Raw genomic sequence first — 70,862 nt, forward strand, 5'->3', positions numbered from 1 at the left:
ATAGCCCCCCAAAAAATTAAGCAACTGAGTGCCACAGAGCGTGTTTAAAACCAGGTACCGCGCGATAGATCGAGCAGTCAGCAGCGGAACACCACATTTAAATGATTGATCACGCGTTTAAAAAGGTTTCTGTATGCTGTAGGCCATGCTTTCGTTTGTTCTAAATGGAGATTGCATATCTGTTGGTAAATAAACACTGCCTCTTTCTTATTCAAAGCCAATTAAATTGGCTTCTTTCTCCTAAAATCCACAGCTAAAGGCCCATAAACACAAATTAATCCGTACGTTTCACAAACAGCATTATAGCATGGCATTGAATCTTCCAACTTAAAAAAAAAAGATTTTAATGATATAACACCATAGATTTCGTAAATATGATAAATAAAAAGTTAATTAGCGTATTAGCCTCTGCTCGTGTTAGTAATTAATTGAACAGGTCAACTAATTAGGCTTCCAAAAATAAAAAAAAATAAAACCCTTTTATCCTAATGGATAAAGAGATGTGTTGGATTATTCCTAAAGCGTTAACAAAACAATCGTGTTTCCCATTGTCTATAAATGTCCATAACATCCAATATTATTGATCCCATTGCATTCAAAGGACAATTTACCTCTAAATACCCAGATTAGTCTTGAATAAAAAATACAATTGTTCAAATATTTGTTTGTTTCCTCTCTTTGAAATGCATTTGATTTAATTGTATTAATTCTGTATAATTAAATGGTGTCAAAACGTTATCAATCGCTACAGTTTATATAAAACCGTATGCAAGATTATGGACATGGTATATTGCGCTGTAAATGTCATGTAAAGACGCTGCGTTGTACCTTTGCTGTAATAATAACCACACACAAACACACAAGAAATGGATACTGTTTTTTTCAAAAGGAAATGACCCCTCCTAATCTTTCTTTTCGACTTTAAGGTTTGGAATGTGGAATGGTCATCTTTAATGTTTTAAATGACCACTTCAGCACGAATTGACCGTTACAACCAAGTGGGGAAAGGCGGAGGATGGGGGTGGATGGTCACTTAATATTGTCCAGAGAGGAAGGAGGGGGGTTGTGATCTTCCATGGCTATTCTGCTAGGTGGTCTCTGCCTGTGATTGGTCACTGCTAGATTTTGTATCCTTCATTCAGGAATGCGTAATTAACAGTGAAGAGAGTGTAATTGAGAGTCACGTGGAGTTCCCAAAAGGTGGGGGGTAGTGGTGGTGGTGGTGGGGGCAGGTTACTGGGAGAGTATGTGACCAAAAAAATACAATCTTAGAGGAAGTGGAGAAAATACGTGCTCGTTTTGCCAATCGAGTTCAAAAAGTGAATCCCTGATATTTGTGTTTTACGCATTGTTGGATAATACGGAAGATTTCTGAGCGCCCTGGAGAAGCCTAGCCATGGCCGAAGGTAGATTCCATTGTAAATGTTTATGGTTTGATCTCGGGGTCTTTTTTAAAGGGAGGGGGGGTACATGGGGAGGGGTTGGGTTCACCCTTATTGTCTTTCAGATTTTGGGATTCTTTTTTAAAATCGCTCCCGGCCCTCCCACCTCCATTGTTGGGGTGAAGATGTTGTCCAAGCTTTTGTTTGTTCCCCAAAGCTTTTGATTTGAAAGCTGTTACGGGAAGCGGTACCATCTCTGAGGGCTCTTGGATTGGGGGCAGAGGGATTTTTTGTCTATAGCCTATATATCTCGGGATTCCGGATTACATTTTTCGGAAAAAACAGGATGGGCTCTGTTTCAAACCAGGAATTTACAGGTTGGGTGGTTTTTTTTTAAATTTTATTTGAATGAAAAGTTATTTACATTTCCATGCAAAACATGTACATGTGGCTTGGGGGAATGACTATATGTTCCCTATAAGAGAGAGAAAGTGTGTGTGTGTATTGTATATAATTATCTTGATTAAAAAATAGGATAGGCTACATTGTGCAAGCGGGTTTTGATTGGGTTTGTAATTTTAAATATATATTTTTTAAAATCTATTTGCGCATTATTATTTTGATTTCGATTGCTTTCCTTTTCATTTTCTTCAACCGGATTTCTAAATCTCTAAAAGAACAACCTTATCGGTGCAGTTCAGAACCATTTTGGTGGTTAATCTTAATAAAACGAGTACGCTGACCTCTTACAGTTGAACCGTTCACTCTTGCTGTGCGCGGTGTTCAGTGCGAGCGACATCCTGCCAAGTAAACGTGTTTTATATGGATTGTTGGCTAAAACCAACAAAACATATGCATTGTACGAATCCAACATGACTTGAAAAGGCTCACGCAAACACGGTAGAACGTTTTCTTGGATACAGATGTTCCTAATACAAATTTGTACTTTAATTCATGTCTGTGAATGTTATTAATAGATGGTGGCTTTTACCTGCAGTTTTGGAGCTGGTATTTTCAAACGCAAATGACGTCTTTCGAACACGCTTGGGTCTTACCTTAGCACTTTATGTATCTTCGGGAGTGAGAAAAGGAAACGGTACAGGAAGCCAAAAGCTGTGCAGTAGTAATGGAACACCGCGTTCCAACTATACAAATGTAACGTTTTATTTTTGTATCGTGTAATTTTAAGGTGGTTGTGCAAAGACCGAAGAGGAGGAAGCGAAGACCGAAGAGGAGGACTGCCAGGTCTTCACCGGCTCTGGCGTGTGTAAATGGTTCAATGTGAGGATGGGCTTCGGCTTTCTCTCCATGACGAACCGAGAAGGAACCCCGCTCGAGGCCCCGATCGACGTCTTCGTCCACCAGGTAAGAGGGAAATACCACCACGTTTAATAGCTATTATTATTATTATTATTATTATTATTATTATTATTATTATTATTATTATTATAATATACATCAATACGTTATATTTTGAACAACATTTCCTATTTGTTTTTTTGAAACCTAATCACGTATTTAATCGTGGGTCGATGGTGTTGAGCAAGCGCGTGTTTAATGTACCGTTACGCACCGTCTCCACAAATACCACTTCACAGAAATCTGCCAGTAGGCCTAAAGTGAACCTGTTTTTTAAACACATTGCCGGTAAAATATAATAGATGTCAATCCGTGCTCTAATTTTTATCTGGACACGACAAGATAAAAAAAAACTGTGTCACTCCCCCCTTTTTTCATGTGCTGAAGATCATTCAAAACATTTAGACATTTTCCCATTGAAGATTGTAATAAAGATGGTTTGGTCCTTTATGTTTTTACATTAATAAAGCAGATCTTTCAAGCACACCGCTATAAATGTAGGTTTAAACTGCTGCTTCCTGTGCTGTTGGTCAGATTCACTTCATTCCTCTACCTTCAATTTGACCATGTGGCTTAAAGCAGATGGACTTAATTGGATACCAGTCACCAGGAATGGTCATTACAGAATTGTATTTAGTGCTATTCTTTTTTACCTTTCATGCATTCTCAGCGGTAATACTGTAACGCTTGTGTAGTAATGGTCGATACACAAAACGTGGGTTCAAAAGGCTTCATTGGGAGAGCACACGGTATGAGGAGGCGTGTCGCTCAGTGCAGCTGTTCAGTCTTGCTTACAAGTCTCACTCACATTTCTCTCATTCTCACTTCCTGTATCCCCTACAAACCCCAATACGTGTAGGGGAACCAGTGAGTACTGATCATAACTTAAAGGTGTAAACACACCTTTCAAACACGGTAACTAATACACTAATAATACACATGGATTATTTTCTGTCCTACAGTACTGTTAACTGGTGTACACAATGTCCCAACACACAATCACACAATTTCAATAACACTGGGAGGGTGTTTCTCCAACATGGCTGTTCACTCCAAGATGGTTTTGCACATAACTGTGTAGCAGGAAGGTTTCTGGGGTTGGTTATAGAAATCTGTTTCGGATCAGTCCAACAAAACATATAGATTATGTAAACTTCACAAGCTTTAAAATCATACACACAAAAAACCCAAAACATGCTTACAAGAAAAAACGAAACTTCTGCAAAAGACTGTTGTATTTATTGGCAATCGCTTTCTGGATCTCTGGGGTTTAATCCACTCCGAAGCATGCTATTGAGAAGGACATACCTATAATTATGAAAGGGTTAAATAATGAAAGGGCTCTATTGTCAAAAAAACCCCACAATCCTGCTCAATTTTAACTCTGAAATACAGTAGATTATGATATTGTTAGAGCCATCGGAATTATTAATTTTTGTATCGGATGGAAATGGGCATATTTAGATTATCTGTAACCGCGTAATTATTCATATGAACTTTAAAGTGGTAGACACTGATCACAGAATTATTATACTGAAGGTTTCTACACACGCTAAATGTGTAGTCCTCTCAAATGGTTAAGAACAGTGGGGTTTGACTGCTTAATGAAGCAGTTTTACCGTTAATGGGTTTAGCTTGAAAAGAGTCCATTGTGTTGTGCTGGATTATAAAGATGGTTGTGGGCTCTGGGTTACGATCCAGCGCTGACCGCAGGGATCAAGGCAGTGTCCTTGTGTTGGCTGTGACTGTCCCAGTGTCTTTGTGTTTGCTGTGACTGTCCCAGTGTCTTTGTGTTGGATGTGACTGTCCCAGTGTCTGAGTGTTGGGATGGTCAGTCTGCTATACAGGAACCTGCTTCAGAACCTCTGAACCGACAGCATTAACATTACCAGTGTCCACAGAAAGAAGACTATGAAAGAACTTTCTGTGTCTGTGATAATTGTGCTCCAATACTATAACATGCAACCAAACAGAAAAACATTCATAAACAAATGTCATTATTTTGAATCTACTAAAGCCAGTATTAAATACTTGACGTCATTGTAACTGTTTTGTTTTTATATTAAATACAGATATATATTTTATTGTATTTACGTTTAAGCCTGTTCTATAATAGATACTTCACAGAACATGTTAGTTATGCTTTTTCCCCATAGAAAAGCACAGTAGACAGCCATCTTTTTTGCTTATTTTTTTTTTAAAAAGGGCGTATTAGCATTCGAAGGACAGATAGCCAAATACTTGACACTTTTCTAAAATCTTTTTTTTTTTTAAATGCTTTGTTTGTTTGTAGAATTCATACTGTTGAAGCATTATAGTGTTCTCTTTCAGTGATGTAAAAATGCATTGAAAAAATCTATTGGCCAAATATTAACATCCCTTTCCCAGTTGCATTTTTGGGCTGAGTGACCAATGTGGTATTATGATCAATCTATACCCTGATGAACCACAACTGCATTTTGTTAGAGCATTTTACAGCACGGGGGCTCTTTTCTTCAGGGTTAATTCAAGTACAAGCACAGATGGTTATGCAATCCAGGGTGATTCCCCTGTGCTGTTAAATGCTCCAAAAATCTAGCTGTGGTTGATCCCTGCTGTAGATTCTTGCACACATGCAAGTTTGTACCCCAGCTTACTCTAGTCCTGGCTAATGCAGGAGAAAGATATCATATCTAGGGTAGAGTACATATCTAAAACAGGAGGGGTGACTTATAGTGTTTTCAATACAGGGGTGAGAGCACACTCAAGCAAGACTCAACGCTGGCTACCGTCACTCTAGAGGAAAATCTGGGAGCCAGTTCTCCAAACCTTCAAATTACAACTTGTAGTAAAACAACGAATCCTGAAGTAGTGTGTCTGTGTAAAGGCACATTCTCTGCCATTCAAGTACTTCAAACCAGTATCTGTATTGTTCCAGTAGCTTGGTTTATGGTGTTTGCCCTCCTGCGCAGATCAGATAGAGATGAATGCACTTTCAAATCGAGTAATGCAGTGTGTAAGCACATTCATCTTTTACTGTGCTGAACTAGTTCCTTACAGCATAGTCAACAAGGAGCCATTTGCACATGGTCTAGAAGTGAAGACTCATTTACAACTCCAGCAGTAAAAGGGAATTGTGTGAAAACTATTGGGGGTCTTTGCATTGATCCAGTGCAACAACTCCTCCTATTTGAAGACTATTTAAGAACGGAGGAGGTGGGAGTTTAGGTGGTTGCCCTTGTCCTGGGATGACCCTCTGAAATTGCACACTGAGGCAGGGTGCCCAGTACAGGCACATACAGAGGCTCCTGCAATCATGGAGCAATCGCACAGTACCTGAAAGGTTCAAATGTTTGTATAAAATCGAGAGTTTACAGCCCAGCGCAATCCCTATTGCAGGTTTTACAGTGAGCTAGAGCTATTTAGCAACAGGCCCTCTGTAAAACATGTATTGGGTGTGTTTTGGTCTCGTGTTCAAGTAGGGGTGTTTGTCAGGATTTGCTATGAGGCTTTAATATCTCTGTTTTGCAGGGGGTTTTTTTTTTTGTTTGTTTCTGAAGCGATATGGGAGGGCTGTATAATTGCAATGCTGTGTGAGTGTAATGGAATGAACTTTAATCCTATATTAAAACGTCCTGCACATGGATGAATATTCATTCTTCTACCTGCTGAAATGTTTCATAATATTATAACTGGTCTTCCTTTTCTGATGCTGAAGGTCTGTTTGCTTGTATTGTATAGCACCTGAACATGCAGGTCATTCAAAGACAAAGCGGAAGTTGCTACAGCTTCCTGTGATCTAATGTGCTGTAGGTCAAACTCACTCAGTGGTATAGCTGCAGACAGACGCTGTGAGCTACACCAAAGGTCCCAGGATGCTGCGTTGTAACTAAAGTTTCACATTTGAAATGTTTGCGTATGTTTAACAGCTAGAAGTTAACTTTGAGACAGTAGAGAGGATTTGCTACCTGTCTGGAAAGGTAGGTAGCAAAATGGTCTTTTTCGATAGCAGTTTATTCAACTAATAATTATATATGTAAATCAACAAAATAAATACCTACCTACTGTTTAATAGACTGGCGATCCCAAACTATCACATAGTAGGCCTAGGCCTATATTTAAATCATAAAGTATTTATTGAAACCACCTTGTGTTCAACTAAGTAATGGAACTAATGCAATTCCTTGTCGAAATGTATCTTTGCCACATTATCGTTGAATCCTGAAAGTATGACCTTATAAATTATATGATTACAGTCACAGTCGAGCTGTTTTGAAAATGAAAGCTAATTCCAGCACGGTAGCGCTACATTTAAATGATTCATGCAATGTGTTATACTAACTGGTTTGCTCATAAATATGTCAGCTCGCACCATGCCTTTTACTGCGTTTTTAAATGCAATTAAAAATAAAATTAACTAAGAAGTAATAACAGAATAAGGGATGTCAACTAAGAAAAAAACCGCTTTCTTAGTTTTATTAAACAGTGATATTAGTTAGCTATGTGTGTAAGTTATAGTTTGTATAACATTGTTTGTTAAAGCACATTTTCACTAGTTAAACAGAACTACGCAAGGTAGTGATAAGCTATTATAAAAATAAAACAGTAAGAAAAATTAATGCAGCTCAAGACTATTTCGTCTATTGTTCGTACTGATAAAACAAGGAAGCGTCTATTTGGATCATGGTAACTTTCTGTTTGCTCCTGTGTTGTTTTTGTTTGTTTGTTTTTTCGTAGTCACAATTGATAAAGTAATCATTTATCTACCTATTATGTGTTAATTTTTAACGTGGGTGAAACTAGGGTTAACATGATAACAAAACAGGAGCAGCCATTCTCCATGACAGGATTACATTTTATAGACACTGAATAAACATAATGTCATGTCCGTTATCGTATAAAATCGTAATGTTTTTAACAGTTATTTCATTTGACCTTTGGTCTATAAAATAAACTTCATACCTTGAAATTGTATCCACGTTGTTCTGCTACTGTAGGGATGTGTACTCCACTGTCTAAACAATACGATTTGCTGTGGGCCTCGTGCGTATCAAACCTCAGTCATCTACAAATGATAGATACTAATAATATACGTGTTTACAAAATAAAGAGAAACAACTAATACCGGTAATTGTGTTTGTATTCACTCAGCGTCGGTCATGTCAACATCGTAAGATATCAGAAAAATGCTACTGCATTAAAAAAAAAAAAAAAAAAAAAAAAAGAGTAGCAAATGAAGAGTTTTGGATAGCAAAATGCTACCAAATATACGCTAACTTCGAGCCTTGTATTTAAGGCTGTACAGTTACGTTTATTAGATTTACATTTCAGCTGTTTGTGTAAACCGTTATTTACGGTTTACACTGTTAAGCATGTGTTTTACACTTTTATATCTATTTAAAAGAGAAAACTTTGAACATCAATGCCTCATAAAACAGGTCGTTTTCGGTTATAAACGTTTTTTTTTTATTTTCTGTTACCGTTTCATTTACAGCCTTCGCATACATGAAGTGAACTAGAAGATTCTCTGCACAATAAAAGAGGGTAGTAATAATGATAATAACTAATAATAAGGGTTAAGGAAATGGATTTCAAAGAAACCTTGGTTAGCACTTTAAAGGCGACCAGTGATACTGTTAATAAATCCTATAAGAGGTAGGGAGTGGTTTTCATATCTTTGCTTCCCACTCTTCTTTTAACTGCTATTTATCTGAACTGTTGAAGACTAACCACTGAAAATATTGACCTCTATTTCGAACCCAGTGCAATGTCCAGACGGGGAGCACGTTACTGGAGACAGAAAGTTCAAATCTGTGAATTCAAACGAAAATCAAAAGGGATGCTGTGTTTCCCGTCTCTCTTTAAGTAGGCTTCCAGATATTGAATTCCAGTCTCCTCAGATAAGAAGTGACAGAAGGGAGATAAAGCGCCCCTCCCCCCTCACCATTGATCTCAGGTTCCTGTTATCAAGTGATTAAAACATTTCTTACACATTCATGCCACCCCCAGGCTTGCATGCATATGTAAATGGAGGGTGGTGTGATGATGGCATTATCTCAGAGGAGACAATGGGCATGTAGGGGGACCCCTGCTGCTGCCCCATTTGTTTGTGACTGCAGTTTCAAACGCAGTTTCATTCACTTGGCTTTACAAAGTAGCCTGACGTTTTGTAAGTGTAGCTTTTCTAGATTTCAAAGCCTGAGCTAATCCTCAATCACGACTTGGAGCCCCCCCCCCCCTCTTTTTTTTAAGCACATTTTTTCCTGCTGTATATTGATTTATAATATGTCAGCTGCTGTATTTAACTATTTTAAAGGGTCCTTTTATAAATGGTATATTCACAAAAAGTGGATAGGTTTTGTTGTATTTAAAATAGTTGTCTTGTATTGGACTACTGTCTTAGAACTAAAAATAAACTTGACACAATTTCACATCGTATATTATTTATTTCTTAGCAGACGCCCTTATCCAGGGCGACTTACAATTGTTACAAGATATCACATATCACATTATTTTTTTACATACAATTACCCATTTATACAGTTGAGTTTTTACTGGAGCAATCTAGGTAAAGTACCTTGTTCAAGGGTACAGCAGCAGTGTCCCCCATCTGGGCATGAACCCACGACCCTCCGGTCAAGAGTCCAGAGCCCTAACCACTACTCCACACTGCATAATACAGCTGGTTAAAACTAAAAGGTTAAATTAGCCCTAAGCTTGTGGACTACACATCGTCTGGGTCATCCAAGTGCTGTGCAATCAGCCTCTTATCTCTTCCTCTGTTGTGTGGTATCTATAACTGATAACATTCCTCAGATTCAAGTTATATGACCTGGCCTAGTCAATGTAGCATTCAGCCACTCTGGTCTTCCCTCCTTATAGACTACTGTGATTGGATGAAAAATTAGAAATGCCTGCTAAAGTAGAACTCTCTCCAGTGCCAGCGTTCATCCTTTCCATTTCTGATTCATTTTTAATTATTGGCTAGATGGGGCAGCAGCAGATGTGACGGACTTTGAAAGAGGGCTGATAGTAGGAGCTCGGTTGGCAGGACAAGACTGTACTGATGTTTCACATGAAACAGTGAATAGTGAATCTCGTATTGGTCACTCAGCAGAACAGACTGCAGATTTCTATCCTAATTACAAGTTGAGGGCATCCTTGAGGAATGGTGAGATAGACCTTCAGAACATTGGTAGCCCTACGCCCCACTGACGGTGATATGGCAGGTGTTTCTGGTGTTGTCCAGTTTCAGTACACCCTGCCATGGGAGGCAAAAGGAAATCTGCCACTGGAGTTTGTGCTGCGCAGTATTGGCTTGCTCATCCTCTTCTCCATTCTTGACCTCACATACTAACGTAATGGTTTACCACCTCTGAAAGGTCGCAGTACACGGCTCCCTTCGCTATTTCATGATTCAGTCATTTGCTAATTCGGTTAGTTCATGGTCGGGTCTTGTTGACAAATGATACTTTTACTGTGTAAGGGCTGATGCAGATTTTGCAGGACAGGATTTTATTTTGGTGGAGGAGGGAGGGGGCGCAGTAGACACATGATTGGAAACATGAAAAGGTTTCTTTTCAGAATATCTAGTAGTAAACAACAACAAAGGCCTCACCTCCGTGTCGTTTTCACGGCTGTGAATTCCTCTCCCATGTGTTCTGTCTTTGCCGGCCTGCCTGGTGTGTGTTTAAGGCTTCCATCAGCCATTGATTAGAGTGTGTGAGACAGGGGCTTTCAGTTCCCAGGCTTCAAGGCTGATTGTCCACTCCCTGATCAGCTCTGGCACTTCAGGAATCCAGCCAGTGCGACCGGTCCGCGCTGACCAGGCCCTTTGTTGTTCTGGGCACTTAAGAGGCCTGGATCTGGCCTGAAGGACCACCCAAGGCATGGACACGGGATATGAGGCAATTAATCTGATTTGCTGGGGGTTGGGTGGCTAACATGTTTATTGTAACTCTGAGTGTGTCTGTGAAAATATATTCACCCAGGCCTGTACCTTAGATATTCAGCCACATTCTTTTCTTTCATATTCATTTTATTTATTTAACCCTATTTTTAAATGCCTATGGGAACATTCTGACAAATGTAGAATGTACATTAAACAATTTTTTCCTATGATTTCCCATGTAGGTTTTGATTTTATAGGGTGTTTTTTTATATCCAGAATACAACCGAGTTCTACTAAAAACACAAAGCCCCTTTCATCTGTAGGGCTGTCCAGGAGATTAAGGGTTAAATCTGTAGTAAGAGGTAAAACTGTGATGCCTCATGCAATTAAAAAAAAAAGGTTTCTCTGCAGCTGAAACTACCTTAAGAGGATGTACACAAGCAACCTCTGATACATTCCAGCATGCTGCAGGCCAAGCTATAGAAAAATGGATTACTGACACCAAGGAATTCTGTTTAATAACTAGTCACTGCACAGACACACCCCTTGTTGCTAATATTGAAATCCCTGCCTCATCTATTGAACAGTGTCCCCCCCACCACTCCACCCCTTTTAATCCTTTAAGGTACAAGAGATATGTGTCCCAGAAACAGGGTTTAAAATTCACTGACAGGTTGGATCTGGTCTTCCAAATTGTTACCTTGTGTTGCTTGAGTAGCTCTCAAATGTATTTGAAAAGGAGACCGTTTGAACAAGCGCTCAATTCCTTGTGTACCTGAAGGGGTTAAAGGGATGCTGATTTTGGGGAGCATGTGTCAGTGTGCCGTACTTGTTAACCAAAGACTACCCTACAATACAAACTTGGGTTCGGTAGTGAAAATACAGTTCAACCGCGCATGCTAGTAGCACTAAAAGAAAGAAGCGTTTCCATCTGTGTGCTCAGTAGAGAAAAACCAGACTTGCTACAGTATTTTATTTGATGGGTAATACTTATTGTCATTTGTAGGTATGCCATCTAAACTTAATCATTTTATTTTCTCTAAGCCACTGCATCTTTTTGATTTTCAGTAATGGTCAAAGGTGTTGTGTGGTCTGTTTCTTTCTATATTCCACAATCTTTAAGAGACCATGTTAAGGATTTGTGTTCAGGCCTGTCATCTTTTAAGACCCATTTTGAATATTTAATTTTTTTTTTTTTTTTAATTTCAGAGAGGGTTGTCAGAGAGGGTTGTCAGTTTATTCTCAGTTTGACCCAATAGAATGTTAATATATATGCTTTGTGAACAGGACTCAATGTATGTAACTGTGTTTGCAGTCCAGTGGGTTGTGTAGAGTGAGATGTATAGTTTTTATATAGTTGTAATAATGTCCCTTTGATTTAGCTGTACAGAAGTACTGTGGTGAAAAGCAGTCTCTTAAGATTATCATAACAGAAGGACCACACGGCTTTCCTTCTGCACAGCAGGGGAGTAATGGGCTTAAAAATGTGAAATAAAGGGAATGGATCACCGCTGGCTGGGCACAATAGGAGAAGGAAACAGCGGACCGTGACTCCAGCAAACAATGACTGCAAACGCTTATCGTTTCCAATGCATTCCACTGCCAGCCACCTCTCTGATAGTCCAGCGGCACTCATGATGGATGTGTGGCTGACAGGAAATAGACAATTTGGCTAAAAAGACTTTCCTTTTTAAAATAGCTCAATTTGGAAAGTGTCTTATTCTCTTCTCGCTTTTGAATTGAACACATCTGGTAGTTTGGGGTTCAGATTTTCAGGGTTAGCAGATTGTTAAGGGATTTCAACTTGAAATGTCATTTTTGTGTTAATGATAATTTTCGAAATTCTGTTCAGTGGCTTATTGGGTAAAACTCTAGGACCCAGAAACCATACGGAAAACCTTCTACAGTGAAGGGTTCCAGTTCTAAAGGGTGTGGGTGCACTATACTGGAGCGTACTGCTTACCCAGCCTCTAACCCATTGATAGCAGGACACTGGATCACACTGCACAGTGACACGGCCAGTTAGCATGTCTCAATATCCTGGGGTATTGCAGGCTCCCGGCTCGGAGGGAAGCTAGCATGTCTCAATATCCTGGGGTATTGCAGGCTCCAGATGGCCGGGGGCTGAGGACATCTAAGAGGACATCCAAGTGGCCCGGCTCTTTGTATTTGCTCTATTTTAGGATTCTTCATTCTTTTATAATTTTTTGATCACCATGATGGCTTCAAAGGATAACAATAAAATAAATGAAATGCATGTATTTATTAGTAAATATTTATGTACGTATATATCTCCTAAAGGTTATTCCTGCATATCTTGCTGGTGTAACGGCAGTGTTTAGTGATGCAGTGTCCCGTCAGTGAGATTAAAATCTCAATAACCCTGAATGCAGATGAGCCTGGCTCTTTGCATAGTGGTTACGCTGGTGTGCAGGATCGCTGGTTCATGCCCAGCCTTCGTCCCTTTACATTGGCACTTAAACATGTGATCAGAGGGCTGTTCAGTTATGAGATAAGGATATAGAAATGGTAGACCTTCCATCCCAATGCAATGGCCATCGTATTTAAAAGCTCACCTGATGTGTAAAGGATGTAAGTGAGGGGAATTATACCCTGGATGCATGGCTTTCTGTGTGATGATAATACAGTGATTACAGTATCATTTCCCGTTTTATAAAAAAACATTCATCGCACATATATTTCTGCATTGTAACAAATAAAGTAAAAGAACATGATGGATTGGAACTTTCTTTAAAATCTAGACTAAAAATACTGAAAATAAGAGGCCTAGTTAGACTATGGTACAAAACAAAAAGGTAACTAATTTGGCAGTTTATTTTTTTCCCACCCCACTGTGACACTGTGCCTCCACGCACAGAAGAATGGCCCTCATTGTCATGGTGATCATGTGATCTGGGTTACTGAGTAACAGTTTTGTGAATGGGGAGAGAGGAAGGGGAGGCTGGTCATTCATTCACAAAAACTCTAGGCTGAGCCCAGAATCTTTTTAATGTATTTAAAGCAGACAGTAGTACCCACTCCTCTCAGGAATCATTTAATGACCCATCAGCCCTGAGCTTCTTTCAAAACAGGGTTCCTTTGACCATAGGAGAGGGGAAAGGCAGTCGATATGTTACTTTTAAAGTCAACTTCCATCTGTTCCTTCCACTTTTTGTTTTCTCTTCCCTTAAATATTCCAAGAATGCACCCTCCCCCCCTACCTCTTTTCCGTTGGTGGTCAGCGCTAGGCTGACCAGATGGACTCATTTAAGGAGGGACAGTGAATTGCGTCCGAAACGTTGTGAAAAGGAGGGAATCCTCTTTGTTTGTTGTGATTTCTGTGTAATACTTAGATTGCATGAAGAAGGCTGTGGAAGGCAATAGAGAAGGTGGTTTACACTCTGTAGAGGGTGGTCAAGTTGACCGTTTTTTTTTGTGAGCTGAACCCTAATTTCAGAGGCTACTTGTGTAATCTCTTAAGAGCAGAGAGCTCTCCCTGAGTAAAGGATTAAACTGTGAGCCCAGTGATACTAGTGGAGCATTTGAAGTGCTCACTTTTAACTAGTTTGAGGTTTAGTTTTTTTAAAGGGCAGTATATTTAAATCAAAGTAAAATAAGTATTTTCTATACAAATAAAAAAATGTACTGAATTCCTTATCACATTAGTACATGAAGCCTTTTTCCATTACAGAGCCTTTGTTTCAATAGAAACTGACACACGTTGTACAAATACACTATCTGTAGCGCTGAAGAAGGTGAGAAAATTGTCCATTTTTTTGCACGTGTTATTGAGGGTTAAAGAGGTGCAACAGCCAGTCATGAATATTTTGCTCTGAGCCTCAATAGCAAGTATTATTACCGCACTGTTTAATTGAGATGAAATGGCTGATTGGATTCAAGCTCCCTATTGAACCAAATGTTCCCTTGCTTTATTGTGGATGGCAAAGCTATGATCTGGACAGTTATTACAGTGGAACTTCTGCCCCCTTGTGGACATACCCAGTAAAACAGGCTCTTGTATTACTGGCAAAGATACAGGCAATGCAACTAACATAGAAATAAATCAGTAATACAAATATTGCATTACAAAAAGTATTACTTATTGAAGTCTGTGACCCTGCTGCATACATTCTTAAAATGTGTAATTGCATAATACACATTCCTTCAAATGAGATGTAAAACTAAGGTCTTATTGTAAGGGACTCTGCAGCAGCAGCAGTTGTTGATGGTGCATAGTTCACCCCCTAGTCTCTGTAAGTTGCTTTGGATAAATGTGTCTGCTAAATGACTAATTCATGATTCAACAAATAATTTGCATGAATATAAATACATGTATGAAAAAGGGTGACTGCATTTTCAGCCATAGTTTTGAAGTTAGCGACTCTTCTGGGTCAAAGCATGTTGCTGGCTGAAAGCCTGTCAGTCACTAGAGGAAGCAGCTGATTGGTTATTGTCAGGAAAGATGCCTGTGAGGGGGTAGGGATAACTGCACTATCCAGGTGAAATGACCCAGGAAGTACAAGACAGTCAAAAACCTAGTGTAGTACCAGATTACCATGTTTTCAAATGGAAATCCATGTTTGCTATAACATGTGCGTCTTTCAAAACTGCACGTTTCCGACTATAAAGTGAAATGATGTGCAAGGCAGAGACATGTTGTGGATCTACTGTGTGAGCTACAGTTACTTTAAGGCTCTTTGAGATCAGGAGCTGCTGTGCAGTTCTAGCTGTCTCATGCACAGCAAGGTATTGCCTGCTAAACTGAAGCAAATGTGTTTACAGATCACTAGATGACCTCTTATTTATATAGAGACACCGAGTACTGGCTAATGTACTCGACAACATTGGAGTGATTGCAAAAATAATTATGTAAAATGTTTAGTGCAGTTCTGTGTCTGACTCCTCTCTCTCTCCCCCCTCTCCCTCCCTCTCGCGCAGAGTAAGCTGCACATGGAGGGGTTCCGCAGCCTGAAGGAGGGCGAGGCAGTGGAGTTCACCTTCAAGAAGTCTGCTAAGGGGCTGGAGTCCCTGAGAGTGATGGGTCCCGCCGGGGCCTTCTGCGTGGGCAGCGAGAGACGCCCCAAGGGCAAGAGCATCCAGAAGCGCCGCTCCAAAGGAGACAGGTAACCAGACCGCCCGGGAAAGCATGGGCTGACACTGCTGCAGTGTGGTGGTAAACTAGTAAACCTTCTACATTCTCAGTCACTGCATCGGTATCATTTTGAGTTCGCTGACGTACTCCCCAGCAGTTTCTTGCATTGGCACCCAATGGTTGAAGACTCTGACCCCTTCTGGTCATTAGTGGTAATTGCAGTTCCAAACAGTCTCATGCTACACAGTCTTCCCGAATAGTTTGCTGATGGGACGTGGATAGGCAGGCAAAGCTTTGTTAATGAGCTGAGTAATGTTAAGTCTTGTCTGTCTGCTCTGGTAGTGCAGCTCAGCACATTGATCTCTGAACCTGGGTTCACTCCTAGTCTCTACCTCCTATTCTTAAGAACCTTCCTTCACAGCACTTCCCCTGATAGTCACATGACTCTTAAGAGAAAGAGAGATTCGTTTTTTGGCTTACAAAGGCTGCTTGGCCACCCCAAGAACTCCAACTCCCAGTAGCATTTGGAACTCCCTTTTCTAACTTCCTGTGAGTCACCTTAAACATTTAGGATTTCCAGGTCCAGGTAGCAATTCTGTCGGGAAAGTGTCCCAGCCTTTCCGCCCAAGTGTTTGAACAGAGTACTGACGGTATGCATTTGTTACAGTGGTTTTAAAGGGAGCAGTGTGCAGGCGTGGAAACAGACGAGTATCCCAGAGGCAGGGGGACAGACTGGAGGTGTCGGGAATAGGCGATTGCAGAGGTAAAGCGGGCTGCCTTTAGGACTGGAAGCATGGAAACACTGCTGGGTGTCCCACTAGTACGGGTTGTTTGTGAATGGAACGAGGTGGAAACTCCTCCAACTCTGGGGCTTGAAGCTTCAAGGGGTGGCAGTGCCTAAGGATTTCAAATCCGTTTTCTGTGTTGCCCTGTTTCACAGCTCCGCTTCGAATGCATTTTCTATCGAGTAGCCCTGTCTCTGAATCTGTATCCGATCGTGTAGTTCGTAATACATATTCAGCTATTCCTATTAAACTGTATTGCCAAAAATAGCCCCTGTTGTACTGCTTGTATAAGCTCCAGCACAGCTTCCCCTAGTCGACATATTACCTGGAGAAAGCGTGTCTTTAAAGGGTTAACAGTGCAGTGTTTTCCCTTCAGAGAAAATTATTTATTAAACTAATCAAAAAAAGGGAGTGGTGTGAAAGACCCTGGAGGTAAATAAGAATAGGGAATTGTATACGAAGTTGATTCTGGATTTTTTTTTTTTTAATACATTAAGTGTTAGATTTAGTCTTTTGGGCTTGTTTATATTCCACCCTTTTTTTTTTCTGCTTGCCACTAATCTGTCAAGCTAGTATACACACAGAATGAGGTTTTAAAGGGCAAAAGAACATTTCAAAACTGATTTTGTTTTGGCTGTTTTACCTAATATTAGTTTGACAAAATAGTCCAGGATTAGTGCTGTGAAACCAGCTGTGGTTTTATACAGATCACATTGTTGCAGTACATGCTGTATCAAGTTAATACATGAAATGCTGTCGGTATCAACCTACTGAAATGCATACAGCTGTATTTGTAGCTGTAATGAGTAAGATGGTCTCAGCCTAGACTCGAGTGAACTGGAGTACAGTCCAGGTCACAGAACAAACCCAACCCAGCACAGGACTGAATGAAGAGGGAATTCAGGTTTCTCTCCTCTCTCTCTCTCTCTCTCTGGTGCCAGCATCCCTCAGCTATCATCTGCGCTATTTTAAAGAATGATTACATTTTAAATAAGGTGTGTGTGTTTTTATTTCATGAAGAAAAGGAAAGTGATATTGGGATTCGGGGTTGTGTGTGTGTGTGTGTGAATCAATAGGCTGATTGATTCACATTGGTTCTCAATCACTCTGCTGGCCCTGCAGCCTCACACCCAACCCCCACACTGCTTGCTGGCCAAATCATTTCCAATTATTGATATGGAGAGTTTGAATACATTAGGAAGGCTCGAAACATCCACAAGAGTCTCTGTGTTTTATACTGCATTAAACTCCCATCACATAGCAGTTTGAGCTTAATTAAACACACTTGAGCTTGTTGTCTGTGTTCATCGTTAAACCGGTGCTTATAAATTGACGTTTGTATCATGGTAATCCAATTTGGAGTCCAGTTTTAGTACAGAGTGATTTGTAATCTTCAATGAATGCTTTTTTTTTTATCACGTTTTGTCATTTTGGGTAGCCTGTTAACTGTTCCAACGCTAAGTGACATCACAGCAAGATGACCCTGAGACAGAGGTTTTCAACCCTGGGTCTCAAGCACCCTTAACACCCCCAGTTTTCGTTTCTGTAACTTATATTGCAGTCTTGTGATGAACGTTGACTGTACAGCAATTACTGCAGCTGCACACTGTTTAAACTGGAAAACAATGTATATTTAAAACAAGTTTTTAGTTCCTGGTTGAAACAAACAAACAAACAAACAAAACTGAACTGGGTAATAGGTGAAAGAGCTTCAGTGTCTTCCACTGAAAAGAAATACAAACATGTACTCTTGTGAGCAGTGCTGAGCTCTCTCTGAGCCTTCCACACCGGTCCGCAGGGTCGAGAGTGTTAAACCCTTCCCCACATCCAGTCCTAATGATCTCATCAACGCGCCCTGGCTGATGCACAGCTTGTTTGAAAAGGGATTTTGTCCATTTAATTAATGACAGATGTAGCTGCCTGAGAGAGGTCAGGGGTTAGCACTGCCATGGCAACTGCAGAGTGAGGAGGGGAGCCGGGGGAGGGGGTCAGAGGTCGGGGGTCAATCGTTGTAAGATCAGAGACACCAAGAGATCTTCCCAGCCACATGCACACCAGAGAATGGAAAGGGAGGCAATCAATAACAACTGGACTCGTCTGGGCAAAAGAGGGGAGAAGGGGAGGATAAATACAAGCAATCTGGTTCAGCATGTATGTGTGGTATTTTTAAACGGTCATGTCATTTTAAAACATCCTGGCAATTGTTACCTAAGCATGACTTTTTTCAATGAATCTTTAGTGTGTCTGTGAATCGCATACACAGTGTTAATGAAATCAAGCGTATGCTTATTAGCATCGTACAGAAGTTAAACAACCCCCCAGTTATTGATTTATAGGGACACAATCTCAATGCAAAAGTGAGATTGTCACAAAATACAGAGCGACTATATTACCCGCGTTATTTCCGTTTCTATGCTGCTACTCAATCCCATTTGCCCCATTGGCAGATTATATTTCTGTTCCAGTTTAAAATGCCAGCGCTCTATTTGAGTGTAGTTTAACAGTGCGGGGTGTGGGAATGGGACGCTGCGTTTGGATCTCTGGATCTGAATGCTGCGTTTTCAAATGTGCTTAAATGAGTTGAAGTGTCGTCCTAGTTTTGCTTTTTTGTCCCTGATCCCAGCCACATCTGCAGGTGTAGCTGCGATTATAGTTTATTCTGTAGCTAACTATTTTAGTCTTGATTTTTTATTGTTAATTTATACCCATTGCAACCGCAGGGATTGATACAGTATTGATTCATATACCACACAGTGGAATCGGTGTGACAGTGAGACTCAACCTGGTTGAATACATTGGGAGCACACTGCCATCTGGTGGTGTGTGAAGGGGAGCACAGTTATTTGTAACGAGAGAAAGCAATGTAGTTGGACTTCTTTAATGAAGTAAAAAATTATTATTATTATTATTATTATTATTATTTAGTTCTTAGCAGACGCCCTTATCCAGGGCGACTTACAATTGTTACAAGATATCACTTTTTTTTTTTTTACATACAATTACCCATTTATACAGTTGTTTTTTTTTTACTGGAGCAATCTAGGTAAAGTACCTTGCTCAAGGGTACAGCAGCAGTGTCCCCACCTGGAATTGAACCCACGACTTTCTGGTTAAGAGTAGAGCCCTAACCACTACTCCACACTGCTGCCACAGACCTTAGCACTAATCGTAGATTAATCTAATGTTTTCATTAAGGTAGTCCACGATTAGTGCTAATCTGGTAAACAAGTCACACCTGATCTTAATACTGCCCTCTTTAGTATTACGACATATACTGTGAGATGAGGTCTGAAAGGGTGGTATTAAGATCCACCATTGTTTAGACCATTAAAATAGCCCCCAGTGAGTTGTTTCCCTCTGGTTTTAATAGCTCTGACAGGTGAAGTGGTCTTTCACCCATAACTATCAAGCACTCAATAGTGCTGGATTTAGAAATACTAAAGGGATGGAAATAAGACTCCTACTGCATAACAGTTTCACACATTCCAGGTTTTACTACCAGCTTGATTAGCCACAGCATACAGGTAACAAGCTCAGGTGTGTCTTATTAAAGGAGTTAAAATAGTAAAACCAGGAATGGATCAAACTGTGTGCAATGGGAGTCTTATTTCCATCCCTGTACTGAAAACATTGGAAAAGACGTAGTCAGTTAAGTTTCTTTTAATATTTCTGTAATTGTCTTACACAGAAATAAGTGCACACTGGAGTGTAATTGAAACAGCTGCAGTTTCAGTGAACACTTGTTAGGAATGCTAGAAGCTTCAGTTTCTAATCTTGTTGCAGGCGGTCTGAGTGTGTCTAACTCTTTCTTGTTCTTGTTCCTGTTAGGTGCTATAACTGCGGCGGGCTGGATCACCATGCCAAGGAGTGCAAGCTCCCCCCGCAGCCCAAGAAGTGCCACTTCTGCCAGAGCATCACCCACATGGTGGCCAACTGTCCAATCAAAGCACAACAATCATCGCCCAGCTCTCAGGGAAAGCCCGCCTCTGTGAAGGGGGAGGAGGAAGAGCAGAGCCAAGCCCCCCTGCCGCTGGAGAGCTTGGAGTAACGTGATGACATCACAGCGGGGCAGGGGGCAGCTCGGAGTAGGAGCGCCAGTTTCTCACGGGACCCGGAAAGGATCAACTTCAGAGACAATAACCTATTGATCTTTTAGCTGCTTTTGGAACTACCTCAGGTTTGAAAATAACGGCTGTTTTTAGGTACTGTTTTAAGGTGTAACAGTCAGTATAAGGTGTTCTTCACAGTTGCTTTATTTGATTATCTTTTAAGAACCATTCTTAAAGTGAACAAGAGACCCTGTGAAATTTTTAACATTGATGCCTCATGTGTTACTGCACATTTTAAACCCTATTGTGGTTGTTTCTATTTTATTTTTTACAATATTATCCTTTTAGTATACTAAACACGTACATATGCAAGCAAGATGTGTTGACCAAGGCTTAAAAATCTATTTTAAAAATTATCTATCTGGCACATCCTAAGTTGAATGTAAAATTCCAGCAGTCCCTAAAAGCATGGACAATCTGGGGAAGGTTAAATTACGCAAACGTTCTTGAACTTTTTTCCTTTGTTGGCTGGAAACATCCGCTAAAGCGCTGAAGAGGTTCGCGTCCGGTAAATGTGTGTATGTTGAACACAGCCCTGGTCACTTTATGATATGATGTACTGTTGGACACGACTGGCCATCTGCATTTTCAGCAGAGTTTCAGGCTGGTTGAGGCAGTATAGAAAAAAAATATCAACTTGACTGTTACACCTTGCTGCAGTACAGTACCACCAATACAGATGCAGAGTTCTTGGATTGAAGCCATTATAAATCAATCCATGTATGATCTAGATGGTTGATTCAGCCAGGCCTTCCTGTGTCTGTAGGTGGTGACTGGTAATTTGCTGATAGCCACATATGTTCAATTGATTGTATAAGGGCCAAATGAATGTTTTGTGTTGTGTTACATAGCCATACCCTTCGGTTAAAAATGTTGGAGAATCTGAATGTTTTGATTGGTTAAATTGGACTCCGTTTTGGCTTGATCTGCTTTGCTTTTGCACAGGGATAGAAGAAGCGGGGTGAAACCAGTTTTGCTAATTGTCAAGTTTCAGCGATGCAACGTAGCAGTGCCAGGTTAAAGCTCGCCTTTGCCTTTGTGCGTGATGTGCTTTGGCTTGCGTGTCTGCTGTTGCAAAGTTACCAAGCAGTACATGATGCATTAAACAGAACAAACCTACAGAAACATGGAAGTTCGTTTTCTAAATTCAGCATTGCTTCAACCCGCAATGGCACTCGGTGTTCTAATGTTTTGTAGTTTACATTTGCGGATTGCAGGATGTGATCTGGAAACTGCTTTTGGCCATCTTGTGGGCAAAAGGAGTGTGCAGGAATTGACCTCAAGATTGCAAATCACTTTGAGTTGTCTAATGCATTGTCCTTGATGGGCAATCCCAGTTTGTGGATGGGTTGGCTTGTCTGGTCTGGGCAGTTTAGCATGCAGAGCTGCCTGTTTCAGGAGGAGCACAGGGCTTTTCATCACATTTAACTTTTAACTTTTATTTTTTTCAGAACATTTTGAAATGCTTTAAATCATTATTTATTTGTTCCTATGTTGGCTTTCATTCTCCCTGCTTGTTCTCTGTCCAGACACAATGACGAGGCTCAAGTCACGATCAATTCATGATTCAGGAAACTGGTTTCTAATCCAAAGTTTCAAAAGCTGCCTCGCTGTCAACGTGCAGTCGTTCCCTTACTTTTTTATAATTATTAATATTATTATTATTATTATTTCAGCCACACTTTTTATTTGATTTCTCCGACCCACAAAATACATCTTCCCCCAGTTTGGGAGCAGTCTATGCCAAGACCAATGCAATGTTACTCTGCACTAATCATGCGTGTAAGATGCATTTTATCTTTAATATAAATATTTGTTCTGTATTTTTGTATATTTTAAAGAAAACCTAAGATCCTTATAACTGCAATGTTTTTCTCAGGAAATAGGAAACTGAAACTCAGGGAAATCTCAAAATGGGCTGTGTACTTAGTGAGTTTTGGTGGGATGGGCGTGGTGAAGCAATCGCAGACCTACCGATTACCAGACAGGCCCTTTTATTAGCACAAAGTGGCGATTGATTTAGTTTAGCACATTCGTCTTTCACTGCATTGTTGGCAATGCCTGCCTCTCAGGACATGCAGAGCATCATCCTTCAACTCCAGCTGCCCTGCCCTATTCACATCACTAATCACAAGTAGAAGTCACATCCCCACTGGAACCTATTAGCAGCAACTACACTTCTAATATCACTGATCACAGATCTCACACTCACAATGTGTGGCAAAGTATTCAAGGGTGCCTGGCATGCTTATTGAGCAGCAGGGTTCAGGGATAAGCCTGCCTTCGTGCTCTGGGATCCACGAGCTGTCTGGGGCACTGGTAGCGCTCCTGTTGCTTTTGCTAAACCCACCCAATTCTTTTTGACACATTTATAGTGGAACCTCTGAAATTGTTAGGTTAGTGTGTTTTTTTGTGATTTTTTTTTTTGTATTGAAAATGAAAAAAAAACCTGCTTGTTTATCCAAAGATGTGAAAAAAATTGCTTTAAAAAAAAAAAAAGTCTGACTGTGCATTATTGTTTTTAAGAGTAAGTGCAACACACATCAGTTTTCATTACTATATTAAACTGCAAAGCTGTGAATACCCATATATATGGTTCAATAACAACTGTAGTTTCCTATATTTAAGCCTGCAGTTTGTGATTAGGTACATTATTTTGGATCCACTATCCAGAAATGAATGAGAGCCAATATATATATATAGAGAGAGATTGATAGATAGACACTCTATTGTCACAATGAACAATCTTGTTTTGTTACAGTTTAAATGGCTCATCGACTATTCTATGTAGTTTTTTGCCACGAGGGCCAGTAATCTGTTTGGCAGCTAAAAGGGAGACCCCCCGCCCCCGCCTCAATCAGGCTGCGTCAAACATTGTGAAACCCTGTGTATTGTTGCACTCTCTCCTTTGTATAGTGTTCCTGTACAGATACTACTCTATGTTTTGTATTGTATGATGGTTATTATTGTCTGTCATCTGTAGAGTGGGGCTAATACAGGTAGTTGTGAGCAGCAGGACACTATGGGGAACGGTGCGTTGAAATAGACGTGACAGATCTGCACAATAAACACCATTGAGATGTGAACTAAAGCACAGCTGTAAGCCTATTCATAAAACAAGGTGATCTTCAAAAACTGCCTGTTTTGCAGCTTTCTTTCCAGAGGTGAAAGGAATTAGAAATGGTCTGCAGCACAACATAGACTCCCCACACAGCTCCAGCATTGTATTTGATCTGTATACTTCTTAAAAGAGCATGGTATTTCCCTGTGTTTAACAATTTAAACCAATAAGACTCAAAGTACCTTTTTGAATTGATTCATCTTAAAACTATATAAAACAGCTCTGTTTATGAATGCCATGTTTATTTGCATTTCCAATTAATTGGATCAAGTGCAACAATAAAAGTACATTTAGAGGATCATTCTGAAAGTTCACCCCCAACCTGGGCATTTCCACTCGGTTTTAACGCATCCCTCCCTGCCTGTCTGTGCCTGCTGTGTGCTAGTTAGTATTGTATTGAAGTGGCGGGTTTATTTTTTAAAGAAATTCTAAGCAATCTATACAGATCTACCTCAGGATATTGTAATTTGTAAAGGACAGTGGCGCTGAGCTCCACTGGGTATATCCGGTGGGTTCCATTGTGTGAAATACAACTGGAACGTTGTCCTTTTATTTTGTAGTTGTGTGTTTGTTTTAGATAGTAGTATTTTTTTCACTGAGTTCATGTAATAACGTTTTCCAAACATGCACGGTACAAGTATTTATGTGTAAAACCCTGTTCTAACCCATATAGGACATTTTGAGATCCTTTTTTATTTTCAAAAAGGATTTTGCTACACTGCTTACTATTGCACTGGTACCGGCCCAGTTCTTGTGCCGTGTTTGGAATTTGGAAGATGACGGCCATGTTGGTCCATGGCCTAACTGACGGCATGTTAATCAGTGTCGACATTCTCCATGTTGTCAGGTCTGGTGCTCTGACAACCCAGATTCAAGAATAGCTGCTCCTCGTCTCTTACCAAACCCTCTGATTTACTGTACGACAGTCACGACTGTAAAAGAGAACCTGTTCTTAGTTAGCCCTACCCCGTAAAGAAAAGTATTTGAATTGATACAACAGTTAACACAGTGGCACTCTGTGTCCAACACCATCAGGACTACATGTGCATTGTTCTGTACCCGGCTCAGATACATTTCTGATTTATTTTGCTGTGCGTTTCTAAACGGTGAAACTGGGAGGGCTGGCTGGAGAGGCCTCTGCCTTGTAACAGAACCGCGCTCTTGAGTTCTCTTCTAATCAGTGTTGTTAACAAACCGAGGGAAAAAGCCAAAGCTTGAATGAGAAGAGGGTTTTACTCCAGTAGACTAAACGGGTTGTTTGGGAACAGTGCTGCTGGTTTTAGAAATGCAATTGGGAATGAAAAATATCTATGAGAACAAGTAGAATTGTGAACTACAGTCCACCCGCATAGAATGTCAAGAAATATATTTCAGTATATTACATGAGCCAAATATCAAATATTGCAACAGATTTTGATTATGTATTGCAGTATTGTTATATTCAGAGTACATTTTTAAATTAAAATTGAAATCTGAATGTATCCCAATATATGAACTAGGGCGGTTTTTACTATTGCAACATACTTCTGAGAGAAATATTTCAATATATGACCAATATTGAACATATTTTTAAAATTGTCTCGTCTGTGTGTGTCGGCTCTTTCACTTTTAAATGACCTGGAATTTCCGTGCAGGGAGTTAAATAAACCAGCAATGCCCTGCTGTACAAAATCACTCCTGCTTGTTATACACCATGTAACCTAAAAATGTAACTTTCATTTTAAACTATACTCAGGGTTACTTATTAAGCACAAGTTAGAAACACGTATGCCTTGCACAGAGGCACACGTGCGTGTGTTTTTCTGTATGTGTGTGCTGTTTTTTTTTTCATTAGTAAGTGGTGTGTGTTCTATTGGCGTACAATACCTAATTTAAAATCAAAAGATTGTATATAAAGTGACTGAAGAGTGTAGCTGTGTTTACTGCTCTAAACCAAAGGTTTGTGTAAAGCTCCCACGTCTGAGGTGTCTTTCCCTTTAGCTTCTTTCTTAATAACCCATTGGACAACCTTGAACAAGGTAGGGTTGGTGGTTATTTTTTAAATTTCATTTTATTTTTAAGCATGCATTACAAAGAGAACTGTGACTGAGATGTTTCCTAGTGTTTATAAAATCAAAACATTTTTTTTTTGAGTTAATAAAAAGTTTGTCTGGTGTTTACAATGGTCTCCGTCTCTTTTTGATTTTTTTTGTATTTTGTGTGTGAATTCAGAGCTCATGAAAGGTGAGGGTTAGGCCAATGCAATGAGAGCTTCTCAGCTCTGCAAGGAAGTGCATCTCCATCCTGACCTGAACACTCTCTGCCACGCAGTCCCAGGCTGCTGTCAAGCAGAGGCTGACCATTGCGACACATTTTAAAGTAGCTTCTAATGTCATTGTTGCTGTTTTACAGTGGTTACAATCATTCTGACTGGTTCTGCTATTCCAATCATGAGGTACATTTTATTCTAAATCTGTCTTTACCTGGCTTTGAGCTTGTCTAGAGAATACCAAGCACCCCTTTACAGTACATCTGCATGCACCTCGACACGGAGAAGGTGGGGCGGCCCCATTGAAAGGTCACAGTCACGTGATTCATGCACCTCGACAGGGAGAAGGTGGAGCGGCCCCATTGAAAGGTCACATTGTCACATGATTCATGCACCTCAACAGGGAGAAGGTGGGGCGGCCCCATTGAAAGGTCACAGTCACGTGATTCATGCACCTCGACAGGAGAAGGTGGAGTGGCCCCATTGAAAGGTCACATTGTCACGTGATTGATTTGATTTGAATGAGGAGTGCTGTTCAGTCTGGCACTTGGAGATTGTCCAGATACAATAAGAACTCGATATTGGAGCAACAGACCCCAGAACAACACAGAATGATTGTGAAAAGCAACGCAGATGACATTTGGAGTAATTTGCTCTTTTTAATGTGATTTTGTGATGTGAACTGGGGTCAAAACTTACTGTACTGACCTAAGAGAGACTTGAACCCTGGCTTCCAGAGGTGAAAGGCAGGGGAAGATGATGTGTTTCAACACTGGGGGGCTTTATTTACTGTACAGATGTCTGAGATCACATTGGGGCCAGTTCAGTTTCGTTCACAAGTGAAATGAGTTCAGTGGTCTCAATAGTCTTCAGTGGCCAGTAGAAAGTAGATTACGTGACAAAGCCCACCCACACAATCACAAGTCAGAACAACTGAAGGGCAGTTAATTTTTCTTAGAATAAAAGTGGTTGTCCGTGGTATACATTTGAAAATGTAAGTAGATTTAAAAGAGGAAAACCAAACAATGCTGGGAAAGTAATTATAAAATTAGCGAAAACTAAACCATGGATTGAATTGAATTTACATCGCTCAAACAAAGTGTGTCCACTCTTTGATATAGTATGAGCTTCTGCTTCTTGAACTAGCCCAGCCTTCCTATTTCTCTAGCACCCTCCCGTCTGGCAGTTCAGTCCTGCGTATATACAGCAGGCAAAGGTTTGGTTTTCTTCACTTTGTGCTGGGGAAAGATTACTGTGCCCCCTCAGAACAAGCCCTGCAGGGTACCTTAACAAACAAACTAATGACAATGGCACAAAACATGGAATATTTAGTACATAGATTGCTGCAAATCACAAAAAGGAAAATAAACATAATAAACTAAGTCAAGTAGCTAGTGCCTTCAGCAGTGTGTCCACTTGAGTTAGGGGTTTATCATTTCTATATCGTCAGGAATACTCAGGATTTTGTGATTCTCCTGGATTTTTTTTGTGATTCTCCTGGATTTTTAAGAAATATACACAAAAAGTTTTAAAAATCTTTTATTTTCAGGACGTTTCGGGCAAAAACCCTTCAGCTGTTTAAAAAGAAAAGTAAACACAGCGCAGTAAACGTGTTGTTATTCAAGAATTGTAATTATTCCCAGAGGTTCCAAAGTTTCTAGCTTGAAGATAAACTCTCATTATACAAACATAGCCTACATTGTAAATGGAGTAAGCTCACTGACTAACACGTGTTCCAACCTGTGCAGATATGTCACCAAACCAGCACAGAATCCGCAGGCCTAGGCCGTTTAATAGCACTTGACTTCACCTCATCTAAAAAAAAAAAAACAACAACAACAAAAAAAACTTCTAGGCCTGCAGATATTGGACCAAATCTGAACACCCTGCTGTGTGTCACAGCATTCTTATTTGAGTCATGTCAGTGACATACAGTATTCTTTTACTGTAGGAAAATAACAAGGTTAGGTAGGGCACAACCATCCCTCTTTCAAGATACCTGTATGTGTGTTGTACTATTACCAACTCTATCACAATGTACTGAAAATGTGATTTTTTATATATTTAAAATTGAATACATTTTGACCAAAACATTTTTCTTCCACCCTTTCTATACAGCACAGTATTATTGGAACTATGCCTTTAAGAGTACCCGTGGATACAATGGAGGGGGGTAAAGTGTTATTAATAGCCCGTAACAACTGCTTAAAATATATAATAAGTCATGTTTTTGTTATTTGATTTATTTGTACGTACTTCAAACAACAATCGTTTCATTATTTATTATCCAAGACAAAGCTTACCGTTTTAATAGTTATACACATTTACTCTACTCCCCCACAAATAAAACATTCGTGCGTCCTGAGGCACTTGGAGCGAACTAAAATAAGGTAAAACGTCAATATAAAAATAAAAAATGGTGCTGTTACATTGTTTTACCTTATGTAATGTGTGTCTAGGGTTATGAAAATGGTTCTTACTTGAAGACGATGATACACACAATGGTTATAAAATAACTAGCAGCTGTTTATTTTTATTTATTTAGTTTCTGTTATGGCCGTTGCCTCCCTCTACAGTTCTCGGGGTGAGCCATTCACAGCGCGTGCACCGAATTTGAAAATGTTTTAGTATTTTCTGTCATTGTGTGTGGTTCCTCCTCGACAGGGACAGGACACGGATCCTCCAGCGGGAGTTACATATCCGAGTGTTACATATATCGTTTACCTGGGTCGGGGAAGTGGCTTTTCCATCTGTTCATGTTAGTCCGTCTCCTCTATATCGCCAGCTTCCTTAAATCTCTTTGTGGTGCCGCCCTGATCCCGAACGCCGTGCGCGCGCCGGGCCACAGAGAGCGAGCCGGAGAAGGTCCTCGAGCACTTCGCACACACACAGATTGAAACAGCGCGAGAGCGAGCGCGGTGGTCTATAATGGCTGCCAGAAAATCAAAAGCAAGAGAGAAAAAACTGACAATAAATCCATAATAAGAAACGTTCGACAGGTAATGTATTCCAAAGACGTACAGGAAAGGCTTGTGTATACACATGTGTGTTTCTTTCTGTGGTTGTGACAAGTTCTGTACGTGCGTGCGGCTGTCATATTAACGCTGTACAGTCCACCCCTCTTTCTCTTTTTGGCTACTGACAGGACTAGGAATGAATGGTATAAACATTCATATATAGAAAATATTGTGTTACCGTAACCTGGTACTGCTGGAATCTACAATGTTCCTGTTGCTTTAAGCCACATGGTGGTTGTTGTTACATTTGATGTTTCAGCGTGAAGTACCGTCGGTAACACGCCTGGCGTCCTGTATGCGTGTTTCGGTATTACAACAATGATTCAACAATGACAATTGCTGTCACTGATTCAGAGGATGGCCTAATCCTGTGTTAGAAGATAAAAGGTGCATTACTTGTTCATTTATGTATTCAATAATGTACCGATTTAATTAATTGAACATGGTTGTTAATTAATTAGACTACTGTACACTTCGTTGCGTTGCTAGATCGCCACACCCCCTACATGACTGTAGATCGGCTTTTAAGTTGTACACTGTACAGTGCTGTTTATTTTTGTTTAATTTAATTTAATTTTTATTTTTTTTGTGGTGTATTGTGAAACGTGGTCTGTTTCTCTTTATTGTAATTTAATGTTTAGTGAATGCATGATTTGTTAGTCATATTATTAATCAAATCTATGCAAGCCAGTGTTTTTTTTTTTTTTTTTTCCTTGTGTAATAACAATATTAAACGTTAGGTTATCACCTGGCTATATTATAGCAGTTAAATAATAATTGTGTGTAGGTAATTCTTAGATTGCATCTGTGTAGGATGCTGTGTGGTCCAGTGGTTAAAGAAAAGGGCTTGTAACCAGGAGGTCTCCGGTTCAAATCCCACCTCAGCTACTGACTCATTGTGTGACCCTGAGCAATTCATACTTCTGTACTTCTCTGTAATACAGAGGAGTCCTGTGAAGGATAATGACACAAAATCCAAACTTTAAACTGTTGGTGGTTTATGCAACATTTTCCTCATTTGACCACGGATATAAATAATGTCCGGAGTAAACAGAGTATGTTCTGTCGCTACTGGCTACCGGGTTATTGAGTAAACTGCCTGCATATTATTGCTGGTTCACAGGCTTGACATTTAAAATGCAGGGACTTGGTTACCATGTTTTATATTGTATGGTTTTAATTTCAGTGCACGGTTATAATGAATGCTTGGTCCTACAAGAGTACATTTGTTCCAATGTACTTGTGTGATGAGTTGATATTCAAAAAATGATAAACAAGTCACATGATTTAAATGTGCCACCATCTAGTTACTACAGGCTAGGTGACTGACCACATACTGTACCTTCACACCTGCCAGATCACTTCTAAACATTTCAACCAGTTGTGAGAACATGTTATGAGTTTTACTGTATACTTTTTTATTTGTTTATTTTGTACTTTTTCAAAGTACACAGACTATGCAAGGTTCTATCATAGGAACCTCGTACCTTGTTTTATTTGTATTTATTATTTATCATCATTCAATTGTCATACCATGGAGCTTAGAAGTACTGACATTCTGGGTTTCATATGCTCAGTTATTTAGCTGACTAAATGTAGACCAACTGGTACTTATTAAATATTGAATTCACTTTTAATGACATACAGATGTTTTGGAGTTAAAACTAAATTAACAATAATACTTTTTAGTAAACTCGTCTGTCATTACTCAAGTATGTATGATTTAGTCTTAACTGTTCAGTGCTGTTATTCACCAACCCGATTCAGAACCTTAGATTCACTGGTTATAAATAAAAACATAAAACACGGAATCCATCATAAGGCTAAAAACAGCAGATGAGAATAAAACATAATAATCATATTACCTGAATCTGTGTGCAAACAGTCACATTTTTATTTTAAGAGCTGGTGTTGGGATGACAGCGGGACATTTGTTGCCATTTATTGTATTCCCTCAAACTTAAGACGCAGCCGAAATGTCTCTGAACCCTGAATTTGACGAAAAAAAATAAGACTTAAAATAAAGATGCATTTACAAAGATACAACGTCAATTACGCATATAAGAAAGCTATGTAAGGAGACAGTTTGTGGCCATGTGCTATCACACAGAGCAGTACACTTATGTGCTACTTTTTATTTCCAATCGTGATTACTCACACCTGTTTTTCTCCTTATTTGTGAAGTGTGGTATTGCTTGTCATGTCGAAAAATACAGCATTCTGAGCAGCATTTCCAATCTGTCCAAGCTGGTACTGTTTGTTAGAAACGCTGAAATTGTAAAAGCTTCTCTTTGAATTCCTCAGAAGCTAATTACGCCTCTTTGAAAATGGCTGCTTGTATGTCATAGGTGATTCGAGATCGGTCAGTCAATTTAATATACTCTGCTACACTGACATCCCAGAGAAAACCCTGGTTCCTATGCTTTTCAAAGTAATTGGTAAAGGAACAAAATGTTAACACAACAAACATTTCTAACTGTTCCATTTTCCTTCTCCCCCCCCCTCCAGTAATTAATGGTGAGAGAATGGTGAGTAGTCAGCCGAAGTACGAGCTGCTTCAGGAGGTGGGTCGCGGCGGTTACGGAGTGGTGTACGAGGCGCTGGTGAAGAAGACTGGTGCTCGGGTGGCAGTGAAGAAGATCCGCTGCCATGCTCCAGAGAACGTGGAGTTAGCACTACGAGAGTTCTGGGCTCTGAGCAGCATCCAGAGCCAGCACCCCAACATTATTCACCTGGAGGAGTGCATACTGCAGAAAGATGGCATGGTGCAAAGAATGACGCATGGATCCAATTCATCTCTTTACCTGGAGGTACTGTAGCAAGCGCTCAAAATGCATTCACCATTATTTGGAGCGTAATGTCAGATAGACAAATAACGAGGGAGCGCTGTAGTCGCCTGAGTCGTTCTCTTTCATTGGGATTACACAACGTGTCATCCTGCGATACGCAGTGTAGTTTAGAGAAACAACTGTCTCGAAGAGTCCCATTGACAGGAAAGTGACAGCAACCTATCACCAAGCCAAGTGTTTTTAGTCAGACTCTGAGTGGAAGACGCGCCTCAATGGCTTTTTTTTAAGTTAAAATCCAGAACCATAAAAACAAAAACAAAAAAAAAAAGACCAAAACACTTGCCTTAACTGCTACAATTCCAGGTTGCATCAGCTGTGTCCCTTGCTGGTAAAACCTTTATCACTTAAATAACTACACAGTTTTATTAAAGTGGTTGTAGCTAACACAATCATTAGATGGGTCTCACATATTATTTTATTTTTATTTAAAACATGTGTATTTAATGGGCCATATTTTCAAAGCATTTCTTCCATTCTTTTAAGTCCTGGATACTGTTACTTGAGGGTGCTTAAGAGGTTGTGAAATATATCACTTGGTTTGGTTCTCGTTTTGTAAAATTAACAGGTGTCTTACCTCTTTAAATAAAACAGGTTAATTAAAGACTAGAGTAAACGCTTGCACTTCCTTGGTCATTTTAGCTGGAGTGAAGTGGTCCCCATAACTTCAAGCTCTTTTTCTGTCAGCAACCAACCAGCTGCTCCTGTGGTCAGTAGCATTCACAGAGGGTATTCAAATGGTCATTGGCCACATGGTTGGCTTGTGGAATGGATAGCTCTGTTTTGTAGAAAGGAATTGCCAGAGAGTTGCTAGAAGTTCTGGAAAAGTATCTCTGAATCGCTTGGTTGTAAATGCATACACAGCCAATTGTTTCTTTCTTTTTTCATTCTTTTGTGCTAATCTGGGACCCTTTGTTCTGCAAATGGTGAAAGTGCAAATTCCTTTACCGTTCACATTGGTAGTGCACTGAGAGTGCAGCGAGCTACTGCTGATTTTTTATTTTTTTTGGACGGGGGTCGCAATTCAATGTAATTCATTTTGTAAAACTCATTCAAAAACTCAAAGTACATTTTTACAGAAATACAAGGTATCTCCATTCTTAATGTGTTGCAGAAAAAGATTTGATGCAGTGATAAAACATATTTCAGACCCACTGGTTATGCATTTAATGTCAGGTTCAGATGCATTGTTGTCAAACTTCTTAATTGATTAATATTCAGCAGCTGTTTCATGCAGTGAAACAAGCTTCATTCATGTTTTTCTGTTTCACTGATGTATTAAAACTGTTTTTCCTTTGCCAAGATTCAGCTAAAGTACATAGTTCAGACTACAATTTTAAGTATGTCTGATAACAGACCAATTGCAAGAGATTGGGTTCAGTTACTTTGAAAATACACAGCATGACATAACAGTGCTGTTGGGCTATTTGTGCATGTTGGTCTGTTGTGTAACAGCAGCTGACTCATGTAATAACATCCCCAGGACTTTGATTTGCTGTAACCTTTAGGTGTTAATATTACACTCGCTATTCTGTATTGGGAGTACAATGTATGAACAGTATCTGGATTTTATATTGTTCTGTGTTGCAGTCTATTGTTAAACCTGTTTACAATCAGAAGGGGGCTGATGCCTAAAGGTAATGCATATAATAGCTCATACAGAGTGCCATTTAATTCTTGTTTACACAATCTCTGCAGTACTTTAAGGCATTTTAATAGCCTGTTAGTCACTTTAGTGCTTTGCCATCCCAGGGATTTGGCTGTCTTCCCAGTTGTCTTGCTGAAATGTGTTGACGTTTTACAGAAATGCTGCAATTGTTTATGCAGACAACTAATCCTTTCTTTTGTCAGAAACAGGCAGGGACAATTAGGACTAATCTTCTCAAGCTTAATCTTCTGGGGGGGTGATCAAAAAGCATGATTGGTTAAACTGCATAACATGACTGGGCTGTAATAAAGGTGTATATGCACAGCATGCATGCTAATGAGCCACTTCACAAGTGAATCGCTACGTCACGACTCTGTCCAGCCGTTTAAGATCAACTGACTGTTTAGAGTTGCTACTGGCCTATTTCATACACTGCTTTATACATTCCATAGTCATAATGTATTTTAACCTTGTATTGAGTAATCTTGAGTCCAGCACAGGAAAAATTATCACAAGCCCAGAATGTTCAAATCCTATGCTCGGTCAGGTTTGCAGTAGTTGACCCCTCACTCGCCTACAGTACTTAAATGTGTGCTGGATGCAGTGCAACATGGGGTTAATCTGTCTGTGGAGGGATGATCCCATCTGGCTACTAGTACAGACAGTAATTGAAAAGTTCAGAGTGGGCTGAATAGCTGCCAAACAGAAATAACATTCAGTGAATCTGTCCTCTTTGGCTGGATGTAATCCTGTAATCCTGTGGAGGAGGATGAGAGCCTTCATATGTGGACAGGCACACAATTCACCCGCGTACAGAATGCTCTGATAAATAGAAACGGAAACTATATGCAAACACGGTGTATGCGATGTGCTTTTATTTGTAGTAGTGAAAGACAATTTGTGTACTCTTAAGCCAAAATAATTTGCATGATCCCTGAGGGGTACTGTTTTTTTTTTTTTTTTATACTCTGTACGATTGTTCATAAAACAGCGTTGCCAAGACTTTCTCATTACTTACTGTGCATTGTTGCAAATGACTTTAACACAATTGCAATCGATTTATGTTTTTTTAGCCTCTTGTTCTGGGTTGTTAATCTACCAGAATTGTTTGAAATAGAAAACAGCAATGTTAAAGAGACTATTTACTGTAATAACACACATGCCCACAGCAATGTGCTATACTGCAGACAAAACTAAGGTGTTCTCTGAAGAAATTGCTTTAGAAAACATCAACTTATAAAAAGAAAAAAATATATATTGTGTTTACAATCATTCTCATTGGTTGTTGTTTCTGTTGCTATAATATTGATATTGAAGTGTGGGAATGATATAACAGTAAATCGATGGTCACACATTTAGCTGAGTGTAAATGGGATTCTTCGGGACAGGTGTACAGCAAAGGAATTCTCTGTTGCTTTCTATTGTAGATACTGTACTAGAGTTAGGAACTTTTCAAGCACCCATATTTTTACTTTTATTGATCCGTTCCCCTGATGAATGAATAAATTACTCCTCCCTGTAGCTACATTAAAAACTCCTATTTGTAAACCTCTTTACTTGAGACATATTTATTCTGTACTAATTGTGAGTAGCTCAGAAGCAGCCTATAATTTCAAGAAATACTCTACCTAAACCCAAGGTGTGTTTCTAACCCTACTATAATGTATAACTCATTTTAAATGCACTTTAAATAGTGAACTTTTTTTGTTTTGTTGTTCAAGCTGGTGGAGACTTCGCTGAAGGGAGAGATTGCCTTTGACCCCCGCAGCTCCTACTACCTGTGGTTTGTGATGGATTTCTGCGACGGAGGAGACATGAACGCGTACCTGCTTTCCAGGAAACCGAGCCGCAAGACCAACACCAGCTTCATGCTGCAGCTCGGCAGCGCCCTGGCCTTCCTGCACAAAAACCAAATCATCCACAGGGACCTGAAACCGGACAACATCCTGATCTTGCAGGACAGGACCCCCACTGGCCTGCCAGAGCCCACTCTCAAAGTGGCAGACTTCGGCTTGAGCAAAGTGTGCTCTGCTTCCAGGCTCAACCCAGAGGAGCCTGTCAATGTGAACAAGTGTTTCCTTTCCACAGCCTGCGGGACTGACTTCTACATGGCCCCTGAGGTCTGGGAGGGACACTACACTGCCAAAGCAGACATCTTCGCCCTGGGCATTATCATCTGGGCCATGGTGGAGCGCATCACTTTCATAGACACAGAGACCAAGAAGGAGCTGTTGGGGAGCTATGTGAAGCAGGGGGCTGAGATCGTGCCCGTCGGGGAAGCGCTTTTGGAAAATCCCAAAATGGAGCTCCACATCCCTGTGAAGAAAAAGAGCATGAACGCCAGCATGAAGCAGCTGATCAAGGAAATGCTGTCTGCCAACCCTCAGGAGCGTCCAGACGCTTTCGAGTTGGAGTTGAGATTAGTCAATATCGCTTGTAAAGAATGTAACTGGGATACGTGAGGATTGGGAGAGGGGGGGTAAATAAAATATATATAATTTGTATATTGTTTTGGATTTCTATAGAAACTGGTGCTGTTTAACATCAGCATTTTCATGGGAGCAAAAATTGCTGTACTTCAGGAATTCAGTTTACTAGCTTAAAAAAAAAAAAAAAATTGAAACCCCTAGTTTGACAGTATTGTTAAATTATGCTGCACTAAGATTTCTTTTTTGTGCAAAATGATTAGTCTTAATATGTTGAGTTGTGGTTATCCTCTGAATTAGGGGATGTAAAGATAGTGGAATGGCTGCTTGGCCCCGCACCACATTCCAAACTGAAACGCAGTACCAGGGTTATTGTTTTGCATGCTAGTAGTGCAAAATAATTGTCAACATTCATTTGGATGACCTCAATCCAGAGCTATGACATTTGGCAGCCTGGTTGCACATATTTTATCAAACAAATATTAATCTGAATGGAAAAAATGATGTGTTTTTGAACTCTGAAAGTCTTTCCCTGCTCTCATTCAAACACGCTTCCTGCGGGGGTTTGTATAGAAGTGCAGTATGTGATGCCTTTGTTCCTTGTTTGCTGTGAAAGTTGAAGTTTTTTTGGTGAATTTTCTTTTTCCATCAGGTGGTATTTGTGATATTTTTTCTTTATGAAAACAAACTTGAAGTCGTATACCTTTCATATGGACATTATTTATAAACAGAATGTAACAAGACACAGTTTAGACTTGGAATTGGACCTGTTTTCTACAAGTGTTCTGCAGGGTGAAACTATATTTATTGTGACCTGAGAATTGAAAGTCAAGTAAAAACATGTCAATACAGAACTTTATTTTATTTTTTATATATTTTACTTTTGTATTGGTCATCAAATAATGCAATATGGGCCAGAATATGAAAGTAGATAGAATTTGTTTTACATTTTTTCTTGATAGTTTAATTAAGTTTTATTCCTTTCAAAATAGAGGCAAACTTGCTTTTAAATTGGGCCATACTACTCTGTGTGTGTGTGTGTGTGTGTGTGTGTTAAAATATTTAAACAGCGGACAAGACATCCTATGGAGGGAAGACTGTGGTTAAAAGTGGCGTGCCATTCCAGGTTGAAGGTGGTCATTCCACCTTGCCCAGGGTGTCTCCAGGCTCTTCCTTTTTAGTGTGGCCCTGTGTGTGAAAACATTGTTTTAGATACAGGAATGTCCATGTCAAAGGGATTTACACCCTCAAGTTTGGGTTGCAGGTGTGCAGCACCAAGTAGGTCATCCATGTCCTGAAACAACATCGCTGCTAAAGCTGGCTGATGTGAGTTATTATTATCCCATGTAACCTTTTCTTCCTTTCTTTCTTTCTTTCTTACCACAAAACTTTCGCATGGATACAAACATGATCTTTACCCTTCCAGTCCATCCTTTTTGTATGATTTACAGACATTCTTCTAACTCTTGTGTGTTGCACATAAATCTCAGTCATTGCCCTGCTTGCAGTGGTTACTGTATATTTATTGGATGTACAAGAAGTTGAAGACAGTGGCCCCATGTTCATGATTTTAACAAACCTATTCCTGGGGTACATTGTGTACTGTTTACTGTAAATAAGTACAGTAAACTAGATTGCCATTACTGTATTTTTGTGTTGTAATCCATGCCTTATATATATATATATATATATATATATAATAATCATAAAGTATTTTGAAAGCTGTTGGTGTAGTCTGGTACACATGAAATATGTACCACAGCAGTCTCTGATGTATGGGCATAGCATTTTAAAAGAGTGAACATTTAAACCCCCAAACTATTTTGTGTCTAATATATTTTATCATATTTTGATGATATAGGACACACACAGTGAAACTGTGCCCATATTGAGGTTCTCTACACCAAAATAATAATAATAAAAAACAGTACTTGGGGTAACTGAATATGTGAGACAAGGTTGGCACCCTTCAAATGAAGTGTCGTGTCTGCATCCTGGGAAGAGAACAGGTCTGTACTGAAGGCAGGCAGTCTTAGCAATAGCAGCCAAGTGGTAAAACCCACTTGCCCACTGCCAAAGTGGGAGTAAAAACAGCAGCCAAATCTAAGTGATAAACTTGACACTCAGTATTTTAAGTTATTGTAAAATATGTTTTAAAGAACATTTATAAAAGGTGAAAATTATGTAATTTATTGTGAAATGTATGATTGTGAAATGACTTTTTAAATAAAAATATCAGATCATTTTAATGCCTTACCTTTTTAAAAAACAATTCTCAAAACGGTTTGGAAAATATTATCCAGGCATGTCAATCAAACTTTAAAGCTAATCAATGACTGTAATACATATCTCTGTAAATGCAGATGTATTTACAATGCATGGTGTTATTAACGAACCCAACTTCATCTTCACTTTGTATTAAACTATGGTCAAACTCAATTACAGAGGCCCTGGTATGACAGCAGGCAATTCATATTTATGTTATTATTATAACACTGTGTAACACATTTTTTTTTTTTTTTTTTGGTTCCTGGGTAGTAAGTGTTATTTCCTAATTGCTTATGCCTCAAAAGTATAGAAAATGGCTATTATTCCCCACAAACTTTGCTTTTGTGACCAGGACAGTGATATTTTGAAATTTACCTATTCCCAATGAGAAAACGGGCGAATTTGTGTCTTTTCGTTCACATAAAGTCAGAAAAAAAACAACATATGAATCCAAATTAACATGTATTTATACTAAAGTAATACAAAAATGACTACAAAAGATTTAGAAGTGAGTAGTTTTTCGAGATTTACGATTATACTGTAAATCACTTTCACGAATCAGCCCCTAAATGTAGTATCCCATCATGTTCTCGTTATACTGTCCTTCATTGACAGCTCATCCAGGAGCCTCAAAGCCGTGCTGCTCCATAATGGTAACAAGTACCCGTCTCTTCCCCTGGCGCACTCGGTGCACCTCAAAGAGGATTACAACAGCATCAAGACCTTGCTGGACGCCTTGAAGTATGATGAGTACGGCTGGGACCCCCGGAAGGTGCTGATGCCACCACTGCACATCAAATTGGGCCTTATGAAACAATTTGTCAGAGCTCTAGATAAGGAGTCGGCAGCCTTCAAGTACCTTCAAGACTTCTTCCCTAAGCTGTCTGAGGCAAAGGTCAAAGCCGGTGTCTTCGTCGGACCACAGATCAAGAAGATCCTGGAGTGCAATGAATTCCCCAAGAAGCTCACTAGTCAGGAGAAAGCGGCTTGGAACAGCTTTGTCGCAGTGGTTCAGGGCTTCCTGGGCAATCACAAGGCCGAAAACTATGTGGAGCTGGTTGAGACTCTGGTGAAGAACTACAGCACAATGGGCTGTAGGATGTCCCTCAAAGTCCATATCCTTGATGCTCATCTTGATAAATTCAAGGAGAACATGGGAGCGTACTCGGAGGAGCAAGGCAAGCGCTTCCACCAGGATATACTGGACTTTGAACGCCGCTACCAAGGACAGTATAACGAGAACATGATGGGAGACTACATTTGGGGGCTGATTCGTGAAAGTGATTTACAGTATAATCGTAAATCTCGAAAAACTACTCACTTCTAAATCTTTTGTAGTCATTTTTGTATTACTTTAGTATAAATACATGTTAATTTGGATTCATATGTTGTTTTTTTCTGACTTTATGTGAACCAAAAGACACAAATTCACCCGTTTTCTCATTGGAAATAGGGAAATTTCAAAATATCACTGTCCTGGTCACAAAAGCAAAGTGTGTGGGGAATAATAGCCATTTTCTATACTTTTGAGGCATAAGCAATTAGGAAATAACACTTACTACCCAGGAACAAAAATTGTGTTACATAGTGTAATTATAAGAACTGTTGCATGGCAATGTAATACAGTACCACAGAACAACTGTGCAATTAAAACTAAATATATAAATGTTCAAATACAATGTAGCACTCATACTATGGGCAGCACAGCATAGTAACTGTCCACCTCAGAAACTGGTAGTCGACTAATAGCATGTCACATGATTGTGAAGTGTGCAATTTCACAGCAGTACAGTTGAGGTTGCAATCCTTACCACAACAATTCCAAGCAGTTTTAAAATAGAGTACACAAACAGCAAAGTATTACGAAACAGTACATTCATCAATAAAGCACCAGACATTATCAAATACGTGATTTATTTAGAATTCATTTAAAGTAGCGACTAGTCGACCTATTTGGACGTTCTACTCCTATATACAGAAGTTAAGATATACAATAAAAATTAAATAAATGTTTCTTAATTCAGCACTAGTGAGTGTTTAATACCTAGTTATGGATGACATACAAATGTTAATTTGCCATCCCAGATACTGTGACATTTTGATAGATTATTAAAAAAAGAATACTTAAAAAAAAAAAAGCATTATTCTGAAAATATTTAGAAAATTCATAATTACACATGTTTTATTTTTATATGTATTATTATTTTTATTATTTAGTCATTTAGCAGATGCTTTTATCCAAAGCTACTTACAGATACTAGGGGGTGAGTTACGATAGGACCTTGTTTAAAATGGACACCAATAATTTTAAACAAAGGTCTGATATCGTGGTTCTTTTTTTCGTACACAGAGATTTAAGAATACACTAGTCCATGTTGAAAATATCAGTTCTTTAGGTGTTAAATGTAAAATCTACTTAATGGCATCACTGAAAACAAAATCGTAGATGCAATCCAGGGTGATTCGCCACTGCTGTAAAAAGTTTGTCATTGAGTTTATATTTGCAGAAATTAACTTGTCCGTTGCCACATTCTTGCCTTTCATCCATTTTTTTAGCATATTTTCAGCCAATTCAGTATGTTGTTTGGCATTATGTGATGTGATAAATATTAAAAGATTGTTAAAACATTCTGTTCACATTAAAAAGTTCCCATCTCATATGCCCCTGCCTTTGTACCTTTGAGCCATAATAACAGCTTCATACTGCCATTACTGTAAAACAATGCCTTGTGGTATTGTAGCTTACGATATGAAATTAAAGTATTGCAATGATAACAAATCCCTTTCCTGATGCACTGGCAGACCATTACCTGAAGTGCTTGATTGTAGTCCAGCTGGACTGCAAAACAGAATTTCTTAGTCAGCCGCTTGGCTCTCTCTTATGAAAGGAGCATTTATTAGAAGAAAGAAAAGCACCTGCCAAAACAGCGTCAGTGATGTCCAGGGTCACATGGGCAGTCGGGATAGAGTCAATATGATGAGTCTGCAAGGTGTTTGAACTGTTCAGGAGGAACTGGGAACCATGTGTCACTGAATAGTGCTTCCGAGTTCCTTCAGAGAGGCCCTATATCAAGGCTCATGATATAAAGCAGTCCAACTGTCCAACAGCTCTAATGTCATTGTGCCTGGAGGAGATGCAGATTGTATATGGTACAGAATACATGTTGGGGATGCCATTTGCTTAACAAATAATTATTCACACATGTATCTGCAGTCCTTTTATGCCTAAGTGTGTGCTGCATAGTTCATGTTTGACTTTAAAATCCCTTGTGTTTGAGCTTGAGCTTTGTCAGATATTTGATTGTCTGTAAATTCTACCTTCAGTATTGAAGTGAAGCATTTAAAATATCATGCTGGGTTGATACAGCACTTCTTCAGGCTAGAAGATTGTGAGACTTCACTTACAGAGCTGTTCCATTCATGAAAGAGTAAGAGTCCTCTGCATGCCATTAACTCCACAAATCATTTGCAGTGCTGCAGTTTCTGGTTTCCCATTCTGATGCTGCAGACCATAAAACGAAATAAGTGACAAGTGTGTTTGATACAGGCTGCAGTGACAGCCACATAGCGCTGTTATAAAACAGAGGTATTTTTAGTTCACAAATCCATCTGACCCAGTTGGGAAATAGAGCAGAAACAATCTGGATGATGACTTCACTTCTCCAAGAAGATACCTGTCCAAACTGTGAACTACTCAAAACAGCCGTGCAATAAGCATTTACTACCTGGTGATTCAGTGAAACTGAAACAAATAGAGACAGCTGCTGTAACACTGTCAATAGAGTGCGGGGCAGGACTGATCTGAAATAGTTTTTGATTCTCTAAGGAATTATTTTGGAAATGAGATGAATGATTGATAAGTGTGACAATAACCAAAGAGTTACTATCAGGAGCTTGTCAATAAAATTGAGCCCTTTAGCTGTTACTCCATTCAAGTGCAGCCAGCCATTAACCAACCTTACAAGGTGTCCGTGGTTGATTGTGTACCATCTTTCATCCCGTACATTTCTGCACATGCTTTCTCTCTCCAATCATTTTAAAGTTACTCTACTAAGCCAAACAACACCTCTATTAAACTGGTTTAACATTATGCAGACATGTTACTCTGTATGATATTTCCAATCCATTTTCATCCTACCGTCACATTGTCTCTCCTTCTGTTCTGGTATAATGTGATGAGAATGTAGAATATAAAATCATTGTTAATATGTCATTGAATGCTTCAGCTAGTCAGTGGGTCCTCGCTTGGCTCTGATCCCCATATTCATTACAGTATGAAGGTATCCTAGATATGTCTGTTTTTAGTCTATTTTGACCAAAAAATAATCAAGTGCAGTATGCCATTGATCCTGACAGCTTACATCACATATTAAAAGCATTTTTGGTTACTGGATGGTGCATTATTATCCCTTATGATATATTCGACACAATGAAAAACACCATCAAATGGGCTAACAAAAAAAAAAAAAACAGATTTAAACAAGCAGGGGCTTATTATCTAAATGAATTTGTCTTGCAAAACAATCCATCACTAAGAACTAAGAATGAAATGATATACAGATGCACAAATGTGATTTATATTTTAGTATGCCCACTATACTAGGAAGAAAAAAGTGTTGACTCCTACTTTTTTCACCGTTTTAAAAATAAACCAAACCGTTTATACCAGTAACCTTTGCACGTGTTTGAACCCCGCCCCCCGCTTTGCTGAATCTCGCTGAACAGACCGCCAGGGGAGTCTGGGATCACGAGTTTACATGTGATCGTGTCTGATAAGAAAAGCATAGCCGATGAGAGAAGGAGGGAGGAATGACTGAACCACAAACTCCCACATGAAGAACCTGAAAACAGCACAGAAGAAACCCTGGTTTTATTATGGGAGTGGAAGGAATCCACAGCAGTGCACTGTGGTGCAGGCGCTTCATGTTACAGACACTTGGCCCATGCTACGTACAGCATGCTATTGCAGGAAACTCGAATTCAATAGCAGCCCTTGCATGCGGATAAAAGCACATGAACACAGGCTATATCAAACACTTGAGAAAATACAATATTGGAGTAATAATCAGTAAGAATCTCTCAGGATGACTGCAAACATCCTACAAACGGTTCAGCGGACAGTACGTTGTTTTCTATAATGAGAATGTCATTTTAAGTTACTTAGTATTTTAAGTTACAGTATTAAACACACACAAAAGCATACAACGACACTGAGTAGTATACGCCGCCTAAAGAAAGTATATAAGTTTTGTTGCCAAGAACTTTGTCATGGTCTACACCTAGCATGAAGACTGCGTCTCTCCCTCTCCCTCTCCCTCTCTCTCAGGAGGCTGTGCGGTCCAGTGGTTAAAGAAAAGGGCTTGTAACCAGGAGGTCCCCGGTTCAAATCCCACCTCAGCCACCGACTCATTGTGTGACCCTGAGCAAGTCACTTAACCTCCTTGTGCTCCGTCTTTCAGGTGAGGCGTAATTGTAAGTGACTCTGCAGCTTATGCACAGTTCACACACCCTAGTCTCTGTAAGTCGCCTTGGATAAAGGCGTCTGCTAAATAAATAAATAATAATAATAAATAATATAGACTAGTGTATGAATTTCAAATTTACCCAAGACAATAAATACATTTATCAAGTAATGACCGCTGTTGTTTAAACAGAACAGTATGTAATATGAACTATTTCTGCCAGAATTGTCACTATGAGAACGTGTTTAAGAGCACTCCACATAATGTTCGGATATTACGGTGTAAATGCCCTGAATTTGATACTGTGAGTGACCCTGCAGCGTTGTGCTCTTGCCACCACCAAACATGGCTTCGGGGTCCGTCTTCCGACACTCGATTGGTGAGCTGCACTTACTACAGCGCACTGAGACCCAGCTATGAGTTGAGACGTCGCCGCGGTGAATCGCTGTGCTCGGCGCCGGTCTGTAGTTACTCCGTGTCGGCACCTAGAGGGGTGTGTGAAGCGCTGGTGTATCGGAGGCATGGGGATCCCGCTCAGGTCATACAGCGAGTAAGAATCTGCAGTGTAGCATCTGACAGCTGCTTATTTAAAACATGCTTTCCAGTTTCATTCTCTAGAGTCGTGTTTCTTATGTGCAGGTAGAACGCAAGTGTAAGAACAGAGAGATCAATGCTGACGATACTTTGGCAAGACTGGGCTTCTGCTAGTATCTCACACAGCACTCTGAATATATCGTTAAATATAAGACTAAATAAACAGTATAGCTGCTTTTAATGTGACGTCAGTGTCATGCTCTACAAACTGGCAAAGGAATTTCAGATGGCTATACCACAGCAATATCAGGGTCTAATGCTGTACAGATTTGTCCTAATTCCTCTCCCAGGCTAGAGAGACTGGCACTCCCTGAGCTGGGCGTTTCAGACGTTCATGTAAAGATGCTGGCAGCGCCGGTGAACCCGTCAGATATAAACATGGTGCAAGGTAAGAATGGCAGCACTGTACCGCTTGATCCAAAGCTGCAGCAAACACTGCTCATCCCAGCTCAAGTGGGGTCTGCATAAAGTGCTTGTGACTGAGAGAAGGGTTCCAGGTCACTGCTGTGTAACAGAAGAGCTGGAGAGCCCAATAGGGAGCCCATGTCTTTGAATCTGTGGGGTGACCTCAACAGTAGCTTCTTATCCTTGTTTTTGTTTATGTTCTGTCGATCTTCAGAACCAGCACTTGAGTGCTGGAGCTTAGAGAGGGTGCGTTCTCAATGTGACGCCCTTAAGTGAACACTAACACTCAAGGGTGGGTTATTAATATTATTATTAGTTTATTTAGCAGACGCCTTTATCCAAGGCGACTTACAGAGACTCGGGTGTGTGAACTATGCATCAGCTGCAGAGTAACTTACAACTACGTCTCACCCGAAAGACGGAGCACAAGGAGGTTAAGTGACTTGCTCAGGGTCACACAATGAGTCAGTGACTGAGGTGGGATTTGAACCGGGGACCTCCTGATTACAAGCCCTTTTCTTTAACCACTGGACCACACAGCCTCCTTAGGGTTCAGAATAGGGTAGCTATGTTTCATTTTACACACCTCAGAGGAATGTGTGAGACACTTATTTTTCAAGTGAAGCCCGTTGTGGTTGGTGTTTCACAAATAAACCTCCCAACACCCAGCAATCAAACAGCTGTCACTATGATGTCACTGTCGAATCTGGAATGGGACCCACAATTCATCCCAGTCTTCTCTCAAATATCTAGCCTTTAAGAAACGCCAGGACTCACTCCTCACCCCCTCTTTGTCTGAAGGTACCTATGCTATCCTACCAGAGCTCCCGGCAGTGGGAGGCAACGAGGGGGTGGGGCAGGTGCTTGAAGTGGGCAGTCAGGTGACCTCGTTGAGAGCTGGTGATTGGGTGATTCCGCAAGATGCTGGACTTGGTAAGTAGCTGGTTGACACTGTCTTTTGAAATACTAGCCTGTCTGTGCTCCTGTTGCTTGACTGAACCGTGCTCCCGGGGGCTGCCTCGGAGACAGCATTACCCACCGTGCTCCCGGGGGCTGCCTCGGAGACAGCGTTATCCACTGTGCTCCCGGGGGCTGCCTCGGAGACAGCGTTACCCACTGTGCTCCCGGGGGCTGCCTCGGAGACAGCGTTACCCACCGTGCTCCTGGGGGCTGCCTCGGAGACAGTGTTACCCACCGTGCTCCCGGGGACTGGCTCGGAGACAGTGTTACCCACCGTGCTCCCGGGGACTGGCTCGGAGACAGTGTTACCCACCGTGCTCCCGGGGGCTGCCTCGGAGACAGCGTTACCCACTGTGCTCCCGGGGACTGGCTCGGAGACAGCGTTACCCACCGTGCTCCCGGGGGCTGCCTCGGAGACAGCGTTACCCACTGTGCTCCTGGGTAATATTGTGTAATGTGTAGTGCTGTGGAATCTTTACTACATTACTCAACAGCCATTAATTCAATACTCTGTAAAGCAATAGCCAGTATACCTGGAAACACAGGACCCAAGAAAAGCATTACTTTAGCTTTGCTGTATCCCGTGTTGTCAGTATCACAGAGATATAGATATATATTTAAATCATAATGCTGATTGATATTTTTATTAACACATCATGGATCATAACTCCTATGGAGGATTTTCTTAACTGTTACTTGGGATCCTTTGCCAGGTCAGGCACCCTCCTACACCAGTAAAGCCCCTGCATGGTAACCTGCACTGTGCTCAGTGGCTCTCTGACGCCCTGTGTTTGAGACAGGCACGTGGAGGACGGAGGCAGTGCTGAATGAGGGGACTCTGGCTGCGGTCCCCAGTGGCGTCCCCCTGCTGTGTGCGGCCTCGCTGAGCGTGAATCCCTGCACTGCCTTCAGGATGCTGTCCGACTTTGAGATCCTGCAGCCAGGTACCGTACCGGACATTCGCTCGCTGCTGACGGGGGAGGAGGGCGGTGTGACGGGGGAGGAGGGCCGTGTGACGGGAGGAGTCGTGAAGGAGCTGGCAGGCTCATAGGCTGTGAGAATACAAGGCATGGTGCATCTGCTTGGTGCCTCATGCAGCTTGTGGGAGTGGAGCAAGCTGCAAAGGAGCCTGTGACGAGGAAGGTGTTCATTGCCAGACCATGTAGGCTTGGAAAAGGTGAGTCTTTGAATCTTCCCTCCTGTGCTGCAAAGGTACAGATATTACCAGGTTCTCAAACCCAACTAAAGTATAGGATTGAGTCAGGACTCCTCAGTAAGAAGAGTGCTGCTTGCTATTCTGAGAGACTGTATTGGACCCCTAGTGACGGCTCACTCTAATCCAATTTGTGGAATTGTTTAACCCATCGAGTGCCATTGTCTTCATTTGAGGACAGGATACTTTGTCATTTTTTGGAGCATTTTTAACTGGCATCTTTCTACCTGTTATTTGAATTTTCCCTTTCACTATATTGTTATGATAACTTACTCTGATTTTATTAACTGCTAATGTTATATCTACATGTAATGTATCAAGTTACATAAATGCAGTGTGTGTCTGATTTTAGTTTGGTTCTTAATGGGTTCATTAACAATCTCAGGCACCATGTGTTCTGTCAGCGGATGCAGCTCTTTTACAGGCTGATTTTACTTTCTCTTTTTTTGTGTATAAACTCTCCCTGGGTCGTCTGCTCTCTTTTCCAGGGGACTGTGTGATCCAGAACGCAGCTAACAGTGGAGTGGGGCAGGCTGTCATTCAGATTGCAGCCACCAGGGGGATCCATACCATCAATATCGTCAGAGACAGGTGTGTCTCTCTGTCTCTCTCTCTCTCTCTCTCACACAGCAACTTCTGAAAATGTTTTAATTGTAAAAATACATAATCTGTGGCACTGGTCGGATTTTAGCTTTAGATGACTGTCCAAAACACGATTATCGCCGATATACAATTATCGATAATCATATTTCAGTATGATAAATATTCAAGAGTAACAAATGATTGATAATATCTTGATTAATCCGCACTGGGTTAGGAAATCCATACAAATAAGATGAACAGAAGGCTGTCTGTCCTGTATTCACACTGCAGCCTCTCAGAGAGACGGGGTTGTGTTCAGTTATCTTTACACTTGTACTATCTGTGTTTCCATGTATTTCTGCTGCCTGGTTGCCCTGCTCCTCACTGTCCACTCCTCAGTCGGTCAGCTCTGGCTGCAGGGTGTGGAGGGTCATTGTGTCCTGAGCTCTGTCCTTCTCCGCAGACCGGACCTTCATAAGCTGACCGAGCGGCTGAAGTCCCTGGGTGCAGATCACGTGATTACTGAAGACACGCTGAGGAAGCCTGAAATGAAGGAGCTGTTCAAGGTAGTGCAGTGGAGGGGAGCAGCGCTGGTCAGGGGTGGAAATGAGTGGAAAAAAGTGTAGGAGCAAGGCAGGCCAGTCCATTCTCAAGAGACAATGCAGGCATCAGTGGGGTGTGAGGGATTCCTCTGTCAGTAATTGAATAATAACTTTCAACTTAAGGATGCATTAAAAGCTAAATGATGAACCTTTGTAGCCTGTTAAAACACAAAGCATGAATCTTACTTGTTTTGCATTTCCAATGGATACAGAAGTTTCAAATGTGCAGTTTTGATAGAAACACATGTTACAGAAACTATATATAAAAACATAAAAGGGGTTCTTTTGTTAGCTATAATCACTGTACTATCCAATATAATCACTCCACAGAGCACAGCAGACTAGGCCTGGTCGTGGGTCTATCGCTTGTGTATGACTTGTTATTTCCATAGAAATCACTGAAACTGTTTAATGATAATAGGTTTTTCTTTTTTCAACGTTACTTTGATGTGAAAGAGGTTATTTTTGATTCTCCTCTCGCTGCCCTCTGCCTCCTATTAGTTCATGACTCATGTGCTTCAATTCATTGCAGAAAGTGCCTCGGCCCAGACTGGCCCTGAATTGTGTGGGAGGGAAGAGTGCTACAGAGCTGCTGAGACACTTGCAGTGAGTACATGCCTCCAAGCAGCACACCCAGCGCTCTACCAGTCTATACACCTCCGAGCAGCACACCCAGTGCTCTACCAGTCCACACGCCTCCGAGCAGCACACCCAGCGTTCTACCAGTCTATACACCTCCGAGCAGCACACCCAGCACTCTACCAGTCCATACACCTCCGAGCAGCCCACCCAGCGCTCTACCAGTCCATACACCTCCGAGCAGCACACCCAGCGCTCTACCAGTATACGCCTCCGAGCAGCACACCCAGCGCTCTACCAGTATACGCCTCCGAGCAGCACACCCAGCGCTCTACCAGTCTATACGCCTCCGAGCAGCACACCCAGCGCTCTACCAGTCTATACGCCTCCGAGCAGCACACCCAGCGCTCTACCAGCGCTCTACCAGTCCACACACCTCCGAGCAGCACACCCAGCGCTCTACCAGTCCATACACCTCCGAGCAGCACACCCAGCGCTCTACCAGTATACGCATCCGAGCAGCACACCCAGCGCTCTACCAGTCCACACACCTCCGAGCAGCACACCCAGCGCTCTACCAGTCTATACGCCTCCGAGCAGCACACCCAGCGCTCTACCAGTCCATACACCTCCGAGCAGCACACCCAGCGCTCTACCAGTATACGCATCCGAGCAGCACACCCAGCGCTCTACCAGTCCACACACCTCCGAGCAGCACACCCAGCGCTCTACCAGTCTATACGCCTCCGAGCAGCACACCCAGCGCTCTACCAGTCCACACGCCTCCGAGCAGCACACCCAGCGCTCTACCAGTCCACACACCTCCGAGCAGCACACCCAGCGCTCTACCAGTCTATACACCTCCGAGCAGCACACCCAGCGCTCTACCAGTCTATACGCCTCCGAGCAGCACACCCAGCGCTCTACCAGTCTATACACCTCCGAGCAGCCCACCCAGCGCTCTACCAGTCCATACACCTCCGAGCAGCACACCCAGCGCTCTACCAGTCTATACGCCTCCGAGCAGCACACCCAGCGCTCTACCAGTCTATACGCCTCCGAGCAGCCCACCCAGCACTCTACCAGTCCACACACCTCCGAGCAGCACACCCAGCGCTCTACCAGTCCATACACCTCCGAGCAGCACACCCCAGCGCTCTACCAGTATACGCATCCGAGCAGCACACCCAGCGCTCTACCAGTCCACACACCTCCGAGCAGCACACCCAGCGCTCTACCAGTCTATACACCTCCGAGCAGCACACCCAGCGCTCTACCAGTCCATACACCTCCGAGCAGCACACCCAGCGCTCTACCAGTCTATACGCCTCCGAGCAGCCCACCCAGCGCTCTACCAGTCCACACACCTCCGAGCAGCACACCCAGCGCTCTACCAGTCCATACACCTCCGAGCAGCACACCCAGCGCTCTACCAGTATACGCATCCGAGCAGCACACCCAGCGCTCTACCAGTCCACACACCTCCGAGCAGCACACCCAGCGCTCTACCAGTCTATACACCTCCGAGCAGCACACCCAGCGCTCTACCAGTCCACACGCCTCCGAGCAGCACACCCAGCGCTCTACCAGTCCACACACCTCCGAGCAGCACACCCAGCGCTCTACCAGTCCACACACCTCCGAGCAGCACACCCAGCGCTCTACCAGTCCATACACCTCCGAGCAGCACACCCAGCGCTCTACCAGTATACGCATCCGAGCAGCACACCCAGCGCTCTACCAGTCCACACACCTCCGAGCAGCACACCCAGCGCTCTACCAGTCTATACACCTCCGAGCAGCACACCCAGCGCTCTACCAGTCCACACGCCTCCGAGCAGCACACCCAGCGCTCTACCAGTCCACACACCTCCGAGCAGCACACCCAGCGCTCTACCAGCCTATACACCTCCGAGCAGCCCACCCAGCGCTCTACCAGTCCATACACCTCCGAGCAGCACACCCAGCGCTCTACCAGTATACGCATCCGAGCAGCACACCCAGCGCTCTACCAGTCCACACACCTCCGAGCAGCACACCCAGCGCTCTACCAGTCTATACGCCTCCGAGCAGCACACCCAGCGCTCTACCAGTCCACACGCCTCCGAGCAGCACACCCAGCGCTCTACCAGTCCACACACCTCCGAGCAGCACACCCAGCGCTCTACCAGTCTATACACCTCCGAGCAGCACACCCAGCGCTCTACCAGTCTATACGCCTCCGAGCAGCACACCCAGCGCTCTACCAGTCTATACACCTCCGAGCAGCCCACCCAGCGCTCTACCAGTCCATACGCCTCCGAGCAGCACACCCAGCGCTCTACCAGTCCATACGCCTCCGAGCAGCACACCCAGCGCTCTACCAGTCCACACGCCTCCGAGCAGCACACCCAGCGCTCTACCAGTCTATACACCTCCGAGCAGCACACCCAGCGCTCTACCAGTCTATACACCTCCGAGCAGCACACCCAGCGCTCTACCAGTCTATACGCCTCCGAGCAGCACACCCAGCGCTCTACCAGCCTATACACCTCCGAGCAGCCCACCCAGCGCTCTACCAGTCCATACACCTCCGAGCAGCACACCCAGCGCTCTACCAGTCTATACACCTCCGAGCAGCACACCCAGCGCTCTACCAGTCTATACGCCTCCGAGCAGCACACCCAGCGCTCTACCAGTCCATACGCCTCCGAGCAGCACACCCAGCGCTCTACCAGTCCATACACCTCCGAGCAGCACACCCAGCGCTCTACCAGTCCACACACCTCCGAGCAGCACACCCAGCGCTCTACCAGTCTATACGCCTCCGAGCAGCACACCCAGCGCTCTACCAGTCTATACGCCTCCGAGCAGCACACCCAGCGCTCTACCAGTCTATACGCCTCCGAGCAGCCCACCCAGCACTCTACCAGTCCACACACCTCCGAGCAGCACACCCAGCGCTCTACCAGTCCATACACCTCCGAGCAGCACACCCAGCGCTCTACCAGTATACGCATCCGAGCAGCACACCCAGCGCTCTACCAGTCCACACACCTCCGAGCAGCACACCCAGCGCTCCACCAGTCTATACACCTCCGAGCAGCACACCCAGCGCTCTACCAGTCCACACGCCTCCGAGCAGCACACCCAGCGCTCTACCAGTCCACACACCTCCGAGCAGCACACCCAGCGCTCTACCAGCCTATACACCTCCGAGCAGCCCACCCAGCGCTCTACCAGTCCATACACCTCCGAGCAGCACACCCAGCGCTCTACCAGTCTATACGCCTCCGAGCAGCACACCCAGCGCTCTACCAGTCTATACGCCTCCGAGCAGCCCACCCAGCGCTCTACCAGTCCACACACCTCCGAGCAGCACACCCAGCGCTCTACCAGTCCATACACCTCCGAGCAGCACACCCAGCGCTCTACCAGTATACGCATCCGAGCAGCACACCCAGCGCTCTACCAGTCCACACACCTCCGAGCAGCGCTCTACCAGTCCACACACCTCCGAGCAGCACACCCAGCGCTCTACCAGTCTATACGCCTCCGAGCAGCACACCCAGCGCTCTACCAGTCCACACGCCTCCGAGCAGCACACCCAGCGCTCTACCAGTCCACACACCTCCGAGCAGCACACCCAGCGCTCTACCAGTCTATACACCTCCGAGCAGCACACCCAGCGCTCTACCAGTCTATACGCCTCCGAGCAGCACACCCAGCGCTCTACCAGTCTATACACCTCCGAGCAGCCCACCCAGCGCTCTACCAGTCCATACACCTCCGAGCAGCACACCCAGCGCTCTACCAGTCCATACGCCTCCGAGCAGCACACCCAGCGCTCTACCAGTCCACACGCCTCCGAGCAGCACACCCAGCGCTCTACCAGTCTATACACCTCCGAGCAGCACACCCAGCGCTCTACCAGTCTATACGCCTCCGAGCAGCACACCCAGCGCTCTACCAGCCTATACACCTCCGAGCAGCCCACCCAGCGCTCTACCAGTCCATACACCTCCGAGCAGCACACCCAGCGCTCTACCAGTCTATACACCTCCGAGCAGCACACCCAGCGCTCTACCAGTCTATACGCCTCCGAGCAGCACACCCAGCGCTCTACCAGTCCATACGCCTCCGAGCAGCACACCCAGCGCTCTACCAGTCCATACACCTCCGAGCAGCACACCCAGCGCTCTACCAGTCCACACACCTCCGAGCAGCACACCCAGCGCTCTACCAGTCTATACGCCTCCGAGCAGCACACCCAGCGCTCTACCAGTCCACACGCCTCCGAGCAGCACACCCAGCGCTCTACCAGTCCACACACCTCCGAGCAGCACACCCAGCGCTCTACCAGTCTATACACCTCCGAGCAGCACACCCAGCGCTCTACCAGTCTATACGCCTCCGAGCAGCACACCCAGCGCTCTACCAGTCTATACGCCTCCGAGCAGCCCACCCAGCGCTCTACCAGTCCATACACCTCCGAGCAGCACACCCAGCGCTCTACCAGTCTATACATCTCCGAGCAGCACACCCAGCGCTCTACCAGTCTATACGCCTCCGAGCAGCACACCCAGCGCTCTACCAGTCTATACACCTCCGAGCAGCCCACCCAGCGCTCTACCAGTCCACACACCTCCGAGCAGCACACCCAGCGCTCTACCAGTCCATACACCTCCGAGCAGCACACCCAGCGCTCTACCAGTATACGCATCCGAGCAGCACACCCAGCGCTCTACCAGTCCACACACCTCCGAGCAGCACACCCAGCGCTCTACCAGTCTATACACCTCCGAGCAGCACACCCAGCGCTCTACCAGTCCACACGCCTCCGAGCAGCACACCCAGCGCTCTACCAGTCCACACACCTCCGAGCAGCACACCCAGCGCTCTACCAGTCTATACACCTCCGAGCAGCACACCCAGCGCTCTACCAGTCTATACACCTCCGAGCAGCACACCCAGCGCTCTACCAGTCTATACGCCTCCGAGCAGCACACCCAGCGCTCTACCAGTCTATACACCTCCGAGCAGCACACCCAGCGCTCTACCAGTCTATACACCTCCGAGCAGCACACCCAGCGCTCTACCAGTCTATACACCTCCGAGCAGCCCACCCAGCGCTCTACCAGTCCACAGGCTGGCTGTGGGGCTCTGCAGTGAGGGCTGACCTGTGACTTGTCGTCTGCAGAGTGCCCTGATCTTCAAGGATGTGAAGCTGAGGGGGTTCTGGGTGACCCAGTGGAAGAGAGACCATGCACACGGTGAGGATGACAGCTTCTGTTTCAATAACCCCACTAAGGGTGCTTACCAGTTTTGCATGTAGATCTTGTTACTGACGGCTCTAATATATAATTTCCAGCCGTGGCAACGGATGAATGTCACTGACATGCTTGTTTATTTTATACATCATTTAAAGTAGATATTCTGGACAGAATGCTAAGAAAATGTCAATTTCACTTACATGCCACTTTTTCCACAGGCAGCTTATTTCCACAGAATTGTGTGCTTTGTTTTTTTTTTCCACCACCTGTGACATGTTTAGATCTTTTTATACTTTTAGCTAATACTTTAGGCCAACTATTTTCTAAGGACTCCCAATACACAAGCAGCTGATCTGATCAAACTGAACCCTGGTAAGACACAGCTTGCTTTTTTTTAGAGCATTTTACAGCACCAGGGAATAGGCTGATACAGTCCAGGATAATTTCCCCAGTGCATAAAAAAATTCAGCTGTGGTTTATCTGGCAGGGCAAATCAATCACTAATAAATGTTATTACACTATGTTAAATCTGCAGCAGGTTTCAAAGATCTCCCTTGCAAAAGACTATAATGGGACTCTCTAGATAATAATAAACTACATACTAAGTGATGACCTGCAGTGTCTGTCCCCCGTCACGCTGCATGCAGTTCTCTGATACCGGCTCCTGTGTCCTGCAGACAGACAGAAGGTGCAGGCGATGATTTCTGCGCTGTGTCAGCTGTTTCTCCAGGGCAAACTGAGCGCTCCGGCCAGCACAGAGGTCCCGTTCCGGGATTACCAGACTGCTGTCCAGGACTCCATGAAGCCCTTTGTGTCCGCCAAGCAGATCCTGGTCATGTGACCAGCTGTGAGGTCAAGCTGGGCACCTGAATGTAGCATCACTTTCCATTTTTCAAACTGGCATTTCAACAAATGATTCACAGGTCCTGTTATCTAAACATGATGGAATACCTTCTGTGAACTCAGTAAAGCTGTTGGAGACTCTGATAAGGCTTTGGCATCATGAACTGAGAATCCAAACCTACATTGTCAAATGCCAAGGCAGGCAGTGAAGACCCAGGCAGGCTACAGCAGTCGGATTCAGTATGTTTAGAAAGTCTTTGGACTATGTTAAGAAATACTAAAGGAAACTAAAATTCAGTGCCAAATGTTTCAACTAGTGTTTAATAGTGAATATAAAATATATCATTAAACTTCAGAATGCAGTCATTTTATAAATTGGGATTTCATGAATGCAGTTCATAGTGTCGTTATGTATTTTATTTTTTATCACACAAGTAGTCTGGTTTTCGGTGTTGGGATTTTGACAAGTGTCCAGAGTTGCTGTGATAAATCACTGGCGTTTTAGAGGGATGTATTTGTTTGAGATGGGTATTCTATTGAAACATCCTGAAACCTCAATTAAGCAACAGCTTACATTTGTTGTAAATTAGTAATGTTTCAATAAACCACCTAATTTGGTTTAAAAACCAATCCATTCTTCTAAGTGTGATTTATTTTAGACACTAAATAAACACAGAAAATCAGACACCCTACAGATATGTGAGACACTTCTTCACACAGAGAGTGGGGAGGGGATGGAATGGGTTTCCTGGTCATGGTGTTGAGGCTGAATCACTTGGATCCTTTTTTTATTGACAAATTCATTCATTAACACGTCACGCGGGACCTATTTAAAGTTTGAAGTTAAATGTCATGAAAGGTCATGAAAGCATCATGTGATTTCCTTGGAAATCGGGAAATACTAAAAATGAGCAGGGCACTAGGAATCTTAAAAAAAAACCCAAATCAGAAACGCTCCAGCTAGCGCCCTCGTCAGCTCATTCAGGGACTGTGTGCTGCTGAAGGGACTAGTCCATACGTTAGTCAACTACATAATCAAGAACTTGAGACAGGAGTCACAGAAAAGAACAGGTCTGCATTCAAGGACAGGTTTAATAAATGATTAGCTGCACATCTCTGTTACAAAGCAGACAGCACTAAGATACAGCCTTAGTTACATCATCGGATTCCATGACAGCGTGGCCGGCAGCAGCAGTAAAACCGGCGCTAGAGAGAGGAGAGCGACGCCCTCTGTGACGACGCAGCTCTCGTACCTGGCGAAGTCCACCTCGCGGATCGCACACACGTGGTTCGTGCGACAGGCCGAGTCGCAGTGCGAGAGGTCGTAGTTCACAGAGTTGAAGCGGTAATATCGCTGCAGGGCACAGTCATCCGTCTCGATCTGTCGCAGCACCCCGTGCATGGAGCGTGCCGAGGCGTCGGGCACGCGGAAGGATTCGGTGAGCCGGTACTCCTTTTCCCAGCGTGGGCCCGCCAGGTTGGCGTGAGTCAGGTTCAGGTAGTAGGTCACCATGTCCTGGAAATGGGGAAACGAATGGGGGTGGGGGGTTACCTTCATATAAACCAGGTTGGAATCAGTAGAACACTGTATTTGCTTGCACAGAGCTGCAGGTTGACAGGACTGTACCTTCACGAGCAAGGTGGTGCGGTCGTACTCGAAGACTCGGATGCCAGGGTTGTTGGCCCCGTTCTCCACTCCCGGGAGTGTAGTTTTCCAGGGGGTTATTCCAGGAGCCAGGAACATTGTGCTGATCGGAGACCCTAAACACAGAGAGAGATCAAACGTGAAGTGCTTTCCCTGCATTAGAAATATATATGGAATTGTTCTGTAAAAAGAGTGTGGCCCACCGGAGCTGTCGTAGAACATGTGGAAGCTGTCTGTGTGCTGATGCCCGAAGAACTGCCCTGCGATGACGGGGTGGTGCTTCCGGACGATCTCAATGTAGCGCTCGTTGAAGTGCCGAGTGAACCAGGACGTGTGACGCTTCTTCTCAAAGAATCCAGGAGGAACGTGTCCGATGATGTAAACCTGTTCAGCAGCCAAGACTTTATCAAGGGACCTAATATTCACATGCTCTGCTTCCCTTGAGAAAGGGAGGCTGTTAATGGCCAAATCAGTACAGCTGATCCTGGGGTTTATTTGAAAGTGATTGTAGTTAACAAAATATGTCCACACATCTAACCCATTTTGTTCTTCCATAGCTCTCAAATCATAAGTAATACAGGGCCTTCAAGATAGAACAAATAGGCTGCACACTTTCTCACCCACGTATCATTCATTTCAATTCTTGTTTATTTTTTATCACATCCTTGTAACTTCTTATTAACAAGCCAGAGCTCAGCAATACATGTGTTTCTAAAGACCACTAGAAGCAGCCTCTCTGGTGAGTTCCACACAAGGGCTTTAGGCAGCATCAATGTGAGACTAGTCTTAGCCAGACAGCCGGGACGCTGGGGTGTGCCGCTACTCCTACTGTCTGAGTAATTACCTTTAAGAAGTATTTGTCATTGAATAAATCCATTCATTAATGTGTTTATTTCAAAGCAAGAAAAGTTGGCCTTCCATCGTCTTTACAACTGAGTACCAAGCAACAGCAATTAACTTCTGTGCTGAGTGGTTTAAAAGCCAACTGGAAGTGAATTTCCTCTCATCCTGGGTGCTGATGTTTTTACTGCTGTACCGAGGCTGCAAAACTGACAATGAGACTATGCAGCAAAACTAGCAAGTGCAACTGATTGGTCATGTAAATGTGACCCTTCCTTAACCCTAACTCAACTGGAAACTGGGATACGCATTTCTTTAATCGCGGTTACATCTTGCCCAGGACTACAAATCCCACAATTAACTGCAGAGACGAGGCACTTCTAAGGGGAGTGAAATAAATGATTTCATATCAAAAGTAAGAAAGGGAAGACAAAGATATAAATGACTTTGTTATTTTGATCACGACAGGTTGTATATTAAATAATGCTCAGATTGTTGTTGATTGAAACTCGATAATTGTACAAACAAGGGAAAGTAATAGCTAACACCTTCCGATTTCTTAAAGGTGATTACTCTAAGAATGCGAGTATGGGCACAGCATTCCCTCACACAGGAAGAACTGTTAGCTGGTCATCACCTTCTCCTTGCTTGCCGCTGCACTGGTCAGCTCCTGCTCCAGCCACTTGAACTGGTCAGCGGGGTCCGGGAGGTCCATGGTCAGCTTGTTCTGGTTGTAGTAGAGGTTTGTGTTCAGAACAATCACGCGCTGGCCAGACTTGTTCAGCAGCCTCTCAGTGTAGTACGCACCTGACAGGAAAGAGGCTTGATTTTTAACCTTTTCAGAACCCTGCGCATTGTATTGTGTCTACCAATAGACCTGGGCATGCCCTAGATTTCAGACAGTAGCACTGTGGAGCAAACTATGCACAGGCGCTTTGTAAAGCCCACTGTCTTCCCCATGTAGTGTGACAGATAGAAAAAGTTTGTACAAGTGTACACATTTTGCACAGTATTTAAGCAACAGAAATGATTTTAACTCTGATCCAAAGGAAGGTAAGGGGTCCCCGTCCCTCCTCTCCTCTCCTCTCCTCTCCTCTCCGGTACCTTTTCTGAATGTGTCTATGGAGCTGCTGTCCAGCCAGCGACCCCACAGCTCCGCAGTCCTGAGGTATCCAGAGTTCTCTTCAGCGGGTAGCTGGCTCTTGGGATGAAAATCGTGGTTCCCCATCGCAGAGTACACTTTGGTGTCTGGAACACAGAAACAGGCAGTCAGTGTGAATCTCGAGTTGTGTTTCCACTGTCCTGCTCTTGAAAGCGTTCTCCGTGGGCACTGTACTGCTCTCCTCCCTCTACGGCCTCCAAAGGAGAATTTTTGTTATTTACTCGCATCCCAATGCATTCTTTTTACCTGTCGGTGTCTTGCAGGACTGCAAGAACCAGGATGCTTAGCAAATGTGAAATAAAACTGAACTGGAGCTGATAATGGTCCCCTCTGACTACCTTTTGACCCAAAAGGAGTAAATACACAGTCTGGTTAGTCCAGTAAAACAGTGTGAAGGGTGACCAGGGGGATTAGGGTAGTCATAAAGCATCACTATATTTTTTGATTGAATCAGACCCCAGGCTTGTCGCCCGCCCCCTGAAAAACACGACAACAGGCACAGTAAAAGAAGCTTTCTTGCTCAATTAAAACAGACAGGCCTGATCACTACAATAAAGAAGAGCCGTAAAGATAACAAAGCTATGTTCAAAACTGGAATCAGTTAGAACTGGTTTAAGAGGGCAGCAGTGTGGAGTAGTGGTTAGGGCTCTGGACTTGACTGGAGGGTCGTGGTTCAATCCCAGGTGGGGGACACGGGTGCTCTGTACCCTTGAGCAAAGTACTTTACCTAGATTGCTCCAGTAAAAACCCAACTGTATAAATGGGTAATTGTATGCAAAAATAATGTAATTGTACGTAAAAATAATGTGTTATCTTGTAACAATTGTAAGTCACCCTGGATAAGGGCGTCTGCTAAGAAATAAATAATAATAAAAGCCTCGTGTAGGGTAATAAAAATAGTTTAGAGAAATAAAAATGAGTTTGCTATTATTAGTCAGGGATGTTAGCAGTATGTGATTGGTGTATGTTAATAAAGGATTGCTTGCTTCCAGTGTAATTAGAACTGTAAAGCAGAAATTCTGTGTGATCTTCAGTGCCATTGAGGATCACCAAGTACTTTGAGTTTCACTGTACTGTGATGCTGTTAGACTTCTGCCTTCTGTGTATTAAACTACTTTTGGCGAGAAACATTACCTACAAGACCTTATTGAGTTCTTTGATCACGGTAACATCACCTACACCTATAAAGTGTTTCTCTGTACAGGAAAAAACATTCCAGGTTCGCTCTTGTTCAAAACTAACGTTTTATTTTCTTCTGATGCTGTTTCATTTGTCCGTCTTATCCAGTTTAGCATCACTAGTTCAATGTGTATCTGTAAATACAGCTTGCATTCAAATGAGGTCTACACACAGTAACAGAAAGTCACCCTAACGGGCATGAAAGAAAGTTGAACTGTCATGATGATTGGTTTAGGGTACGCAGACTGCGTGCTTGCCTATGCTTGGCGGCGGACCTGCCCACCCCTCCCTGTTTTACCTGGAAACACCTCCTGCAGGATGTGAGTGACGTTAGCAATGATCTGCAACACTGCCTCCTCTCCCAGCTGCTCGTTAGGCACATGTGGAGTGTCATCACTACAACAAACACACACATTGGGGACAGAGTAAGAAGGGGAAGCAAAGCACTTTACAACTAGAACCCCCTTCTCCCTGTGACCTGCCTGTATTCTGAGCTGCTACCACCATAGCAGGGCCCATATGTATGCTTTGTACTGCACAGCATCTGGGTCACAGCAGATGATCTACCTAAATGCAAACAGATAAGGATGGGGTGCCCCAGTCGCTTACTTTGTAAAGACATACGGCATGGAGCGTGTGTGCAATTGGGAGCTTAGTCACATTCAGTTGTCCATCTTGGCTGGGATCCTTGTGCTCTGACAGGGTTGGGTTCTTCTCACCACGCCACAGTGACCTCTACTGGTCAGGCTCCGGTAGAGCTCATCAAATTGCAATGAAACATCACATGCACTTTAGAACCTGACCAAGTTCTCCATGAGCTTTGGTCTCTTATTGGTCTGGACACTGAAGACTATTGGCCATGTTTTGAAGCAAAAGCAAAGCATTTTTTTTAGTGTTTTTAAAACAACTTTAAAATTGCATTGGTTTCAAATGTATCAAGAAACCACTCAATAGGGGAAGGTTGGTTAACCCCTTCTAGAAGATTACCATAGTTAAAGCATAGCTAAGTGTAACGCATGCACAGTGAAAGCCCGTACCCAGTCCACAGGATGAAGTCGGGGTCGGGCAGGATGTGTCTCATGGTGTAGATGGAGGAGATGATCAGATCCCAGGGGGAGTCGCACAGGTAATCACCCCAGCGACCGGCATTGTGAACAGCCTGAGAGCCGCTGGACGGACAGACAGACTTGGGGTCACTGGACATCTTGTACTGCGGGTCCCAGTGAAGGTCAGTGATGTGCCAGAAGTGGCCTGCAAGACAAGAAAGCAGTTTCATAATGAATGTATCCATTTATCACCCCTCCAGGCACGTCCAGCACCTTGTAGAGTCTGTGTCACGTTTTCTCAAGGCTTGGCCCAATTCAATGCTCAGTACAAGTCTTATTAAAGTGGCCTCGCTTATTAACGTTTACTAAGGTAAATGTGCACTGTAATTCATCCATGATTTAATATACTTTACCACCTCTCTTGCCTATGCTTTATCATGCATTCACTATGCTTTATGCTGTGCTTTTACTGTGGAGAACTTTTATAAGGGCAGACAGTGCTCATTTTCCTAATGCTGAATTTCTGACCTGTGTAGTATCCTGTTGTGTGTATGGTCTATAATCCTCAGTTCCTGCTTCGATAATTAGTAACCAAGTTTACTGATCAGTGTCTTTAGTGACTTGAGGTGATTAGTTAGTGATCCTGGTAAATAATGATCAAAGACCACACGACAATAGAGAGTGACAGAGAACACAGAACGGGATAATGAACAGAGAAGACATGAAATATTAGGAAAGTGTATCTTCAGATAAAATAATACAATCACTTGCAGAAAGGAGAACGCTGACACAACACAGAAATGGACTCACCTGACAAGGCCTGGGCTCCACAGCTGCTGAGCAGAAGGCACAGGACAATAGCTGATGTGAGAGACATTGGGGTCCTGAAACGCAGTGTTATACACCAGACTGCACACTGGGGCCACAGCTGAGTTCTGAGAAGACGGAAATGCACCTCTGATCAATGTTCTCCCTAACGAGAAATGAAGGTGTGGCACACTCCCTGGTATGATATGAGATAAGGGAAGTTCATCGTCAAAGCTTTAAAACCATTGCACAACAAAAAGACGGAATATATGTATTACTTCACCAGAGATAAACACATACACCTCTGTAAAGCCAAGTTAATTAAGTGGAGATAGACTCTTAGGACAGAGGGAAGGAGACGCTTCTTCACACAGAGAGAGCGGTGAGGCTATGGAATGGGTTACCTAGTCATGTTGTTGAGGCAGAATCACTGGGATCCTTAATCTTTTTGTATACAGATGTTATAAAATAATGTTTTCAAACTTTCAGGGAATGCATTATTCCAATGCATTCAAATTGGAGATTTTGACAACTTTCAAAAAGCAACTACTTGTTTTTTTCTGATATAAAAATGTCTTCAAACTGAGCATATTGAACATACAGAGACTAACGATGAAAATAGTCAAATAAAAAAGGGGAGGGGTCACCAGGCTCGATGTCCAACTAGCAGACCTGTCAACACTGAGTTTTCAAAATAAGGGAGCTTTTATAACCCGAAATCTTAGTGCCTGAATTGAAGTGAATACCTACATGAGACAAAGGCACACAGCTACTCCACTTTATTACTTGGTAAAATGATAGACTGTGATACGGTGCTTTTAAAAAGGAACAATATCAGACAGAAAAACAACCATGGCATGCTTCACAATTCAACTCTCTCTTGGCCCCTGTTCTTATTATATTGTAGGTGTCTGTTGTTGATTTTGCACGACACCAAAGCCTACACAGCTGGCGTTGTTACTTTCTTCACAACAAACCTAGAGGCTGAGTTTGGTACTGCACATTGACCATTATTATTATTTATTTCTTAGCAGACGCCCTTATCCAGGGTGACTTACAATCGTAAGCAAATACATTTCAAGTGTTAGACCATCAAAGGACGAGCTGCAGCACCTACTTTATAACAAAAAAAACAAACTATGAACAGGCTAAAATACACAAGTGCGTGGTGTTGCAACGATATTCATTACACAACAGCGTGCTGTTGCAACGATATTCATTACACAACAGCGTGCTGTTGCAACGATATTCATTACACTGCACATATGTGGCGGGTCAATACGAGTCAGTAATGTCAACATGTTCTATTTTAAATGAACACACTATTGCTGTATATAAACAGGAGGCTGTGTGGTCCAGTGGTTAAAGAAAATGGCTTGTAACCAGAAGGTCCCCGATTCAAATCCCACCTCAGCCGCTAACTCATTGTGTGACCCTGAGCAAGTCACTTAACCTCCTTGTGCTCCGTCTTTCGGGTGAGATGTAATTGTAAGTGACTCTGCAGCTGATGCATAGTTCACACACCCGAGTCTCTGTAAGTCGCCTTGGATAAAGGCGTCTGCTAAATAAACAAATAATAATAATAATAAACACATGTAATCAATCTGAATTTCTAAAGCAATGTTGATGCTGAAAGAAACGCTTTCACTATGTGTGTGAGACTTTTAGACTTCCCTGCAGAATGCTTTGTTGTAACATTTTCAATGTGTGAGTCTAGGAACATGTCTACATATTTGCTGAACTAGTCACAAGCTGTAAAGGTCTCTGCATACCGTGTGTAACTGTCTTGATCCACGTTTGTCCTTTGGCAGCGACAGATGTTATTGAAGCGCTGGTTTTCGGAGGGATGTGAAGTTGGTTGTCTATTGCCGAGTGCCGATTGCTTCTTCTTTTTAGGGTATGTTGGCACATGCCATCTAAATGGAGATCATGAGCGCCCTCTATCTTTCTATATGTATATTTATTTCTCCCCGTATATTTTCTCCCGTTTCTTATGCTTTTTAGAAATTTGACTATACATTTCTCTTTCTCCATTTGTTTTCTCTCCCTTCTCCCTTCAAAACGTACTAACCCACAATTTAATTTCCTAAAATACTCGAGTGACATGGAATCCAGGCCATCAGAATAGTTTTATCATTTTTATAATTAGTATGCAATGTCTGAATAATGTCATATATAATATCTATCATATCTCCTGTTTCCGATTCTCATGCCTGTATCGAGCTTAGAGAATCTGTAAAAATCACAATATCCATTTCTTTATATTCCTTTATTTTGTCTATGGCCATAAGTATTGCCATCAACTCTGCAGTACATACTGGTACATTTTTTGATAATCTTCCCCTTTTTCAAATTTGTGTATATAGTCAGCATATCCTGTTTTCCCACATTTAGTGATTGCCGATATATGCATCATACACATGGGAGGGGTCATACGCAAAAAACAATCTATCATATAGTAATAGAGGTATCCCCTCAACTCAACAACGCACGACCAACATCCCAGTAAACACAGACACAATGAAGCGTTCTTAGCTTTGCAAACCGGTAAGTTAGTGATGAGCAGATGTGTCAGCCGCACGAAGAGCACAGCGTGTGGTTTTCACTAACTCTACTGTGCAGAATAAATTATATTTCTATGTGTAAATATCAGGACTTTCTTCCTATGCATCGGGATGCAGGACATTTGCTAGGAAATCGGGACTGTCCCGACCATATAGGGACTGTTGACATGTATGTAGATCAGACCCGTTTAAGAACAGTAGTTTTAGCCACCTCAAGAAAGTATTAGCCATCCGAGGAAAGTGACTAATTATACATTACAAAGTGTTTTTGTTATTTATAAAACATTTTACAGATAACACATATATTAAGCTGATATTTTTAACATGGGCTTCAATATGGCAACCTTCTAAAATATCTACAAAAAAGAAATAAACACAAAATATAACGCCTACACCTTTGAATGGGTTACATTTATACTGTATTTCTAGTTCCCTTAATAGGTATGGACGCCCGTGTCAATTTATCATCGCAAAGTCTGCAAGCTGAAGCCAACTAACTACTGGCAGAGCAGTCTACTCCAAACCCGCAGTCTCATTGGGCAGGACTTCTCAACACTGCAATCGGTGATTGGGCAGCTGTGTTCGCGGCAGTGCGGTTTATAGCGCGCCTGTGTGTAGCATAGCTGGGTCGCTTACCAGCGCGTGGGAAAGAAAACTGTGCAATGTTATTATAAAACAATATAAAGGTTTGCTTTTAGAAACGCTACAAAACTATCTTCCCGTAAAGCAGTATATTGTACCGAATAGAATGATGTGGAACCAGAGTGGTGAGTGAGAAAATAATTCTGTTTCCTCGTACTTGAACCAGTTCATTGCTTTGTGTAATTTATACGTGAATAAAAGTGTGTTTCCGGATCGTCTACACGAAATAATGTACTGTGAGCACACGAGAGATGTATTATTACTTTTTAATAAAAAGGATATATCTGTCCGTCTTACTAATCTCACTATACAGAAGAGGGGGAGAGAATGTGTGTATGGCGGGACTCCAGCGTGGACTAGTAACTGAAAGTTAGTTGTGCATGGATACTTAACTGATCAAGTTATATAGTTGAAGCTGCTATAGACAGTCGTATCGTTAACTTGTATTAAGAGAGAACGCCAATACACACGTGCATATATACATACAGGCGTGGTGTTATTTTGTAGTACGCGTTAAAAAGTGGTACCTCGTGCACTGCACTTGCCCTGGGCATGCGCAAATGATTTTAGCTGTAAACAAGGAAACGCCCATCTGAATGGGGTACGATGTACAGAGTTTGCCCTTAGTTTCTTTTTAATATTTTCTTTTTTGCAATTGAGGAAATGTGTGTTATTAACTGACAAGCAACAAATTGGGTTATCTAAAATTGTAAGCATATAAGATTTGATACACGTACCACGTTCTGACCCAACACAAGTTCACAAGAATAGACTTCGTCACACTAAGTCACATGCAACACACAGACAGTGTGACATAGGACAAGTAATTGATGCAGAATCTTCCCAACAATTGTTTCTGAAGCGCAGACCATTCTACATATATTTTGGTATTGCTACTGTAGTATAAATATTGAACAGGTTTTGTTTTTTTTAGGCGCACAAATATTGGCGGCCTTGGTCGTAGGTAGTTGTGTGTAAATGAATTCAAACCTGACGTCCAAAAGTGTCACAATACACGCCATCCCTATTGCGATTGCAACATGGTGGTGGTCGTTGTGCTGTATTTAAACTGGACTGTGTTGCAGGTTCTTTTGGTGAGTCTGCGATGGGAGGCGGCTACACCCAGTCTCCGGGCGGGTTTGGATCCCCGTCCGCCACACAGGGGGAGAAGAAGGGTGGGGTGAGTATCCAGTGAATGAGGTGTGTGTGAAGTGCAGGGGGTGGTGCTCAGCACAGCTTGTTCTTGTGGAAGCATTGGTCAGAGGATGCACTTGGAGGTCCATTACTGTAATACCAGTAGGGGGTGGATTTGGTTTGGCAATGGCTCATTTTCATACCAGTGATGATGACATCAGTGTGTGATTATGTGACCATGAAACAATTAACTTTTTTTTTTTTTTTTACAGATTTGCCCCATTTCACTGGTTATGTTCAGTTTGGCTTCAGATTCATTATTCGTTTTAGCCTGGGCCCTGCACTTCACAATTAGATGTGTATAGATTTTCTTTATTTAGCTAATATACAGAAATGATTGCCACAATATATATATATATATATATATATATATATATATATATATATATATATATATATATATATATATATATATATATATATATAGTCATGTCGCACATTAAATCAGAATTTAACAGCAATAAAAAATATCATTAAAAAAGTTACAGTTGCCATTTTGGACCTATTAAAAGCCCACATTTATAATATCAAAAGTGGTGTTACAGAACATATACAGTTACACTTTGTGCACAAGGGTGAACCTGTCACATGAACATATGAGTTTCCCTTGAAAACAGTTTATTCCAGGAGACTGTGTTTATTACCTAAGAAATATTGTTGAACCTAAATACGCATTTTCCAGTAAATAACATTTTAAACCAAATAACTTACTACTTTATTGCCTTTAGGTTATCTAACTAAAAGAATGCTCAGTGATAAAAAAAAGAGCTAAGGCCCTTGGCTTTCCCAGTATGTTTAAGGCCTGTAACTGTAAAGTCCCATGCCTTTTTGTTTTTTTTATTTCTGTTTTATTTTATTTTTTTAACTAGTATTGCCCAGTGTCAGACCTGGGGTCAATTTTAATTTGAAATTGCAATTACAAAGCTATTGTTCAATTACGCTTAGTTACAATTCTGCTGCAATAATTGCAGTTTGATTACAATTACACTAAAGTAACAGAAATAGCTGCACACATTAACATGTTTACGCTGTTTATACTACCAATACAGAAACATACGATAGAACGTTTTTTCAAACAAATGGGGTCACTAAAAGTGGTTGAATACGAGAATTTCGCTCAACATAAAACACAACGTGGAACTGGGAATTATTAACCCTTTCAGGACCAGGCGTTTTTCAGTAGGATGCTTCCTCAGGATCAGGGTTTTTTTGACTGTATTTGACTCTTCCAATAAAAATTTGCAGTAGCATTTTGGAAATGGTGTCCTTTTTTTCAGAACACTCTGGGGAACATTACAAAGTATTTCAGAAACCATCCAAACTTTTCACTTTTTCTTCAATACTAATATACAGTGTATATATATATATATATCTTTTTTTTTTAAAGTATTTTTTATGTATTCTTTGCGATACATGTATAAAAAATGTTATTCTATGACCTGAGGGACCTTGCAATACTTCCTGAAAGTTTTGTTGAAAAATAATGATGTTTGGGCAAATTACAAGACACTGTTTCACCTGAGTGATTGCAATGACATAATACACGTTTATTCTCAGGGTCTTTATATGCAGTAATGGACACTACTCTAGATTATTTTCTCGAAATAAATAAAATAAGTTATTCATTCCATTATTATCAGTAATAAGGGAAAAAAACGGATACATTTAGTTCATTAAATAGTATCTGCCTATATCCACTCGTTTCTTTACATTTATAAATGTTGTAAAAACATATATAAAAACACATGAGACAGAATAAATGTTCTAATATAATAAGTCAAATACATCAGATTTACAGTTTTTCTTCTTTTTATTTTTTGTTATTTACTCTAAACATGTTCCTGTAATGTTTTGTTTCTGCTTTTGTCTCTGCTTGGCTGCTGTAAACTGTCTCCACCCTTTAGACACTAAATGTCCCTCTCAGTGGCGTCACACAATAAAAACTATCAGGAAGTGCATGTCCGTCTCTCCCCTATCTAGTGATATGTGTTTCAAGCCTGTGCTGGAAAGTACGGTGGCCCTATAAGTCATCAAAACAAAGTGCTTTTTTTAATCATGTTTACACGATCGTGGTCCTAGAAGCCCACTTCAGTATGATCGTGTTAACATGACCCCTGTCCTTAAAGGGTTAAGCATGACAAGTTATGTAATTGAACTGTAATTCATCAATTACATTGTAATTACAAATACAATTGTGCGGGTACAGTTGTAATTGGCCTCAGGTCTGCCCCGTATTCATTAATAGTATGTACTGTTCTCTCCAGGCTGGAAAGGAGCAGCGATCTCGGCTGGAAGGGTTAGAGGCACATCTAGCATTTAAATAACACATGCTATACTAATATAGAGCACTGTATATGATCAATGAATCAACTGAAATATGAAGGTTAATTTTTTATTTGTGTGTTCAACTTGTTCAAGGTCAAGTGTGATGTGATTTAGTTTAACTATAAAGAGGAAGAGCATGAAAAAGGGCAGAGTGGAGCTTCCTTCTACTTTAACCTAGAGAGAGCACTGGTCTGTTGTGCTGTGTTACTGTGCGCACTGTGTTTCTAACACAAGTCGGTATCTTCCAGCTGCCCCAAATGTAACAGAACTTACTCCAGGGTGTGTCTTCTTAACAGGTGTGTGTGTGTGTTACTGTGCTTCCATTGTAGAGATCCCGAGCTCAGTCCATCGTCCCCTGCACAGTGGCGCAGGTGCTCTCTGTCTCCCAGACAGAGGACGTCTTCAGATTTGGAGAAGTGGAGCTGTCTCAGGTGAGACCGCACTCGCAACTTCAACGGGTGATAAACTAGCTTCTTGCCTCATTAGCACAGGCGCTGTCCCTTAGCCATTCACTACAGACTATTTAGTTCCAGATTTTTATTTCAATGTATTAGACCTGTTTATCCAGCCACAGCACTATAAATTAACATCCTGTGCAGGAATACTCCAATACCACCAGCTACCTGTTGGTGACAATGGGAGTTTAATAATATGCAGTAATGATTGCAGTACAGTAAAGTATTAAAATCCTGTTTATAGAAGGTAATTGAGCTATATACAGTAGGTAGCAGGTCTGTGTGAAATGTATAAATTATATCGATGTTTGGGAAAGCCAGTTTCTCCCAACGTTATCGCAGATGCTGATGCATGTTTTCACTTCTCTCTTGGCAGGTGACCCTTGTTGGGGTGATCCGCCATGCGGAGAAAGCACCCACCAACATCCAGTATAAACTGGATGACATGACCGCGCCGCCCATTGACGTCAGACAGTGGGTGGATACGGATGTAAGTACACACACAGGGGTATGAGTGCTGTATGTTTTAGCTTGGAGAATAAAAACCAACACCTGGAAATAATTGGTGGGGAGAAAGGAATTCTACCTTTTCCCCTTTTGTTTTACGTCTTTACCAGAAACACCTAGAAAAGCTCATATTTTCAGTAATCATTAATCTGATGCAGACTTTGATTCTGTGAGTTACTGACACAAAAGGCATAATACTTATTTTACAATATCCACAATCAAACTTGAACTAGAGAACAATAGAATACAGTGGTGCACAGAGAATGAAATACATGTCCCATGATTTCTACATTCTACTTAAACTTAAACTGAACTGTGAAGCCGGCACCTGAAATGGTTTGTGATGAGCTAACAGCAGCATGCGGGGTGGGGGTTACATAAACATACACTCCTCCCCCCTCCCCCCTGCCCTGGGAATGCTTACAATACTCAGAAATCCAGAGACTGCCAGACATAATTCTAAGCACTTCCTCATTTTACTCACCACAGACCCCTGCACAGAGGAAGACTGGTCTGACATACCAGCACATTTCACACGTACGCTACACTGACCGATCTTACCAGACCTGTTGAAATGCACATCTCAGGTTTGTTGAGATGTGCTAATACTGAAATGACAAGAGCCAGCTATCTGAGCAATGAATCTGAGTAAATTGTTCATGTACTGTATTTCGCTGTCTGAGGGATCGCCACTCAGTCACAGTTTTCAACATTTCACTGTTTTATGTGCAAGTCAGATCAATAAAGAGAGTGCACGGTATTGGTATGTCTGCCACTTCTATCTGCCCAATGGGGCTTATAAATCAGCCTGGAGATCTTCAGTTCATTATATGCTGGAAGAGACAGACAACCACAGGATTGGGGAAACTTTCCCCTTTCAAACACTTGTTCGTTTTTTAAATGTAAGCCAAATCTAATCCCAGTGCCTGTCTTGTTTTGTAGGAAGGAGGTGGGGAAAATATTGTTGTGCCTCCTGGCAATTACGTTAAAGTGTCATGTCATCTCCGGTCTTTCCAGGTAAGGGACTGCTTGGATACACACATTTTATAAATACATGCTTTTTCACAGAACTATTTTTATTTTATTTATTTTTTAATCACAGAATTTGAGCCTCACAAATGAGAATTGAGAAAAAAACATCAGAGGTTCAGATTCTTTAGTTTTCTCATATATTGTACATTCAGTAGGATGTTTCTCTACTATTTTGAAGTTTTCAAAGTAAGGATGTACTTGGGTATTACTAAAGATACCCCCCCCACACTTTGCAGAACAAGAAGAGTCTGGTTGCCTTTAATGTCAGGCCTCTGGAGGATATGAATGAGTTGACCTCTCACATGCTGGAAGTGGTTCACGCCCAGATGCTCCTCAATAAGCCGCAACCTATGGTAAGTACAGTGTGACAAATCACGTATGACAAATCTACCAACCACAGTTCCGCTCCATCTTATCCTTTGTATAGATGTCCTCCCGTGCTTCTCTAATCATTTTTTTCAAATTGTTTTTTGGTTTAATAATTTGCTGTGCCAAAGACTGCAAGAGAAAATACATTCAACTCTGAAACACATATTATAAGCAATTCAATCTAAATTTACAACAGATGAAAAGCAGACGTTACCATATTTAATCTGTTTGTGTAGATCCTGTTGTGGTTTAAGCGTTTGGGATTCTTTGTCACACATTCTGAGTGCGAGATCTGCACTCTGATATTAGGAGTGTAGTTGCTGCTAATAGGTTCCTATGGGGACATGACTTTTAACCCTTTTCAGGACCAAGCATTTTTCAGTGGGATGCTCCCCCAGGACCAGGCGCTTTTTGACTGTCCTTTTTTTCGGA

General features: G+C 42.1%; 5 protein-coding genes across 12 annotated transcripts in view; 4 read left to right on the plus strand and 1 right to left on the minus strand.

Annotated features, from left to right (window-relative positions):
* The first annotated feature begins 1,206 nt into the window (after positions 1-1,206).
* Positions 1,207-25,880, plus strand: LOC117413715 (protein lin-28 homolog A). 7 transcript variants are annotated; one of them, XM_058999959.1, is made up of 5 exons: positions 1,207-1,406; positions 2,572-2,747; positions 15,550-15,734; positions 16,371-16,466; positions 20,317-25,880. In XM_058999959.1, the coding sequence occupies exons 1-5, from the start codon at positions 1,397-1,399 to the stop codon at positions 20,534-20,536; spliced, it is 687 nt and encodes a 228-aa protein (XP_058855942.1). In that variant the 5' UTR covers positions 1,207-1,396; the 3' UTR covers positions 20,537-25,880. The 7 variants fall into 7 exon arrangements, with proteins under 7 accessions (XP_058855942.1, XP_033878884.3, XP_058855943.1 ...); XM_058999958.1 differs by lacking the exon at positions 1,207-1,406 and adding an exon at positions 1,603-1,759; XM_058999962.1 differs by lacking the exon at positions 1,207-1,406 and adding an exon at positions 2,208-2,282.
* A 2,515-nt stretch (positions 25,881-28,395) lies between these two features.
* LOC131701548 (serine/threonine-protein kinase PDIK1L-like) lies at positions 28,396-38,155 on the plus strand. The gene is made up of 3 exons (XM_059000201.1): positions 28,396-28,965; positions 31,492-31,793; positions 35,199-38,155. Exons 2-3 carry the CDS (start codon positions 31,509-31,511, stop codon positions 35,937-35,939), a joined length of 1,026 nt encoding a protein of 341 aa, XP_058856184.1. The 5' UTR covers positions 28,396-28,965; positions 31,492-31,508; the 3' UTR covers positions 35,940-38,155.
* Positions 38,156-44,475: 6,320 nt separating this feature from the next.
* On the plus strand, positions 44,476-55,587 carry LOC131701612 (enoyl-[acyl-carrier-protein] reductase, mitochondrial-like). Its single transcript, XM_059000493.1, has 8 exons — positions 44,476-44,615; positions 45,434-45,565; positions 46,393-46,536; positions 47,294-47,396; positions 47,851-47,953; positions 48,522-48,595; positions 53,750-53,820; positions 54,498-55,587. Exons 1-8 carry the CDS (start codon positions 44,570-44,572, stop codon positions 54,659-54,661), a joined length of 837 nt encoding a protein of 278 aa, XP_058856476.1. The 5' UTR covers positions 44,476-44,569; the 3' UTR covers positions 54,662-55,587.
* Positions 55,588-55,725: 138 nt separating this feature from the next.
* On the minus strand, positions 55,726-63,238 carry LOC117413963 (acid sphingomyelinase-like phosphodiesterase 3b). 2 transcript variants are annotated; one of them, XM_034906664.2, is made up of 9 exons: positions 63,115-63,238; positions 61,346-61,538; positions 60,527-60,740; positions 59,788-59,885; positions 58,253-58,396; positions 57,786-57,955; positions 56,512-56,692; positions 56,291-56,424; positions 55,726-56,179 (listed from the first exon to the last, which is right to left on the minus strand). In XM_034906664.2, the coding sequence occupies exons 2-9, from the start codon at positions 61,410-61,412 to the stop codon at positions 55,817-55,819; spliced, it is 1,371 nt and encodes a 456-aa protein (XP_034762555.2). In that variant the 5' UTR covers positions 61,413-61,538; positions 63,115-63,238; the 3' UTR covers positions 55,726-55,816. The 2 variants fall into 2 exon arrangements, with proteins under 2 accessions (XP_034762555.2, XP_058856314.1); XM_059000331.1 differs by having other exon boundaries at positions 61,346-61,470; positions 63,115-63,237.
* Positions 63,239-64,438: 1,200 nt separating this feature from the next.
* LOC117412911 (replication protein A 32 kDa subunit-A) overlaps positions 64,439-70,862 on the plus strand; it is a 16,266-nt gene continuing 9,842 nt past the window's right edge. The window contains exons 1-6 of the mRNA XM_058999569.1: positions 64,439-64,673; positions 65,634-65,728; positions 68,397-68,498; positions 68,899-69,012; positions 69,972-70,046; positions 70,298-70,414. Coding sequence (XP_058855552.1) covers positions 64,655-64,673; positions 65,634-65,728; positions 68,397-68,498; positions 68,899-69,012; positions 69,972-70,046; positions 70,298-70,414 — 522 coding nt within the window. The 5' untranslated portion in view covers positions 64,439-64,654. The remainder of the gene's footprint in view (positions 64,674-65,633; positions 65,729-68,396; positions 68,499-68,898; positions 69,013-69,971; positions 70,047-70,297; positions 70,415-70,862) is intronic.

Source organism: Acipenser ruthenus, chromosome 25 (assembly GCF_902713425.1).
Source record: "Acipenser ruthenus chromosome 25, fAciRut3.2 maternal haplotype, whole genome shotgun sequence".
NCBI classification, from domain to species: domain Eukaryota; kingdom Metazoa; phylum Chordata; class Actinopteri; order Acipenseriformes; family Acipenseridae; genus Acipenser; species Acipenser ruthenus.

Excerpts from the sequence above, each read along its gene's own strand:
- LOC117413715 (XM_058999956.1), top strand. The coding sequence starts at position 2,337 with ATGTCTGTGAATGTTATTAATAGATGGTGGCTTTTACCTGCAGTTTTG. Across the intron at positions 2,479-2,571 it reads GGGAGTGAGAAAAGGAAACG|GTGGTTGTGCAAAGACCGAA; the intron begins GTACAGGAAGCC and ends TGTAATTTTAAG. Across the intron at positions 15,735-16,370 it reads CGCCGCTCCAAAGGAGACAG|TGGTTTTAAAGGGAGCAGTG; the intron begins GTAACCAGACCG and ends CATTTGTTACAG.
- LOC131701612 (XM_059000493.1), top strand. The coding sequence starts at position 44,570 with ATGCTGGCAGCGCCGGTGAACCCGTCAGATATAAACATGGTGCAAG. Across the intron at positions 46,537-47,293 it reads CTTTGAGATCCTGCAGCCAG|GGGACTGTGTGATCCAGAAC; the intron begins GTACCGTACCGG and ends TCTCTTTTCCAG. Across the intron at positions 48,596-53,749 it reads GAGCTGCTGAGACACTTGCA|TGCCCTGATCTTCAAGGATG; the intron begins GTGAGTACATGC and ends TCGTCTGCAGAG.
- LOC131701548 (XM_059000201.1), top strand. The coding sequence starts at position 31,509 with ATGGTGAGTAGTCAGCCGAAGTACGAGCTGCTTCAGGAGGTGGGTCGC. Across the intron at positions 31,794-35,198 it reads ATTCATCTCTTTACCTGGAG|CTGGTGGAGACTTCGCTGAA; the intron begins GTACTGTAGCAA and ends TTGTTGTTCAAG.
- LOC117413963 (XM_034906664.2), bottom strand. The coding sequence starts at position 61,412 with ATGTCTCTCACATCAGCTATTGTCCTGTGCCTTCTGCTCAGCAGCTGT. Across the intron at positions 60,741-61,345 it reads TGGAGCCCAGGCCTTGTCAG|GCCACTTCTGGCACATCACT; the intron begins GTGAGTCCATTT and ends CTTGTCTTGCAG. Across the intron at positions 57,956-58,252 it reads CATAGACACATTCAGAAAAG|GTGCGTACTACACTGAGAGG; the intron begins GTACCGGAGAGG and ends CTTTCCTGTCAG.